General features: G+C 42.2%; 1 protein-coding gene and 1 long non-coding RNA gene across 3 annotated transcripts in view; both read left to right on the top strand.

Moving 5' to 3' along the window:
- The window catches only part of LOC139357011 (coiled-coil domain containing 195), a 13,044-nt gene extending 11,832 nt beyond the window's left edge, over positions 1-1,212 (top strand). Inside the window, exon 3 of the mRNA XM_071072479.1 lies at positions 1,013-1,212. Within this exon, the coding sequence (XP_070928580.1) occupies positions 1,013-1,136 (124 nt within the window). The 3' untranslated portion in view covers positions 1,137-1,212. The remainder of the gene's footprint in view (positions 1-1,012) is intronic.
- Positions 1,213-41,168: 39,956 nt separating this feature from the next.
- Positions 41,169-69,586, top strand: LOC105481323 (uncharacterized). 2 transcript variants are annotated; one of them, XR_011610088.1, is made up of 4 exons: positions 41,169-41,225; positions 63,364-63,539; positions 68,380-68,494; positions 68,980-69,586. It is a non-coding gene; the product is annotated as an uncharacterized lncRNA (long non-coding RNA). The 2 variants fall into 2 exon arrangements; XR_986900.2 differs by lacking the exon at positions 41,169-41,225 and adding an exon at positions 62,570-62,703.
- Positions 69,587-72,089: the final 2,503 nt, after the last annotated feature.

Genomic DNA, 72,089 nt, shown 5'->3' with positions numbered 1-72,089 from the left:
GGCCTGGCCGGAAATGGTGGCTCATGCCTGAAATCCCAGCATTTCAGGAGGTCAAGGCAGGCAGATCACTTGAAGTAAAGAGTTCGAGACCAGCCTGGTCAACATGGCGAAACCTCGTCTCTACTAAAAATATAAAAATAAGCCGGTATGGTGACGTGCACCTGTAATCCCAGCTGCTGGGGAGGCTGAGGCAGGAGAATCACTTGAACCTGGGAAGAGGAGGTTGCACTGAGCCGAGATCACACCACTGCATTCCTGCCTGGGTGACAGAATGAGACTGTCTCAAAAAAAAAAAAAAAAAAAAAAAAAAAGGTGCAGCTGTATTTTCTGAGACACAAGCCACCAAATGTCATTCAGTGAAATTATTGCCTTATCTACCCTCTTTGTTCCCACAAAAGAGAACAAAAATGAAGAAAAGGCAGTCATTTTAAACACTGTTCTTTAGATTTATTCCCAAGAGCAGTTTCTCCTGGTTAACGTCTAAATTCTATGTAATATTTTAGAGGTAAAAGGAGAAGTAGGCAAAATGAAAAGATATAATCCCTCAGATAACATGGGGCTATTGCTCTTACCCCCTTTACTCTTCAGGCATGATGGATATTCAGTTAATTCACAGTCAAAGGGAGCATATTTATCTGGATTATAAAATAATTGCCTCACGTTTCTACTTCATTTCGTGAGCTGAAGAGATTTGAAGCAAGAGACTCTGCCTAACAATGAAATAGTCTTCTACTTTGAACATCAAACTAATAATCATTTCTCAGCCATAGTCTCTCCCTCAATAGTTTTAAGTTTTTATTTTATCCACACTATTCTTTGGGTTTAATTAAAAGGTCATTCCAATATATATACTTATATCATTGTTGAACAACTTAAAAAATACCATGATATATTTTTAAGTGACCTTTTTAACACTGTAGACAATATTTGGTGATTGGGGGAAAAATCATCAATGTTCTGTATAAAGGCTCACTAAAAAGTCTTTTTCTTCCCTTTATTTTGCTTCCTATAGGGACAAGACAAAGACAGTCAGTTTCCTGTTACCCACGGACATGTCTTCATATTCCAAAAATTCAAGTTCTTTGAAATACTCACCAAATCAGACCACAAACCGGCTAAGTGTCATTGCAGAATAGGATATGTGAAATGATTAAATGTAAGAAACAGTTGATTCTCAAGAGATGGGAGCACCAAGTCTAGCTGGGTCAGTGTCTTTCCCTATAAAGAAGTCTGGCAAGATGTCTAGTAAGACACACAAAATACTTGGTATTGGGTCAATGGACCTGTTTGGCCAAGGAGTGGAAGCAATTACTTTTTGTTGTTGCTGAATGCTAAGGACTGGTATGTGTGCAGTGGCTACTGTAGACTATACAACATGTGAGTAATTAAATGTGATTATATGCTAAGTGTCAGGGTCTGTACTATGCCATCAAGAAATGCTTCTGTTCACTTTCCAGATGAAGCTAGAACAAGCCTAGAAAAAAAGTTCTGGTTTTGATTAGTAGCATAAAAGCAACTATCCTTTGTTTTCTGTGACATAAGTCTGACTCTCCTTTTTGTTCATCATGTATTGATACTTCACTGACACTAGCTCATTTGTTCTTTAAGAGCCTGTGTCACAGACGTGTGAGCTCAAACACAGCAACATCCGTAGTGTACATTGTGGACTCAGAGCAAGTGCGAGCTGACTAAGGGCAAACACACTAAACCTGACTGGAAGGAGAGAAAAAATGGTTCCGCTCATCACCACTCAAGAGATGGAAGTTCTCAGAACTCCCCAACTTCTAGTTAACATAACAGCTCCTCTTCCTGTTTATAGCAATTGAGTTTCTGATACAAATACCCTTCTTAAACAAAGATCATATTGTATTAGAATCTCCAGATTGTTAAAATGCGGATTCCTGGGCCTCAGCACAGACCTACTAGATTGATTGGGGGAGCTGGGGAAGGCAGAAAGAAGACATGAAATTCACGTTTTAAATGAGCTTTCCAAGGTGACTTCCGCCATACAGCTGTGCTTGCGATCTACTGTTGTAAATACCAAGAAACATGGTCCAGGACCCTACGAGCTTGCACCAAGTGGAAGCAGTGAAGCAAAGAAAGGATAGGAATGGTTCATACCATTTCTAAGAATAAATTTTAATAGTCACAGGCTTCTAGAAAAGAGAGAAATAAAGCAACCAACACCCTGTGGTAAAAGTCATGTAATAAAATGAAATCCTTCTTTTATTTATGGTATTCATTTAATATTAACAAGATTCCCAACATGATAACAAATATACAATAGGGCAAGGTTACAGTTAGAGGGGAAAGATACAAATTGGACGTGAAAATACACGCCTCTGGGAATAAAGACACACACTGAGTCGATAATTAAGCTATTACCTATGAGATACTTGGCATTTTTAGTTTATGCACAATTATATTCTTTGCATATGTATAAAATTGGGAATTTTACCTTAACCTCACTTAAAAAGAAACATTCCCCAAACAGTAAAACTTTTTTAAAATACATGACAACTATGCAAGTTGTAATGTCATAACTGGCCAAGCTAATATGACAAATATCCCCAATGCTTAGCTCAATGATGAGTATGTAACTGGCATTTCACCCATGTTCAGTGAGCTGAACAGTTACATGAATCTAACAGTTTCTGGTGAAAAAAAAAAAAAAACTACCACACTATAAAATGTTAAGCTTTGAAATTAAATCATTTAACATTTTGATTAAAGAAACAAGGCTCTATCTCTGTTCCTCGGCTGGATATAGTGCTTAATAATAAGCCCTCAAAGCATATTTTTAAATATAATGAATTACAAAGAATATGAAATGCATCTTGGTCATGCTCTGATTGACTAAATATATTTGTCTTCTTCTATGCCCAAAACTTCCAGTGGTATGTATGAAACTAAGTCAGGAATTCAAATGCCTAGCAGTGACAGGAAAGTAACAACAATGAGTGAAGATTCTGGAAAACAGACATGTATATGCTCCATCTAAGAAGAGCCACTGTTACCCACCTTCATAGTGCCATATGGCAAAGCAGACATAGTATTGCCATATGGCCTATTTTTCAAGAAACATTAAAATCTGGGTTTTTATACAAAATTTCCTGATTCACAAATGTTGGCAATGTGCTCAAGTTTTTTAAACACTATGAAAACCAAACACAATGTATCTAGGGGCCAGATCTAGCCTCTAGCACAAGGGTCCCCAACATTTTTGGCTCCAGGGACGTTTCGTGGAAGACAATTTTTCCATGGATGGCGGAGGCAGGTAGAGGGGTTGGTTTGGGGATGAAATTGTTCCACCTCAGATCATCAGGCATTAGATTCTCATAAGGAGCATGCAACCTAGATCCCTCACATTGGCACTTCTAGTGGCCCTATGAGAATCTAATGCTGCTGCTGATCTGACAGGAGGCAGAACTCAGGCAGTAATATTCACTCGCCTGCTGCTCACCTCCTGCTGTGCAGTCAGGTTCCTAAAAGGCCACGGACCAGTACCAGTTCATGGCCTAGAGGTTGGGGACCCCTGCCCTAGGATATCAGATTTTGATCTCTGACTTAAATGCAACTTCCTCAACATAGAGATCCAGAACAAGAAGGGGGATGTGGAAAGTTACACTTTGGAAAATGAAAAAGGGAAGAGGAAGTCTGAGGATGGGAAAAGAGAATAAGAGGGTCGTATAAGAAGTGACATCTACGTGGATAAAAAGGCTAAAGTTTCATCTTCATGAAAATGTAGCCTAATCCAGAGTCAAGACATATTTGCCACAGAACTGAAACATAATGTTGGAAAGTACGAGTATATTTTGTCTTAAAACTTTTTTCAAAATATATTTTTGTCTGTTTTATGGTTTTCACTTGTACAGTTATCTTGTAAGGAAAACAATACATAAACAAAAACAATCACTCTGGCAGATTTTTCTTTTTTTTTTTTTGAGACAGTCTCTCACTCTGTTGCCCAGACTGGCGTGCAGTGGCATGATCTTGGCTCACTGCAACCTCCGCCTCCCGGGTTCAAGCAATTCTCCTGCCTCAGCCTCCCAAGTAGCTGGGATTACAGGCACCCACCACCGCACCCAGCTAATTTTTGTATTTTTAGTAGATTTGGGGTTTCACCATGTTGGCCAGGCTAGTTTTGAACTCCTGACCTCAGGTGAACTGCCCACCTCAGCCTCCCAAAGTGCTGGGATTACAGGCATGAGCCACCATGCCCAGCTGATTTTTCTTCCTTTTGATGGGGAAAGGAGATTCCAAAATCAAAAAATCATAAAATATTCCTGCAAAATTCGAGTTCCAGGACATAATTTCATAGACTAAGAATAGCTCACGGTGGTTGCACCACCAACCTGACATGGTTAGTTTGTAGCACAGCCAAAACCAGAACTTATATTTCCTGATTCCTTCTGCAAGCGTTCCTTGCTATCCCCTAAATGTATGACACTAAGCGAGTTATCAAATTTAAATGTTTGTAATTTGAGGCATTCTCAAAAGTGATGATCTCAATGTTCTCAATGTCTGGGTGGTTGTGTTAGTTTGTCTTCACATTGCTATAAAGAAATACCCAAGACTAGGTAATTTATAAAGAAAAGACATTTAATTCACTCACAGTTCTACATGGCTGGGGAGGCCTCAGACAACCTACAATCATGGCGGAAAGTGAAGGGGAAGCAAAGACCTTCTTCACATGACAGCAGGAGAGAAACGGGAAGGAGGAATTTCCAAACACATATAAAACCATCAGCTCTCAAGAGACTCACTCTCACAAGAGCAACAGAGGAGAAACTGCCCCCATGATCCGATTACTGCCCTCCCTCAACTCGTGGGAATTACAGGTCCCTCCCTTGACACGTGGGGATTATAATTCGAGATGAGATTTGGGTGGGAACACAGAGCCAAACCATATCAGGGGCATTTAAAGATCAAATAAGATCATGAATGTCAATATGTTGCATAAAGCACTAAACAAATACAAGATACTGTTATTTTGTTCCATTCAAAACAGACTCCCAACATACACCTAAGTCAAGGTGTTAAATTGATAAAATTTAGACGTGAGATTTCTAGCTGCTGTTTTTTTCTAGCTTTTGATTTTCTCTAGGTTGAACTGAAGAGTGATCAGCTAATAGTTGGAGAGCAAGACACTTCCCTAGTGCTGGGTCAAGAGCTTCACCTGTAAAGAAGAGTAAGAGAAGAAAAAGACAAAGAAGAAGGGGGAGGAAGACTTCATGATGAATTCTGGATGGTCAACACTACCAATAATGGTACAAATTAATAATCCTGTGGGAGATGAAAACTAGGGGTTAGCAAATACATCCATCTATTTATTGTCAAGCATAACACCGTCTGCCAGAGCTATCGGCTTTCGTAAACACGGCCTCCAGCAAATTTCCTTGAACAAATGAGCATACTGATGCAAAGGATGCCTAAACAATGTGTTCAGGCTGGCAAGCTCTGGCAATTTTTCTAGCACCCCAGTTCTGTCTGTTCTCATTGCCTTGAGCTACTTCTGCTCTCTATGGTAAAAACCTACAATAAACTTAACCAGAGAGATAGCTGTGTACAGGGAAAATGTGAAACATAATGGAGTTCATTTTATTTCTAGATCCAAATTCTAGTTTATCCTCTAGAAAACAGATCTTTGCAACTTCTAAGAATCCTGGAAGGCACAAACATTGAGCTTGATAATTTTAGCCACCAAAATTAAAGGTAAAATACAGTAGTACCTGCTGATTATAGAAAACACCATTCATAGAACTTAAAGGACAATAAAACCATCTGGGAAAGAAAAAGTATGTTATTCCAGTCAACAATCTTCAACCATATTCCTTTCTCAAGAGACTTGAGTTCTGCCACCTGCTGCAATACTTAATTTTTAAATATCAATGCTGGAGAATGTTCACTTAATCAAGCTGCATTTTTAAAAGCATATTAACAGCATTTGGAATGACCTGGATGAGATTAGAGATTATTATTCTAAGTGAAGTAACTCAGGAATGGAAATCCAAACATCGTATGTTCTCACTGATATGTGGGAGCTAAGCTATGAGGACACAAAGGCATAAGAATGATAAAATAGGCTTTAGGGACTTGTGGGGAAGAGTGGGAGGGGGCAAGGGATAAAAGACAACAAATATGGTGCAGTGTACACTGCTCAGGTGATGGGTGCACCAGGATGTCACAAATCTCCACTAAAGAGCTTACTCATGTAACAAAATACCACCTGTACCCCAACAACTTACGGAAAAATAAAATTTTTCAAAAAGCATAGATAGTTGAAGAATATGCTTTTTCATACAGGAATGAATAAACGACCTGTTTTGGCTTTTTTTATGGTTTCTATCTTTACCATTAGTGCTGCCACACAGTCAAAATATTTCATGACTATAATCATCTGCTAACAATTCATTTTCTAAACTGTGAGACAAGAAAGACTGAGTTAATCCAATCTCATATATACATGTGTAATAGTTTGGCATTATTAAAACTACCTTAAAAATTGAACTGGAAACCCCATTCAGCCTGAACTCAGAGAAAGATTAAACTTGTTCCTGTCTGGGTTTTCCTAAAAGATAATTCTCTGTGGATGTCAGATTTTCAGTCAGGAAATAGCAGCTCATTCTTCCTTTTTCTTCCACTAGAATATCTTCTCTTTCAGTTACTTCAGAATTCTTATACTGGGTATGTCTATATCTGAGGACCAATGAAAAGTCCGTACCTAACAATGCTAAATTCATCCTGTCGTTTGCTCAACACTGTTTTGGGAAAACCACATACACACTCACTTTTCTAAAGAGCATCCCAAGAAACACAGCAACCCTCTTCTTCAAGGAACATAATTATCACTCATGGTTTCACTCATTCATGAAGACTGTCCCCAGTTCTACACAGAATTAATTCTCAAGCCCACACACTTCTTTCTTCCTCTTCTTCCCTGGCCTTGAGGATTTTTAATTTATATAGAGTTACTTCTAACCAGAAACTCACTGCTGATGGAAAGATGATGGAACAACCAAGACTTGCTAAGGAGGAGGAAACTTCACTCTCCAAAACACTCAGAAGATCCTTTGATTTTGAAGCACCATTTTCCAACAAATCCAGTTATTTAATATAAAAGAGCATTCAGCATTGCAGAGCAGGAAGGTGAATAAATAACCCAGAAGCAGATAACTCTTTGGTTCAGTTGTTATACCATTTAATATACTAGAAAATGTAATTTGCTCAATGGCTCATAGTCACATGTAACAGATCTGACTAATTACCAAGAAGTAAACTAATTGCTGGCTTTTTTTTTTTTTTTTGAGACGAAGTCTCACTGGAGTGCAGTGGCGCACGGTCTCTGCTCACTGCAAGCTCCGCCTCCCACATTCACGCCATTCTCCTGCCTCAGCCTCCCGAGTAGCTGGGACTACAGGTGCCCGCCGCCACGCCCAGCTAATTTTTTGTCTTTTTTTAGTAGAGAGGGGGTTTCACCATGTTAGCCAGGATGGTCTCAATCTCCTGACCTTGTGATCCACCTACCTCGGCCTCCCAAAATGGTAGGATTACAGGCGTGAGCCAATTGCTCCCTTCTTAATTTATATAATCTTATCTACTATGTGGATGGTATAACATTGTCCACCCAAACTGTGACCCTTTTCATCTCTGCCATGATCTTCGGTTATGGGCCTGTCTGGATTAATTATGTGGGAACTTGTCACTACGTCATCACGCATAGAATCTTCTTTTTCTCTTTTTTTTTTTTTTTTGTTTGTTGTTGTTGTTTGAAACAGAGTCTCGCTCTGTCGCCCAGGCTGGCGTGCAGTGGTGTGTTCTCAGTTCACTGCAAGCTCCACCTCCAAGGTTCATACCATTCTCCTGCCTCAGTCTCCTCAGTAGCTCGGACTACAGGCACTTGCCACCACGCCCAACTAATTTTTTGTATTTTTTTTTTTTTTTTTTTTTTTTTTTTAGTAGAGACAGGGTTTTACCATGTTAACCAGGATGGTCTCTATCTCCTGACCTCGTGATCCACCCACCTCGGCCCCTCAAAGTGCTGGGATTACAGGTGTGAGCCACCACGCCTGGCCCTTTTTCTCTTAAAACAGGAACTCCCCTCATATCAAATATGCTCTCTGAAACCAACTAATTCAAGTGTTCCTCCCAAAATACTTGCTCCTTCCCTTCCACAAGTGCTTTACACTTCTAGAGCTGCATTGACGATTAGTCCAAATCCCAAGAATTTAGCATTTAAAGAACCTCTTCAAGAAACTCTTCTAAGAAAAGCTAGCTCTCTGAACCCTGGAGCTCCATGACCAGGAAGTGCCTCAACCCTACAAGCTTTCTCTTCTCAATCTCTGAAACTTCACATAAAGCTGTGGTTCTCAATCTTGGCTGCAAAATAAAACAAACTGGGAAGAACTAAAAAATCCCACTGCCCAGGCTTCACCCAAGACAACTTACATCAGCATCCCTTGGGGTGGAGCTTGGCATCAGTGTCCTTTAAAGTTCCCCTTCACCCACTATGATGCCAATGGACACGCAGGCTGAGCATCACTCTTGTAAAGGTGAGGGGTTACTCATATCAGCCCTGCTTGTTATCCATCTTAAAGCAGAAAGTGCATAGGCCTTGAAATCAGACAGTCCTGGGCTCTAACACCTACATACCCATGTGACCTTAGGCAACATGACCGCACCTCTTTAAGTCTCGTCCTCTCCATTTGTTAAGATGAGATATACTGACATTCTCTGACATAAAAATTTAATGAGGCAAATGACGCAAAGCACTTATTATGATATACTTAGTTCCCAGTAAGCACTGAAGAAATAGTAGCAGTAGGCCAGGCATGGTGGTTCACGCCTGTAATCCCAGCACTTTGGGAGGCCAAGGTGGGCAGATCATGAGGTCAGGAGATCGAGACCATCCTGGCTAACACGGTGAAACCCCGTCTCTACTAAAAATACAAAAAACTAGCCAGGCGAGGTGGCACACGCCTATAGTCCCAGCTACTTGACAGGCTGAGGCAGGAGAATCGCTGGAACCTGGGAGGCAGAGGTTGCAATGAGCCAGGATCGCATCATTGCACTCCAGCCTGAGCGGCAAGATTTCATCTCAAAAAAATAAAAAAGAAAGAAAAAGAAATAGTAGTAGTAGTAGCAGTAGTAGTAGTAATAGTAGTAGTAGTAGCAGTAGAAGTAATAGTAGTAACATTATATATAAGACATCGTTTTCGCCTTCGAAGAAAATTACAGTGGGTGTTCATTTTGATTCCAAGTCCTGCACAGGAAGTTAGTGGCAGAACTTGCCCAGAAACCCCATCTCCTGACTCATGGTCCGATGCCCTTCCCATGGCATCACACTTCTGCCCTCAGTGAATTCAGCCTTGTGAACATTTCCAACCCAATCCCTACACATGCTCCCCAACACTGGTGAACCATGACATCATTTTGCTGCTGCCAGGCCCCAGAGCAAAACTGTGTAATTAACTGAATAAGCTTATAAATGGAATAAGTTAATGAAATCTATAGTAGAGAACAAAAATTACTCTGAAAAAGTATTGATTATTGGCAAATAAGTATATTTGGTCATTTTAGAAGAAGGTTTGCATTCAGAGCTTTCCAAAGATTACAGGCCTTTAAAGCAAAGGGCATTTTCATAACTACTCACTGATAAGTACTTGGACTGAATTTTGCTTGGAATCCTGTAACTCTCTACACAAGATTCTTTATGAACTGTGTCTTCAAACATTCAATATACCTCTTCTCAACAAACATTCCAGTTAGATTACCCTGTATGCCAACTCTTATCTTTATCAAATACGACAAGAATATTCAGAGATTCAAAGGTCACTTGCCTGTTCAACATTATATCTCAACATCTATACAACCCTTTGCAATGTCTCCTTTAGTTATCCTGATTTGAAGTTCAATATAAAGAATGGAGGACACACGGGACAAAATATATTCTACTGTTATGATAAAGTATTATTTATTACTGTAAATAAACACAATGCCCATTCCCTCTTCCTGACTTGTGACATGTGAGATGTGATGCTTGGAACCAGGCAGCAATCATGTCACCATGAGGAAATTAGTCTGAAAACAAAAGCAAAAACCACACTGAGGATGTCGAAGAGAAAATTGTTAAAGAACCTGGGACTATGAATATGTCACTGAGCTGCTGAATTCACTAACCCGTGAAAACATCCTACCTCCTACCATCATTCTGATGTTCACTGGGAAATCTTCATCAGTTTCCTGTTGTTGTTACAACAAATCACCACAGACTCAATGGCATAAAGCCATACATATGTATTATCTTATAGCTCTGGAGGCCAAATGTCCTGAAATCAAGGTGTCTTCAGGGTTGTGTTGCTTCTGGAAGCTTTAGGAGAGAATCTGTTTCGTCGCCCTTGCCAGCTTCTAAAGGCTACTTGCAGTCCTTGGCTCATGGCCCCTACCTGTATCTTTTAGCCAGCAAAATAACATCTTCAAATCTCAATCTCTATCTTACACACACACACACACACACACACACACAAACACACGCTTCCATCATTACATCTTCTTCTCCGACTCTCACTCCTTTATCTCCCTCTTTCACTGATAAGGATCTTTGTGATTGCATCAGGCCCACTCACATCACCCGGGATAGTCTTCTCATCTTAAGAGCCTTAGCTTGATCATATCTGTAAAATTCTCTTGCCATGGAAGGTGACACAGACACAGCTTTCAGGGATTAGGACATGGACACCTTTGAGTGGGGAAGGGGAATCGATATTCAGCCTTCCATAGACATTGAGGCAGGGTGGATTTCTTCAGACTGTATCATGACAGAAAGCAAATATTGATGTCTCTTCCATGTGAATGAAAATTGTTCCTGGTCTTCACCATTACAGCAAGTGTCTTTTGCAACTGGGCTGCAAAGAAATGCATTTGCCAAATCCATGGCCACTTATCAGAAACTTGAGAACAAATTGTTTAATAATTTGTTCCAACAAAAATACCTTATCTTACTATCTGTCATTTATAGCTATCTTCCAGGATCCATTGACTTTCTTTGGGGTCTATTTGGTGAACTGAATGGAGATACAATAGGGACCACTGACTCCTCATCCACTGTATCCTTAAGGGTGGCTCTAATCTCTCCATGCCTCCTAGGATGCAATGTTATTTTTACTTACAGTCTTGTCTAGGGATTGAGAGAGAGTTTCAGAGGCTCCTACTTGAATAGGATAGATATAACTCAGATCAAGGAACCAATATGAGGGCACAGTTGAAGGAAAGAAGACAGGAATGTGTGGGTGATATTAGACTTCTCCCTGTAAAGAGAAAAATATAGAATCTTTGTGATAAAAGACTGTTTAGAGTAAATACAGAAGTCTCACATGTGAAAAGAAATAATCTCAATAGAGCTATTTTTTTTAATACTAGAAAGGACAGCTCATGTCTAAAAAAATAGAACATCAATAATTTCAGGAGAAAAAAAATAAGCGAGTTTAAAGTTTATTATAACAAAGAAAACTGCAGCTATTTTACTTTAGGTAAGTTTAAAGTTTATCAGAGCACAAAAAGCCATAGCTACTTTACCTAAATGCAACTATGGGGGGAAAAAAGGTGGGGAAAACATGCAAGTGTAAGGGTATAGGAAGATGGAAAATTACCTGACTTTTTCTGTACTTTTATTTACGATGCTTTTGTTTTCACAGGACTCAAATCATGTATTTATAAAGACTCTCACACATTCGGTACCCATCATAGTATAACAGCTAAGATGATTAGCATGCTCGGCTCCAGCGTCCAGTCATATTGCACCACAGAAAGCTCTATAGTGGATCAATTGCTTCTGTGCAGTCCCTAATACTTGGTCTCCATTGAAGTTTATTAATAAAGCTGGCGCACTCTTTATTTTTTTATTTTTTATTTCCATAGGTTTTTGGGGAACGGGTGGTGTTTGGTTGCATGAGTAACTTCTTTAACGGTGATTTCTGGATTTTGGTGCACCTATCACCCAAGCAGTATACACTGAATCTAATTTGTAGTTTTTTATCCCTCAACCCCTTCCCACCCTTTCCTCCTGAGTCCCCAAAGTCCACTGTATCATTCTTATGCCTTTGCATCCTTGCAGCTTAGCTCCCATCTATGAGTGGGAATATACGATGTTTGGTTTTCCATTCCTGAGTTACTTCACTTAGAATAATGGTCTCAAATCCCATCTAGGTTGCTGCAAATGCCATTAATTCATTCATTTTCATGGCTGAGCAGTATTCATATAGATATATAGATATAGATATGTATCTATGTGTGTGCGTGTGTGTGTGTGTATATATCTCTCTCTCTCACAGTTTCTTTATGCACTCATTGATTGATGGGCATTTGGGCTGGTTCCACATTTTTGCAATTGCATATTTGTTCTTTGTTATTATCCAGATTATATAAATCACTTGGATTGTTATTGTCTAAAGTGAAAGAATTACCTTGAATCTCTCCTGTTTATGAATGGTAGCACCCTCTGATTTCATTCAGCACCTGTGATGTGTGCCAGTGTTTAGCACTTCTTTACTGCCTGGTGGCAGGAATCATTTTTACATCATTATTATTGCTTTGAATCTTCTACCCCAGTTAGCCCAGTGTCTTGCATATAGAGGTGTTGAATAAACAGTTTTTAGTTGGCAAGTTTACAATTTGTAATCTAGGGGTATTTTACAATCTATGTGTCCCTCAGGTGATTCATTGACAATGTTGATAGAGAAACACGTATAGTTTTGCTTCTATCATAAACAAAAAACACTGGGCTGTTTTTAAATTGCGTATCACCTTTCTGAGCACACTCTAACCTGAGTGAATTGCATGAGAGTGTGTAAGGGGATACACAAGAGTGGGTAAACATGTGTGAGGGTGAATTTAGATGTGAGAGAACATTAATGATTGAAAATCACTCGGGGTAAGCCTCAAGGTCATTGCCCCTAGTCAAGATCAGATACTTTATAAGATTTTGCAATTCCTCTTTCTCACACCCATCACAGTATACTGTGTTGCTCATTTCCATGTCTTCCTCCCAAAGCCATCTAGGATGATGGGATGTCTGGTCATTTTTCTACTCCTAAAACCTTATTCAGGGTATTCGCTCAATACATGTTAAATGAGTGAATACACATTAAGCCAATGAGTGAATGAATGGTTGAAACAGTGGTGGGAATGCACAGTAGTCACTTGATTTGGAATAAGAAACCATTGTAAGAACTCTAAGGGAGACCGAGTGTTAGAGTGAACGTAGACTTTGAAACTGGACAGACCAAGCTGTTCATGTAATGTCAGATTTGAGGAAAGTGCCTTGATTTCTCTGAGGCTCAGTTTCCTCCTCTGTTAAATAAATATTGAAGAAAAAAGGGCTGTTTGAGATATAAAATAGGTATACAAAGAACAAAGAGCACTGGCCAGATTGAAAGTGATTTCCCACACATTGTTCGTTGCCATTATTCTTTAGACAATCTAGGCGTTTTATAAGTTCAAGACTATTGTTAGAAATGTGTGAAAGGTTTACTTGGAACACACACACACGGAAAAAAGCCAAATCAAATCACTTCTCTATATAATATTTATAGGGCAACCTTTTTTTTTTTTTCTCTTTTGAGATGGAGCCTTGCTCAGTTGCCCGGGCTGGAGTGCAGTGGTGCGATCTCGGCTGACTGCAACTTCTGCCTCCCAGGTTTAAGTGAACCTGCCTCAGCCTCCTGAGTAGCTGGGACTATAGGCTTATGCCACCATTCCCAGCTTCTTTTTGTATTTTTAGTGGAGATGGGGTTTCACCATGTTGGCTAGCATGGTCTCAAACTCCTGACCTCAAGTGGTCTGCCAGCCTTGGCCTCCCAAAGTGTGGGAATTACAGGCGTGAGCCACTACGCTTGGCCTACATAATATTTATATATACCGGGTTTTAGGAGGTGGGAGCAATAATTGTTTTGTTTTGTTTTTTATTTTTAGACAGAGTCTCCCACTGTTGCCCAGGCTGGAGTACAGTGGTGTAATCTTGGCTCACTGCAAGATCCGCCTCCTGAGTTCATGCCATTTTCCTGCCTTAGCCTCCTGAGTAGCTGGGACTACAGGCACCTGCCACCACGCCTGGCTAATTTTTTGTATTTTTAGTAGACATGACGTTCACCATGTTAGCCAGGATGGTCTCTATCTCCTGACCTCGTGATCTGCTCTCCTCTGCCTCCCGAAGTGCTGGGATTACAGGCGTGAGCCACCGCACCTGGCCTGTTCTTAAAGGTCTTCTAAGGCCAGTGTGCCTGATCCCCTTGTAAATACTGTTAAAAATATCCTGAAAGGAAACTGGGCTTAGTCTCTATATGCTTGGATTTTCTGGCTCTGAGAAAATCTTAAAAGAAAAACAACTTCAAAAATGTATTGTTCTCATTTTAAATATTCAAACAGTTTTTCTGGACAATGTTATCTTTTTTCATCAAAATATCCAGCTTTAGTCATAAAAAGTCATGATTGGCAGATTCAATTTAAAAGGCAAAATTGTAACTCCAGGTACCCGCCTCCAGGAAAATGGCTAGAGAGAGAAGCTATTCTATCAAAACTGGATATTGGACTTGACCCCAGTGGTAGATTCAGAGCCTCTAATTCAGTAGCCATCACCACAGGGGGGACAACTCCCCTTCCCTCCAGTCATCCACATCAAAAGGCCCTACGATTATAATGGGCCCAGAGAAACCTCTGCCAATACCATAAAAATTCCCCACACCCTTTAACCCTATAATTACAGGTCTAGGAATTTATCCTGAGGTGGCAATCAGAGCTATGCAAAAGCAAAAAAAAAAAAAAAATGTGCAAATATACTCATTGTGGTGTTATTTTACAAGAGCAAAAATGTAGCCTTCCTGCCCAAAAATTTGGGGGTACGATTTTAGAGTTTTTGGAGAATATTTCATGAATATGTGGAAATACATGGAAACGTTCACGACATATTAAACTGAAATGGTACAAAGCAAAGCATGTAACACTATTTTGTTATTTTAAAAAACACAACTAATGTCTGTGAGTATATATGCACAAAGGATAAAAAGATTGAATCCCCGAAGTGCTCATCTCTGAAAGGCAGAATTATGAATAAATTATTTTCTTCTTCACCCTTTATCTCCCAGATTTTCCATAGGGAATTTTATAATTGGGGGAAATGTTACTGACTTCACAGAAAAACAACTCAGAGCTTCTGATGTGCTGATAGGGTGAGTCGGTGGCATCATCTTCATGCGTGAATAGCTGGAGAGGTCACACACTCCAGGAACTCTCAATTTTGGCTGGGCTGCTTCTCTCCAGATTCTAGCATCAACCTTCTCTCAGTAAAAAAAAAAAAAAAAAAAAAAAAGGACACACACACACACACACACACACATTGTCCTTCTCTCAGTAAAAAAAATTATATATTTATATATAACACATTATGTTATATATGTGTGTGTATATATATAATATATACAGTATTATACATATAAAAAATATATATATATATAATGTTATTGGCCAGGCATCATGGCTCATGCCTGTAATCCCAACACTTTGGGAGGCCAGGGTGGGCAGATAACTTGAGGCCAGGAGTTGGAGACCAGCCTGGGCAACATAGCAAAACCCCATCTCTACCAAAAATACAAAAAGTTAGCCAGCAGGTGGTGCACACCTGTAGTCCCAGCTACTTGGGAGGCTGATGTGGGAGGAGGCTAGAACCTGGGATGCAGAAGCTCCAGTGAGCCAGGATCCCCCCACTGCACTCCGTCCTGGGTCAGCCTGGGTGACAGAAAAAGACTCCATCTCAAAAACAAAAACAAACCAAAATATATATATAGTGTTATCATATACATATAATATAAACTAAAATATTGGCAATTAACAACATCTGAATAACAGATACAGAGGAAATTGCTTCAGGGTATCTGCCTCACTCTAGACAGGTCAAGAAAGAATTCAGTTCTGTGTTCATCAAGTCAGTAAACAGAGCTTCGCTTCAGCTACACTGTATATAACAACTTTTCAAAAATTCACAGTGTCACACGGAGACACCGTGATTCAACTATCTTCTAGTTAAAAGATTTCTCTACAGTATGACACTGGCACTCTGAAACCTCGACTTGCAATGATAGAGTTCTAAGTTATGTGAGAAACCTTTTTTTTTAAATTTATGGCTGTCACTTAAATATATATGAGGCTGATAATATAGAATGTGTTCTTACTATGTTTACTTATATATATATATATATATATATATATATATATATATATTTTTTTTTTTTTTTTTTGAGAAGGGTCTCATTCTGTAGTCCAGGCTGGAATGTAGTAGCATGATCACAGCTCACTGCAGCCTCGACCTCCCAAGCTCAATTGAGCCCCATGCCTCAGCTTCTCGAGCAGCTGGGACCACAGGTACATGCCACCATACTCAGCTAATATTTGTATTTTTTGTAGAGAGCGAATTTCACCATGTTGCCCAGGCCGGTCTCGAACTCCTGGGCTCAAGTGATCCATCCACTTCAGCCCCCGCAAAGTGCTAGGGTTACAGATGTGAGCCACCACACTGGCCTATGTTATTTTCTAATAGGTTTCATATATTGTTATTATTGCCATCTTCTCTCCTCAGATCAACTCATACTTCTTAAATAGAAGACAGTGGAATGAACCGAATTCCAAGTCATGGCAATTCCTCCACCTGGCTAGGCCTCAAATTTCTCACCTGTGAAAGAGGGATGTGGACTGCTACAACTGAGGGACTTCTCATCACTGACATATAAGTCTATAACTGTTGCTACAAGCTTGTTATCTATTTTAGCAGAAAAGACAGATATAAGAGTAAATATGAAGCTGTATGTCTAGAACCTAAAAGAGATCAGGATGGGCTCGCATGAAACTTGGCTACGAACCCACAGAAATCCCCTTAGTAGATCAGTGGGAAGTCCCAATGGGTTTCTATGTTGGTTTAATGGGTTTACCATCAAGAATTTCTCCGGGATGTCAGTGGAAGTGAGGGATGATGTTCCACAGACAGCTGGTACTCGTTATTAAGGGTAGTTATGTTCTGTAAAGCCACTGTGAACACTGAATTAGTGAATACTGAACCATCATCTTAGGGGAAACAGGGTTAGATCCTGTGAGCCTCTGGTCTTTTCATCAACTGATCCATAAGAGAAGCTTGTTGTATGTGTGCTTCTGCTTAAAAACACTTTATTTAATATATATTGAGATTCATTAACATAAAACTCACTGACAACAGCATTATAACTCACGTCTGAAAGCAGCTTATCAAACACTTGTATTTTCTCCAGCAGGTATGTCACAGCCCTCTTGCACTTAGAAACACTAAATAGCCCTTCATCCCTATGGTTGGGGCCATTTTAAAGGGCAAAATCCCCAACAAAAAGCAGAAAAATGCAAACAAAAATAAATGTGGTACTAAGACTGTGAGAACAACACTTGTTTGCAACATGAGAGCTGAGACAAGATTGCCAAGAGTAGATTTTGTGTTTTCATGACAAAAAAAAATAAGTATACAAGGCAATGCATATATTAATTAGTTTGATTTAGCCATTCTACAATGAACACATATCAAAACATGTTGTGCACCATAAATATATACATTTTGTATCTGTTAATTTTAAAAAGTTTTTGTTTGTTTTGGAGACGAAGTCCCGCTCTGTCGCCCAGGCTGTAGTGCAATGGCATGATCTCGGCTCACTGCAACCTCCGCTTCCTGGGTTCAAGTGATTCTCCTGCCTCAGCCTCCTGAGTAGCTGGGATTACAGGTGCCCACCACCATGCCCGGCTAATTTTTATATTTTTAGCAGGGACGGGGTTTCACCATGTTGGCCAGGCTGGTCTCGAACGCCTGATCTCAGGTGATGCACCCACCTTGGCCTCCCAAAGTGCTGGTCTTACAGGTGTGAGCCTGTGCCTAGCCAATTTTTAAAAGTTGTAAAAAGAAAACCTATACTGGGCGACAGAGGAAGACTCCGTCGGAAGGAAGGAAGGAAGGAAGGAAGGAAGGAAGGAAGGAAGGAGGGAGGGAGGGAGGGAGGGAGGGAGGGAGGGAGGGAAGGAAGGAAGGAAGGAAGGAAGGAAGGAAGGAAGGAAGGAAGGAAGGAAGGAAGGAAGGAAGGAAGGAAGGAAGGAAAACCTATTCATCAAAAACTAAATATCGTTGATGAAAACCTATATATGTGGATTTGTAAACAAAATGAAAAAAAGATAAAGAAGAATGCAGAGGGCAGAGCATCAATTTTAGGACGACTCAAAGTTTTCACCACTCTGCATGCATCCAACAAATGACTATGAAAGTGCAACAAGTATTGATTTGGGGGGTTCAAATAAATTTTAGTGAGTAGGTGAATTCACAATTACAAAATCCACGAAAAACAAGGATCACCTGCATTTCTCATCTCATCATCAACAGAAACATAAATGACAAGGATGATGGGAGGCTGGGGACTAGAGTATTTATGAACTTTAACATTTTTGAAAAGTAGATGCAGAGTGATCATTCAATATATGTCTCTTCAGTATCTCCAGGAGTTGGCACTTGTCATTTCTTTCTTTTTGAGATGGAGTCTCACTCTGTCACCCAGGCTAGAGTGTGATGGTGCGATCTCAGCTCATGGCAACCTCTGCCTCCTAGGTTCAAGCGATTCTCCTGCCTCAGCCTCTGGAGTAGCTGGGATTACAGGTACCCACCACTACGCCCAGCCAATTTTTGTATTTTGAGTAGAGACAGGGTTTCACATTGGCCAAGCTGGTCTCAAACTCCTGACCTCAGGTGATCCACCCGCCTCTGCCTCACAAAGTGCTGGGATTACAGGCGTGAGCCATTGCGTCCAGCTGGCACTTTATTATTTCTGATAGGATCCCTGTACTAACTCCAAAGGTCACTATATTTATTTTATATGATGCATGAAATAATTTGACAAAATCCCAGCCCCAGAGCGTTTTTTGTTTTTTTTTTTTTTTTCCTCTCTCTCTTCTTCCTTTGGTCTCCTTCACATGTATCCTTCAATGTTTCCCCAAATAATTATTAACATAGTAATAGTGCTAAATTAAGCTTCATAACATCAGCTTTTAATGCTGACAGGTTAACGGAACAGAGTTGAATATGTATTTGAAGTGGCAGATGAAAGTCCAAAGCACAGAGTCCCAGCCACTGTCTCAGCAGCTCTTTGCTCTCCTCCCAGCACCTGGTAATGAGCCTTGTGCAACATGGTGCCACAAAACACACCCTTTTCATCAATAATCATGACTGAAGGGAGCCCACTACAGAACATTCTTAAGTCCTTCCACAGAGATTTTGTACATCTGGGTCAAAGCTTTGCAAAATTATTCCGCAACAGTACAACCACTCGAAAGAACCTTGGCACTTTTTACTAAATATAAACCTATCTATGACCAAGCAATTCTATGCCTAGTACATCTCCAAGAGAAGTGCATATGTCCATAAAAAGCCTTGTGTAAGAATATTCAAAGAGCAATATTAGTAATAGACAAAGCTAGAAACACAGAAATAGAGCAAACAGATAAATTGTGATATATCCATACAATGGAATACCATATAGCAATAAAAATGATGTTGATAGATGAATTTCAAAAACATTATGTAAAAAGAAAGAAGCCAGATACAAAAGAGCATATGGTATGATTCTATTTATAAGAAGATCGGGTAAAGGCGAAACTGAGAAGTCAGAATAGTGGTTACCTCTAATGGGTGATATTGACTGGGAAAAGGTATAAGAGAACTTTCTAGGGTGGTTAAAATGTTTTACACTATGTAAGTCGGATTGTATTGCTATAAAGGAATACCTAAGACTGGGTAATGAATTTTAAAAAGAGGTTTATTTTGGCTTATCTTTCTACAGGCTGTACAAGCATGGCACCAACATCTCTTTGGTTTCTGGTGAGAGCCTCAGGAAGCTTCCATTCACAGCGGAAGGCAAAAGGAGAGCCAGGGTATGACATGGAGAGGGAAGAAACAAAAGAGCAAGGAGGAAGTGCCAGGCCCCTTTAAACAACCAGCTCTCATGTGAACTCAGGGTGAGAACTAACTCATTACTGTCGGGAGGGTACCAAGCTATTTATGAGGGATCTGTCCCTCTCACCCAAAAGATTTATTTCACTGTTGTACTGGGTTTCTATTGCTGCCAGAACAAATCACCATAAACTTAGTAGCTTAAAACAATACAAATGTACTGTCTTACTGTTCTATAAGGCCAAAAATCCAACCAAGGTTTCCTTTGGTGAAAATCAAGGTTTTGGCAGGGTTGTGTTCTTTTCTAAAGATAGTGGAGCTTTGCGAGGCTGAGGTGGGCAGATTGCTTGAGTCTAGTAGTTCAAGACCAGCCTGGGCAACATGGCAAAACTCCTTCGCTACAAAAAAGTACAAAAAATTAGCTGGGTGTGGTGGTGTGCGTCTGTGGTCCCAGCTACTCGGGAGATTGAGGTGGGAGTATTGCCTGAGCCTGGGAGGCAAAGTTTGCAGTGAGCCAAGATTATGCCACTACACTCCAACCTGGGAAACAGACCAAGATTCTGTCTCAAAAAATAATAATAAAAAAATAAAGACTGGCTGGGTATGGTGGCTCACACCTGTAATCCCAGTACTTTGGGAGACTGAGGTGCGTGCATCAACTGAGGTCAGGAGTTCAAGACCAGCCTAGCCAACATAGTGAAACCCTGTCTCTACTAAAAATACAAAAAATTAGCTGGGTGTGGTGGCAGACATCTATAATCCCAGCTACTTGGGAGGCTGAGGTACAAGAATGGCTTGAACCAGGGAGGTTGCAGTGAGCCAAGATGATGCCACTGCACTCCAGCCTAGGGGGACAGAGTGAGACTCTGTCTCAAGAAATAAAATAAAATAAATAAAGACTGTGGAGAATTCATTGTCTTGCTTTTTCCTGCTTCTAGAAGTCAACCACACTCCTTAATTCATGGCCTCCTTCCTCTATCTTCAAAGTCAGTAATGGGTAGAGGTCTTACATTACATAATTCTGATCTCCCTTTTGCCTCTCTCTCCTGCTTTTAAGAACCTTTGTGATACACTGAGTCCACATAAATAATCCAGAATAATCTCCCTACCTCAAGGAGATTTAAGCACATCTTCAAATTTCCTTTTGTCATATAAAGTCACATATTCATAGGTTTCAGGAATTCAGATGTGGAAATCTTTGGTAGTACATTATTCCGCCTAGCACAGTGCTTAAGATATATGCATTTTACTGTGCGTAAATTATACCTCAACAAAAAAATAAAGCTTTTCAAAGAGAAAAGAAAAATGCCAGGCAGAAATCTTGATAAAAACCCCAAGAATGTCAAGCTTTATGAAGCAATTCATCAAAACAGAAGCCAAACAGAATCCAAACTACTAAAAGTTAATTCATAGCTCACTCAGTACTCTAACATAAAAAACCAGTCCCTTTAGAAGTAAATCAATTTCCCCAACTTACATTTTGATTGAGTTGAAGGACATATGCAGAAATCTACATAAAGTATAATTCCGTATGTAAAAATGTTACGATGCCTAAGAACCAACTAATCTGTGATTGTCTCATGTCCCTTCTCATATCTCATCCCAGAGACCATTAACTGTTATTTGATGATGTGGATCATTTAATTTGTACCTCACTTTGACTTTTAACTGGATAAATGAGCCAACAGAGAAATCATTATCTCAATCTTGAAGGTTTATATTTTGAGATTTCAGCTGAAAATTGCAATTGAAAAGCTTGTAAGATTTAAATGTTTTTAAAATGCAAAAATATTACATGGTGGTAAAATAAATGAATATAGATGCAAAAAATGGTGTCAACCTTATTTTTTAAAGGTAGTTTAGCTATTGCTTTGTTCATTAAAATATATTCACAACACATACTTACTATGTATAACAGATTAGCAGTATTTGCCTAATAAGAAAATAAATACACCACCATATGGTCCAAGTTACATTTGCACTATTTTGCCAACATGTATTATCACATTCCCTTGAGGAGAAATAACTCTGTGGATTAAGCTCAGAAAATAATATAAAATAAAAAGCTGTGCCTATAGTCCTACTCCAGAGTAATCCTGCTTACCTGAATGTGCACCTGCTGTCCTGCTAGAGATCTGAGCCATCTTGATTGTAGCATACCCCTGGGGCTGGAGATTGTGCCAAATATCTTTCACTAGAGGCAATTTTGCTTCTTTGATGACTATAAGCAATGCTAAACCAGAACATAGGAGTTTTCCAGGTAAGGAGACTATCCAGGTATACTGTTTGCCAGGCAACTTCTCACCACTTCTGAGCAACAGAAATGCATTTTGGTCTTAGAAATTCGGGTAGGAAGGGACTTTTATGGGAGGGAATTTAGCCCCAGGAAATAAAAATCCACAGACCAATATTGGTAGACAATTCTCAGATAGGAGAAGTCAATGTCTCAATTCAAGTTGTTATAACCAAATACCATAAACAGGGTAGCTTACAAGCAACAAGAATTTATTTCTCTCCATTCTGGAGGCTGCAAAGTCCAAGATCCAGGCACATTCAAAGTCTGGTGAGGGCCCACTTCTGGCTCATAGATGGCACTTTCTTGCTGTGGCCTCACATGGCAGAAGAGACCAAGGTCTCTCTGGGGTCTCTTTAAGGGCACAGTAAGGGCACAATTCTATTCATGAGAGCTCCATTTTCATGCCCTAGACACCTCCTAAAGGCCCCACTCTATAGTTTGAATGTCTCCTCCCAAACTCATGTTGAAATGTAATTACCATTTTAACAGTATTATGAGGTGAGACTTTTAAGAAGTAATTAGGCCATGAGGGTCTATTCTCAGGAGTGGATTAATGCCATTATTAGGGTATGGCTTTGTTGTCATGGGAGTGGGTTCCTTATAAAAGAATGAGTTTGGCCCCTTTCGTCTCTCTCTCTCTCTGTCGCTATCTTGGCCCTTATACCTTCTACTGTGGGATGATGCAGCAAGAAGACCCTTGCTGGAGACCAAGCCCTGGATCTTGGACTTCCAGCCTTGAAAACTGTAAGAAATTAATTTCTGTTCATTATAAATTAACCAGTCGGAGGTATTATCTTATAGCAGCAGAAATGGACTACCTCCTAATATCCCACCTCCTAATACCATCACTTTGGGGGTTAGGATTTCAACATACGAATTTGGAGGAGGCCAGACATGGTGGCTCGTGCCTGTAATCCCAGCGCTTTGGGAGGCTGAGGCGGGTGGATCCTCTGAGGTCAGGAATTCGAGACCAGCCTGGCCAACATGGGGAAACCTCATGTCTACTAAAAATACAAAAATTCGCTGGGTGTGGTGGCGGGCAGTCCCAGCTACTCGGTAGGCTGAGGCAGGAGAATTGCTTGAACCCAGGAGGTGGAGGTTACAGTGAGCCTAGATTGTGCCATTGCACTCCAGCACTCCAGCCTGGGCAACAAGAGTGAGACTCCGTCTGAAAGAAAAAAAAGAATTTAGAGGGGAGACGTAAACATTCTGATCACAGAAATCACTTTCCCAAAGTCATATTGACATTAAGTAATACAGACAGGGTCTGAATTCAGGCAGTCTGACTCCCATGGAACTAGCCACTATCTGATGCTGCCTCCCAAGTCACAAAAATCATAGCCATACATATATCCATCTTAAAATAATTCTTCCTCCATTCTCCACACATTGGTCTGGACAAGGAGGAAAGAACACAGGGCTCTCTGGGCTTGATGATATCCTGAAATGCTGTAGAAGGTCTAATTGCAGACTGACTCTAAGTTGGAGGATCCCCAAGAATTGCATGTGTTCCCCAGAATTTCCAGGCCAGTGAGAAAGTTCTAGAGGCATCTCAAGTTCACTTCGATTCAGAAAATAAAAACAAAATCCCAGGAAATAGAAACAAAATTCCACTGAAGTGGACCACTAAGTTTCCCCAAGATAAACCCACTCAGGAAAACATCCCAGATTTTGAACACATTGGAAAAACCTACACTTTTGGGACTAGATAGATTTTAAGAAGGATTCAATGAGAGGACTGAGGTGTGTCATCCTCCAAAACTTCTGTTGCTTACCAAACTGAGGGGCCATATACAGATAGCTGAAAGTACCAAGAATACTCAAAACTGCTGACGTAATAGAAACATTGCTTTTGAAAGCCCAAATGTATGTTACAGCCTTATTCATTCATTCATTCATTCATTCATTTTTGAGACAGAGTCTTGCTCTGTCACTCAGGCTGGAGTGCAACGGCGCAATCTCAGCTCACTGCAACCTCTGCATTCTGGGTTCAAGCAATGATCCCGCCTCAGCCTCCTGAGTACCTAGGATTACCGGCATCCGCCATCATGCCCAGCAAAATTTCTCTATTTTTGTAGAGACGGGGTTTCACCATGTTGGCCAGGCTGGTCTTGAACTCCCGGCCTCAGGTGATCCACACACCTCAGCCTTCCAAAGTGCTAGGATGACAGGAGTGAGCCACCACGCCTAGCCTAACAGCCTTATTTTAAAAGCAATTTACCTGTACTAGAGCCAGACATTCAGGGACATATGGTTATTACCTATCATTTTCAGAAAGGCCATTTCATTTATTCAGGGAATCTTTTTTCCTTTTTTTTTTTTTTTTCAAGGCAGGGTCTTGCTCTGCCACTCAAGCTGGTGCGCAGTGGAGTTACCATAGCTAACTGAAGCCTCAAACTCCTAGGCTCAAGAGATCCACCCACCTCAGTCTCCCAAGTAGCTGGGACTACAGGTGTGTACCATCACACCCAGCTAATTTTTTTTGTAGAGAAGGGGTCTAACTTTGTTGCCCAAGCTGGTCTTGAACTCCTGGACTCAAGTGATCCTCCCACTGTGGCCTTCCAAAATGCTAGAATTACACACGTGAGTCACTGTGCCTGACTCCAGGAAATCTTAACTTAGTACTCACTATGGGTGAAGTGCTGGAACCACACAGGGATTACTGCAGTGAACTGGACAGACCTGTCCCTGGCTGGCTGGATTTTAGCGTATAGCTGGGGACACAAAGAGATTTCTTAACCAAGCAAGAGATTTAAAAACGAACAAACAAAAAATAGAAAACAAAACACATAAATACTGGGCACGGTGGCTCATGCCTGCAATCCCAGCACTTTGGGAGGCCGAGGTGGGTGGATTGCTCGAGGCCAGGAGTTCGAGACCAGCCTGGGCAACATGGCGAAACCCCATCTCTATTGAAAATACAAAAACACTAGCCAGGTGTTTTAGCACATGCCTGTAATCCCAGCTACTTGGGAGGCTGAGGCATGAGAATCGCTTGAGGCCCGAGAATTACTTGAACCTGGAAGGCAGAGTTGGCAGTGAGCCAAGAGTGCGCCACTGCACTCCATCCTGGGTGACAGAGTGAGACTCTGTCTATAAACACACACACACACTCTCACACATAAATACTATTGTAATAAGTTTTGAGGAAAAAAATCCATCAAGTGCTAAGTGGAGAAAAATTAGGTCCAGTTTTAGGAAAGGTTGAAGGGTGAGACGGAGGCAGCTTTCAAAGAACCGAGAGCAGAGTCTGCAGTGAAATGGAAGAATAATTTATATTCCAGGTGCAGGTAGTCATCCCATCCCCAAACCCACAGAAGCCATTTTCCTACTACCAGGGCCCCTTGATCTTTCACGACGGAGAATAAATAGTAGGCAAAATCACCCCAGAATAATTTTAGCTTACCTTTTTAAGATCTCAGACCACAGCCTTCATCTACACATCTTGACGTCATAAGAAAGTTGAATATAGGGTGAAGAACTGAACCTTCTCAATACCAAGCCTCTAGCCCCAACCCTGTCCCTTCTCAGGGTGTGCCCTGGTTAACTGTGCCTCTGTTCACTTAACAAGGCGGGGTCTCCATAAACTGCAGGCGTTGGATTATAAAATCTCTTTCATCACTCATGCAGCTAGTGATTAACTGACAATTGCAAGCTTGTACAACCCCTTAATCTTTTTTATTGCATCACATAAGCCATGCTATATTATATAGTTTCTCTTTCATATTATTGGCTTTTAAGAGCTTACCCCTGTGGTTTTTGAAAATGGATAAAAGACGGAACAACTCCAAATGGTTCCTCACTTCCCAAACGTCACAAGTAAACAAGTGATCTTTCCATAAATGTCTTACCTTGCAATTACAATTTGTCCTTGGTAGTGAGTTAACCTCTCATTTTCCCACATTATTAATTCCACGTGGCATTTTTTTTTCCAATTCTGTTCATGCATTCTCGAGATGTCTCCTTCAAAATTTCATTTTTACCTCATTTTCATTTACTTTCCAGGCTGACTGTACCACCTGTCACTGGGAAATCCAGGGACATTTATTCCAAGCTCGGCCCTATAGTACGCTGGGTGGGCACAGTGGTTTCTCCTCAGCATTTAGAGGCAATTTCCACCAGGTTGTTCTGATTCCCACTGAATGGCCCATGTGTTCCAAAATAGGACCCAATTTTTTTTTTTTTTTCCTGAGACAGAGTCTCGCTCTGTCGCCCAGGCTGGAGTGCAGTGGCGTGATCTCAGCTCACTGCAAGCTCCACCTCACAGGTTCACACCATTCTCCTACCTCAGCCTCCCTCGTAGCTGGAACTGCAGACGACCGCCACCACGCCCAGCTAATTTTTTGTATTTATTTTTTAGTAGAGATGGGCTTTCACCGTGTTAGCCAGGATGGTCTCAACCTCCTGACCTCATGAGCCACCCACCTCGGCCTCCCAAAGTGCTGGGATTACAGGTGTGAGCCATCACTCCCGGCCAGAACACACTTTTGTCCTTAAAAAAAAAAAGGCAAGTTTTGGGCCGGGCACAGTGGTTCACGCCTGTAATCCCAGCACTTTGGGAGGCCGAGGCAGGGTGATCACAAGGTCAGGAGGTCGAGACCATCCTGGCTAACACGGTGAAACCCTGTCTACTGGAAAAAAAAAAAAATTAGCTAGGAGTGGTGGCAGGCACCTATAGTCCCAGCAACTCGGGAGGCTGGGGCAGGAGAATGGCATGAACCCGGGAGGCGGAGCTTGCAGTAAGCTGAGATCGTGCCACTGCACTCCAGCCTGGGCGACAGAGAGAGACTCCATCTCAAAAAAAAAAAAAAGGCAAATTTTATCTTTTCGTTTATAGTAAGTCAAAAACAAACTCTGCTACAGTTTTAGAAGTCAGGAGAGTGATTACCTGTGAGCAGGAGGGATGGTGAGTGACTAGGAGGAGCATGGCATGGGCTGCTAGGCTCTATAATGTTCTACTGCTTGACCAGAGCAGTGCTCATGAATTTGTCCACTTTGATAAGTCATCAATCTGTCCACTCGTGATTTTTACACCTTTTTTTTTTTTTTTTTCTTTTTTGAAACAGAGTCTCGCTCCATCACCCAGGCTGGAGTGCAGTGGCGCCATCTCGGCTCACTGCAACCTCCGCCTCCTGGGCTCAAGAGATTCTCGTGCCTCAGCCTCCCAAGCAGCTGGGATTACACACATGCGCCACCACGCCTGGCTAATTTTTGTATTTTTTAGTAGAGATGGGGTTTCACCATATTGGCCAGGATGGGCTCGAACTCCTGGGCTCAAGTGATCCGCTTGCCTCAGCCTCCCAAAGGGCTGGGATTACAGGCGTGAGCCACTGTGCCCAGCCTTTTACACTTTCTTCTTTACGTGTTGTCTTTTCATTTAAAAAAATCCATTAGAAAGTCAAAACTGTTCTCTACACTTTATTTAGTAACACAACCAACATAGGTAATTTAGTGGTTAACAGTGTGGCCTCTGGAGTGAGACTTCCTGGAGCCTAACTCAGTTTCTCCTTTTTATTGCAACATAGCTTTTCTCTTCTGTAAAATGGTAATGATAGTAATATCTACCTCAGAGAGTTGTTCTAAGGTAGAGTTACTGTTTATTAAGCCCTTAAACAATGCTAGGCTCATTGAGGGCAGCATTTAAATATTCTTTCTCATATAAAGAGGAATGAAACCTTAGTTGTACTCCTAAAGTCTGGAATCCTTACCAGACTTCAATCCTGCCTCTGCTACTCACTAGCTATGTTAACCTGTGATGAGTGTCTTGACCTCTTTGTTCCTCAGTTTAGTTACCTGCAAAATAGGGGAACTAACTGAATTTGAGGGCAGGTAGAGGTTATAACACATATAGGACTTAACAGGCCACAGACTATGAAAAAAAATGGGCTTTTGTTCCCCTCAAAGTATAATGGGAAGCCTTTCAAAGGATTTTTTTAAAAAATCATTTGTTTTATATTTTCAAAGATTGTTTTTTGCTACTATAGAGAAAGGAATGGGAAAAAGTAAGTCTGAAGGCAGGTAGACCAGGTAGGAAGGAGTCCAGGTAAGAGGCGAAGCTAGATTTGAACACAGAATTGACCATATCTGCTGATAGCTAGATGGGCATCCACAAGGACTCTTAGGTTTCTGGCTTTAAAAACTGTATGAATGATGATGACATTTACCTGATTTGGGGATCATGGTGCCTTTATGGATCTTGGGGCCAGATAGGCTGGGTCTATGTCCAGAAACAATTCCAGAACCAACACGCTTCCTCCCCTGCTGAATACTCCAAGTTTGTTCTTGCCTTAGTTTTCATATAAGCTTTTCCCTCTGCTGGGAACTCTCCTCCTCCACTTTTCAGGTAGCTAATTAATATGGTTTAGCTGTGTCCCCACCCAAATCTCATCTTGAACTGTAGCTCCCATAATCTCCACCTGTCATGGGAGGGACCCAGTGGGAGGTAATTGAATCATGGGGGCTGTTACCTCCATGCTGTTCTCATGCTAGTGAGTTCTCATGAGATCTAATTATTTTATAAGGGGCTTACCCCCTCCCCCTACCCCATTCACTCTGTACTTCTTGCTGCCGCCATGTGAAGAAGCATATGTTTGCTTCCCCTATATGTTTGCTTCCCCTTCCGCCATGATCGTAAGTTTCCTGAGGCCTCCCCAGCCATGCTGAACTGTGAGTCAATTAAACCCCTTTCCTTTACAAATTACCCAGTCTCAGGGGATGTTCTTATCAGCAGTGTGAGAAGGGACTAATACACTAATTTATTCCTACCCTTTAGATCTCAGCTGAAATGCTACTTTGTCAGGCAAGTTGGCCCCAGGCAACCTATACGAAGTGAGCATCTCCCACCATTTTTATTTACTTTGTAACTCTTTTCCTAATTCATAATCATTTGATCTGCTCACTTGTTTTTCTCCATCTTCACCAGCAGTACCTAAGCTTCATGAGGGCAGGCACTGTGTCCATCCTGTTCTCCACTCCTTCCCTGTTTCCTGGAACCTAATAGAGCTCTACATGGATGAAGGATGCATGATTTCCAAACAAGACGATCGTTACTATCTAACAGGAGGGAGGAGTAACCCAGTATTTGTCCTATTCTTTTTAATATACTTTGACTTATTAACAGGAAAAGTTCTATTATGCTGTGAATTTGTTCATTCTTATGTAATTTTATAATCTTTCAAACATGCATTCATTAAAAATACTAAACAAAACATAGTTACATGTTCTTTTTCTTCTTTTTTCAGAAATAGGATCTTACTCTGTTGTCCAGGCTGGAGTGCAGAGGTGTGATCATAGCTCACTGCAGCGTCCAACTCCTGAATGCAAGCAATATGCCTACCTCAGTCTCCCAAGTAGCTGGGACTACAGGTACACAACACCATACCTGGCTAACTTTTGGGGGGTTGGTAGAGCTGGGATGTCACCATGTTGCCCAGGCTGGTCTCAGACTCCTAGCCTCAAGTGATCCTCCCACTTCAGCCTCCCAAGGCACTGAAATTACAGATGCGAGCCACTGAGCTCAGCCCTGAAACTTACATTCTAATGATGAGTCAGACAATGGATATCAGACAAAATAAAGGAGTAAAGTATAGAGCACGTTAAAAAGTGGTAGGTGGGCTGGGCATGGTGACTCATGCCTGTAACCCCAGCATTTTGGGAGGGCAAGGCAGGACAATCACTTGAAGCCAAGAGTTTGAGACCAGCCTGGGCAACATGGTGAGACCCTATCTCTACAAAAATTTTTTAAATTAAATAAAAATTGTTAAGTGATAAGCGCTGTGGAAAAAGAACAAACAGAGTAGGTGTAGTTCACTGCTACACTGGTAGCCCCCACGGATCCTTACCTAATGGTGTTCGTGCCTTTCTGCAGTTTGTCCCTTCCATGTCACCTCCAGCCTTGGTGATATGACTTGCTTTATCCAATGGGAAATTACCAAGCATGATGCAAACAGAGTTTGATTAAGTGATTGGACACTGGGGCTTGACCGCTTGGAAAGCTCCTCCTTGGAAGCTATCTACCATGCTACAAAGGAGCTTCTGGAGCCCAGAAGCTCCTCTGGGCTACACTTGAATCATGAGATACCACATGGAAAGGGGCCCTGGAGTTGGAGAGCACATCTTGGACACTGCAGGCCCAGCTGAGATCCCAGATGAATGCAGTTACAATCAGACCACAAAGCTGGGCCAATCCTTTTCCCTGTTCTTTCATCTTTTTGGAATATTAGTCAGTCTTTAAAAGGAAACGTGTTGTTACATGCTACAACACAGATGAACCTTGAACACACTATGCTAAGTGAAATAAGCTACTCACAAAACAACACGTACTGTATGATTCCAGTTACACGAGGTATCTAAAGTAGTCAAATTCATAGACATAGAAAGGAGAATGTTGGTTACCAGCGGCTGGGAAGAGAAGGCAAAGAGGAGTTATTGTTTAACAAGTACAGTTTTAATTCTGCAAGATGAAAATGTTCTGGAGATCTGTTTCACAACAATGTAAATATACTTATGACTATTGAAATATACACCTAAAAATGGTTAAGACAGTACATTTTATGATAGGTGTTTTTTACTACACTTTGTATTTATTTATTTATTTTTTGAGATAGAGTCTCACTCTCTCACCCAAGCTGGAGTGCAGTGGCACAATCTCAGCTCACTGCAACCTCCGCCTCCTGGGTTCAAGTGATTCTCCTGCCTCAGCCTCCCTAGTAGCTGGGATTACAGGCACCCACCACCACACTCAGGTAATTTTTTGTATTTTTAGTAGAGACAAGAGTTTCGCTATGTTGGCCAGGCTAGTCTCAAACTCCTGACGTCAGATGATCCACCCGCCTCAGCCTCCCAAAGTCCTGGGATTATAGGTGTGAGCCACTGCTCCCAGCCTACATTAAGGAAAAAAAAAAAAAAAATGTGGCAGTTACCTACTGCTGCATAACAAACCATCCCAAAGCATGTGGCTTAAAATAGCAGTCATGTATTATTTCTCCCAATGCTGAGATGGCTGGATGGTTCTCCTGAGGTTTTGCCTGGGCCTGTTCATCCTCTATACTCGGCTGAAAAGCTGGCTGGGCTAGAAGATCCTAGATGACCTCACACACATCTCTGGTGGTGAGCATGGCTGCTTGCTGGGCCACCACTTTATGACCTCTCCCTATGACCTCTCCCTCTCCAAAAGAGTAGAACTACTTCCCTATAGAGCAGTCTCAGAACAGTGTTCCAAGAGTGTAAGGATTCCGGGTCAAGGCCTCTGGAGGTTTAGGCATCAGAACTCTCACAATGTCACTTCCACTACATTTTATTGGCATAAAGCAAGTCTCAAGGCCCAACCAGAATCAAGGAAGGATGACATGGGCTCCACCTCTTGATAGGAAAAACTATAACATCTTGAGACGGGGTTTTATAATTTACCAAAGCCCTCTGCTTTGTTAGAATCAAAAATTATTTTCAAACGCTGTTAGTTTGCTGAAGGGAAATTAACTCTACACTACCTGGTATAATTCTCAACAATTCCAAGTTTGAGTAAAAGTAGCCTACAAATTTTTGGACAATCAGTGAAAAATTACAAGATCATGCTATGTTTGGGGATGAAATTTATTATCAACATCACAGGAACTTGCAATGATTTCTAGGAAAGTTAGTATAAATCTGAGAAAACTCCCTGATTTTAATAATGGAGATCCTCATCCCTTGATTACTGAAAATTGAAGAGTTTTCTGATAAAATTCACCATTACCATTAAAGCTATTTATAATCATCTATCTTTGCAAAAATGACTTTTCTAAGAACATCATTGGCAGGGCTGGGCCTGGTGGCTCATGCCTGTAATCCCAGCACTTTGGGAGGCAGAGGCAGGTGGATCACCTGAGGTCAGGAGTTCAAGACCAGCCTGACCAACATGGTGAAACCCTCTCTCTACTAAAAATACAAAAATTAGCAGAGCATGGTGGCACACGCCTGTAATCCCAGCTACTCGGGAGGCTGAGGCAGGAGAATCGCTTGAACCCAGGAAGCAGAGGTTGCAGTGAGCCGAGATCATGCTACTGTACTCCAGTCTGGGTGACAGAGTGAGACTCTGTCTCAAAAAAAAAAAAGAACGTCATTGGTAATGTGTGATGAATCTCTCCTAATAAGTGAACTCTTCATTACCTAAAAAGAAAAAATACACAGACTCTAGATAATAATACCATGTTTGTTTTTATGAGTAAGCCTAAATCCTTTCCTTTAGAAAATGAATACAAACAGCTGCCTGCCATGAAGTTCCTTTCAAAAGCATAATGCTATTTGGCTGGGCTTTGCCAGGTTATATTTATTTTGCCTTTGAAAAGGAAGAGCTCTCCATATGTTCATAAAGCTCATACTCCTGGCTGTTTTTAAGCCATCCTCTTGGAATAATCCTGTGGGACGTCCCTGATCCCAAATCAGTACAAACATTGTATCATCTCTGATTATTGGTTTCTTCAATATATGGTAGAAATACGAATATATTAAAAACAACTACCAGTAATTTATTTGAATTCAAACCTCTTGAAAAACTGACTACACCATTTTGTTAAACAAATTCAACTTTATCAGTCATTGGATTTACTCTAAATGTATGAAGAAGGGAAGAGATTTGGGAAAAGTATCTCTAATCTTGTACTTTTATCTAATGAGGAGGGATGTCTGATCTGAAACAGTACTCCTCAAATTTTAGTACATGTAAGAATTACTTCGGAAATTTTTTTAAAATACAGATTCTGGGCCCGCACAGATTCTATTTCAGTATGTCTTGGATGGAGCCTGAAAATTTTATTTCTAACAATCTGTAAGGTGATGCTAATGCTGCTCGTCCCTGGACCACATAATAAGGCTGTCTTAATCTACATTCGATACAAAAAGAGATTGCATAAAAGAATACACCTTTTATGTTTTACCTTTGTTAAAAGATAATATGCAGGCACTACATAACATATCCTTCAAACACAATAACCTGTGAGTCCCCTTTTTATTTGCTCTATGAAGTAGCTTAACTGGTTATTGCTGAAAGCAGATTCTATTGAGATTTGGACTTTTCATTTGTTTGTTCCAAGTAAGCCTTTCACACAGCTCTAGCAATGGTCTTTGGTATTTGGTAAAGAATAATGCAACCTATCGTATCGTCATTGTGGTAGACTGTTTAAAAGCCAGAAATTCCTCCCATCTCACATTGCACTCCTTTGCAGTGTGACATGGCTGATTCTCCCATCCAAAATTAAGAGTCTATTCGTCAACCTGCCTGAATCTGAGCTGGGTTTGTAACTTGCTTGAATCAATAAAATGTGCTGGAAGTGATGTGATACAAGTCTCAGCCCCTCAGTCTCAAGAGATTTTGCAGCTTCCACATTTGCCTTTTGGAAAACTGTCCTGGAAGAGCCAAGTGAGACAGTTGGTCTAGCTTAGTGAACGACGCCAGACCATGAGGGAGAACGGAGGCACCTCAGCCTGCACCAACTGCCCAGATATGTGAGGGAGGCCATCCTGGAGTTTAAGCCCTGGGGATCTCCAGCTGAAGGGCATTACATGAACAGACTTACGCAAACCCAGTGAAGAACCTGCCAAGTCAATCCTTAAAAACCTGAGAAATAATAAGCCATTTTTTTGGTTTTTTGGTTTTTGTGGGTTTTTTTGTTTTGTTTTGTTTTGTTTTTTTTGAGATGGAGTCTGGGTCTGTCGCCCAGGCTGGAGTGCAGTGGCTGGATCTCAGCTCACTGCAAGCTCCACCTCCCAGGTTCATGCCATTCTCCTGCCTCAGCCTCCAGAGTACCTGGGACAACAGGTGCCTGCCACCATGCCTGGCTAATTTTGTTATTTTTAGAAGAGACGGGGTTTCACCATGTTAGCCAGGATGGTCTCAATCTCCTGACCTTGTGATCTGTCCGCCTCGGCCTCCCAAAGTGCTGGGATTACAGGCATGAGCCACCGCGCCCAGTCATAGTTAAGTCATTGTTTTTAAGCCACTACATTTTGGGTGCTTTGTTCAGTAGCAATAATTAAGTTATACAGCCATGCTGCATGCTTCAATTAACTTTGATAAGGACAGACTCTGAGTTCTATAACTGGACACAACTAATAATGTAACAGCACCTCACAGTCAGCAGCGCCTGTAATAATACAGCACAGCTCACATCATTGAGTAATGGTGCAATGCACTGGCTCGTCCTTACTCTTCTCTGGTAAGAGAAAGTGGAGTAATTCCTAATTTTTTTTAATTGTATGAAATTGTATAAAAATTGCATACATATATAATTTATATCACCATTATTTTTATATATTATATATAATGTATATATAATGTATAATTTTGTATATTACATATATGTACATAGTTTTATATGTACATTATATAGTATATATAGTATATAGTATAAATAGAAACCACATAATGTATATAATATATACATTGTTTAGCTATTATATACATATATATAATATATGCATTATTTTTATATATTACATGTACATTACATATAATATATGAATATATAATGGTGATATAAATTATATATTTATATATTTTTATATGTATATATAAATATAGTGGTGATATAAATAATATATATGTATACACCATTAATTATTCTCCATCTGGAGTCAACAATGACATAATCAAGAAAATAAACTCTTGCCATTACCAAGTTCTCCTTACACTTGGAAAATATGAGCAAAGCTTGCATACAAGTACAATACACCATCACATAAGAGAAGATGATTCAACAGAGAAGAAGATGTTAGGAATTGCCCCACCACACAGGCAGGGCATTAGTTGTGGTAAAAACAAAGCAAAGCTTTCCAGAATAAAACCACTGATAACTCAGTGGCTACTTTTTCCAGAGAAATGGGTAGGAATTACATTGAAGTAATATCTTCCTCCATAGTCTGTTAATTAGATGATCTGAATAAAGATAGCTTATAATATGCCCTTGCATTTCTAAAACCTTTATAAGTTTTAACTTTCATTTTCAAAAGATTTAATTTGATTCTAGAAGATAAAATAGGATATATTTTATTATCCTCACTGGAGAAAAAAAAAAAAAAGCAAAATTTGAAGTCCAGACAAAAATTTGCCCAAAATCTAACTGATGAACACAGATATTTCTCATTTAGTGCTAGAATCACCTCAATTTCAATAGACCATAGTGAAGGGGTTGAGGGACTCTAATTCAGAAGCAAAGTAAGTATTAAGGGTGTTCATCTAGAGTTGTTTCTTTTTTTAGAATTCAATATCTTGCCACCTTTCCCCAGTTTCATATTCAATGGGTCTGAGTTGAATCCCAGAACCTGCTTTTTTTTTTTTTTTTCTGAGATGAAGTCTTGCTCTGTTGCCCAGACTGGAGTGCAGTGGTGTGATCCTGGGCCACTGCAACCTCTGCCTCCCGGGTTCAAGTGATTCTTCTGCTTCAGTTTCCCTTGCAGCTGGGATTACAGGTATGTGCCACCACATCCAGCTAATTTTTGTATTTTTAGTAGAGCCGGAGTTTCACCATGTTGGCCAGGCTGGCTTGAACTCCTGACCTTAGGTGATCCACCCATGTCTGCCTCCAAAAGTGCTGGGATTATAGGCATGAGCCATCACACCCAGCCTGAATCTGCATTTTTAATAAGAATCCCAGGTGATTTTTATGCAAGAGGTCCTTGGATCAGTTTTTGGAAAACGATCCAGAGGTTTAAAACACAATCTTTGGAGTGGCCTGAGTCCAGCCCCAGCTCCGCCCCTTGCCAGCTGCTTGACTTCAGACAAGTTTATCTTCATGGGCCTCAGAATCTTGACCTATAAAATGAGGACCATAATTACTTTGTCCAGGCTGCCATAACAAAGTACCACAAACTAAATTTATTATCTCACAATTCTAGAACTACAAGTCTGAGATGAAGAGGTTGCCAGGGTTGCTTCTTGCTAGGGGCTGTGAGGGAGAATCTGTTCCATGCCTCTCTCCAAGCTTCTGGTGGTTTGCTAGCAGCCTTTGACACTCCTTGGTTTGTAGATTTCTGCCTTCATCTTCACATGGTGTTCTCCCTATGAGACTGTCTGTGTCCAAATTCCCCCTTTTATAAGTACAACAGTCATGCTGGATTAGAGGCCTACCCTACTTTAGTATGACCTCATCTTAACTGATTACTATTATATCTTAACAATGACATCTTAACTAGTTATATTCCATTGTCTCCTGAAACACTGGGAGTGTGAGCCTCCTTTCTACCTTTACTACAGATTATGACACAGAATTATCATTTAAACAAGAGAATTGGCCCTTTTAAAATGTTTCTTGTATACTAGAAAGATAAATGATCTGTTTATTTCATAAAATATAAAAATATATAGCAATTATGCAAATCTTACTAATACACTCAGGGTCTGAAAGCTTCTGGGAAACAAAGCAATCACCTTGGTGCTTGCTTCTGCTTTATAAAACAACTTATTTTTTAAAATCCTGCTTTTAATGATATTACTCAGGCCCCAGGGTACTAAGTCTTTTCTAATCGTTTCCCTTTTGTATAAGAGGTTTTTGATTGTTTTAAGGTTTTATTTACTTACGTATAATTCAGCTACTAGAATTGTTAAATCTCTTAGAAATTAAGGTAGCTTGCCGGGCACAATGGCTCACGCCTATAATCCCAGCACTTTGGGAGGCCGAGGTGGGTGGATCACCTGAGGTCAGGAGTTCGAGACTAGCCTGGCGAGACCCCAGCTCTACTAAAAATACAAAAAGTAGTCAGGTGTGGTGCCTTATGCCTGTAATCCCAGCTCCTCAGGAAGCTGAGGCACAAGAATTGCTTGAACCTGGGAGGCGGGGCTGCACTGAGCCAATATTGTGCCACTGCACTCCAGCCTGGGTGACAGAGTGAGTTCATCTAAAAAAAAAAAAAAAAAAAGAAGAGGAAGAAAAAAAGAAGTTAAGGTAGCTTAAAGGGTTTATTGTTTAACTTAGTGATTAAATTCCCCATGTTGTCCCAAAATATGGCACTCCTTACAAAGAAAAGAGACACTATTAAAAAGTAAGTAGAATTGTATAAGAGCAATTTTTAAAGTAACTATCTATTCTCATTCCCCAGCAAATTAGCCACTTCACAGATTATTTGCTGAAAACATAAACTCTTATCAAAGAGAGGATGTGAAAGCTAAGGTACTTGCACTACCGTTAACCCTCTAGTGACTCTGCAAGTCTGAAAACTCTCAAAATATGTCATTTCTTGGCTGGCTGATCAAATATGACAAAGACAGGTGTTATGGTTAATTTTATGTATCAACTTGATTGGCCATGGGGTGCCCAGATTAGACATTGTTTTTGAGTGTATCTGGGAGGGTATTTCCAGATGCGACATCATTTGAATCAGTGGACTCAGTGAAGTAGACCGCCCTCCCCGTGTACATGGGCATCATCTGATCAATTGGAGCCTAAATAAAAGAAAAAGTGGAAAAAGGAGAAATTTGTCCCTCTCTGCTGAGCTCGGACACCTCATTTCAGCTTCTTTGGCCCTCAGAATACGATTTACATAATTATTTCTCTCCTGTTTTCAGTCCTTCTGAATTATACCACTGGCTTTCCTGGGTCTCCAATTTACAGATGGCAGGTTGTGGGGCTTCTCAGCCTCCATAATTGTATGAAGCAATTTCTCATAATAAATTTCCACATAGGCTGGGCACAGTGGTTCAAGCCCATAATCCCAGCACTTTGGGAGGCCAAAGCAGGTGGATCACTTGAGGTCAGGAGTTCGTGATTAGCCTGGCCAACATGGTAAAACCCTGTCTCTACTAAAATACAAAATTAGCTGGGTATTTTAAAGATTTAAAATATTTAAAATTTTAAAGATTAAAGGTGGTAGACTCCTTTAATCCCAGCTACTCAGGAGACTGAGGTAGGAGAGTCACTTGAACCCAGGAGGTAGAGGTTGCAATGACCCGAGATTGCAGCACTGCACTCTAGCCTAGGGGACAGAGCGAGACTCCATCTCAAAAAAAAAAAAGAAAGAAAAAAAAAACATATGTATATTACTGGTGCTGTTTCTCTGGAGAACTCTAATGCAGATAAGGAACTATGTAATGCATGCAAGCTTTCCATAAAGTTGTAGAAATTTCTAGTTAGGATCATCAGCACATGATCAGTGTCTGACCTTTTGCAAAACTCAAAGGAATATTCTCCAAACTTCTTCAAAACTACATTGGGGTCAATATATGGTAAGATAAAGAAAACTGAGTATGCTTTACACTTTAATAATGTCTTTTTTTTTTTTTTTTTTTGTGAGACAAAGTCTCGCTCTACCACCTAGGCTACAGTGCAGTGGCACGATCTCAGTCATTGCAACCTTCGCCTCCTGGGTTCAAGCGACTCTCCTACCTCGGCTTCCTGAGTAGCTGGGATTAAAGGCACCTGCCACCACGCCCGGCTAATTTTTGTATTTTTACTAGAGACGGGGTTTCACCATGTTAACCAGAATGGTCTTGATCGCCTGACCTCGTGATCCGCCCGCCTCAGCCTCCCAAAGTGCTGGGATTACAGGTGTGAGCTACTGTGCCTGGCCCTAGTAATGTCTTTCTATATATTCCTTTAGTTAAATCACCTGTGAGAGGTAACCTATTACCTTGCCTTTGTAAAATCCTTTATAATTTTTAGATTTCATTTGAAGGATTGAATTTGATCCTGTGAAGTAAAGTAAGGCACATTTTATTGTCCCCACTTTTAAAGGCAGACTCTAAAACCCATTAGATTTTGCAGTTTTGTAGGAGATAACTATTGTTTTGGCCTGGCCAACATCCAGCCACCCTCTAGAAGTCAGTACCTGGTCTTCTTTCAAGGAACTACCCCTTTCCCAACACTTAGGTTACATGATTAGATGAGTCGACCTCACACCCACAAACCTCCTGGCTCTAAAGAGAAGCATGTGATTCAAATTAGCCAACAGGTGCATTCCATTTCCCTGGGCACAACAACTGATTCAGGGTAGGGCACATGACCCATGATGTTTCAAAAAGAATTGACTCTGGTTCTTTTATTTTAACTGTTGTGAAAGATGAGCCTTTCCAGAAGGTGCTAACCTTGCATGATGCCTTCTTTGTCACCACAAGGGAGACCCTGCCCAAAAATGAAGCCAACATGAAGAGAAACAGAATCAGGAACTGAGAGGGACGTATTATTGGTGATGTTGGGCCCCTAGAAAAAGCTGTGTCTGCAACACTACTGCTTGACTTTCCAGATAAGTGGGCAATATATATATTTCTCTTTTCTGGAGAAATTTCTCTTTTCTGCCTTACTTTCTCCAGAAAAGAGAAATATATATTCTTTTTTCATCGAGTTTAAGTACTATTTCTGTTACTTGATAATAAAATAGTCCTTACTGAATACAGTTAAAAATTCTAGGCCAGGCACAGTGGTTCATGCCTATAACCACAGTAGTTTGGGAGGGCAAGGCAAAGTATCCTGAACACCTGATTGGAAACTGCAATAAGCAGACACAAAAGAACATCAAGATGTGGTGGCATCTGCTCAACCTTTCAAGTTAGCACAGACATACCAATGTGTGTTGGAGGATTACTTGAGCCCAGGAGTTCCAAGACTACATACACACAGTGTTTCTCAGAGGTGACATTCTGGATCAAATAAGTGTAAGTAATGGTTTAGGCTTTCTAAAATCCATCTCGGTGAAGCACATGTAATGGTTTCTGGCCTTGTCTTTGAGACGGTGTGGGTCTCACTCCAGGTGGGAAAGGATAGGCAAGCTTGGTGAGGCTTTTATGATTGCTGGAAATCATGTCTCCATTACCTGGGAACCACAGAAACAGTACTGCCTTTGGTTTCAAGCAAGAAGGGCTGCGAAACTGAATCTCACATGTTAGAGGAACCCACTCTGGCCTTAGTCTGGCTACCGGCTCTCCCCACAGACCAAGGAGTCTATAAGCCCAGTGGACATACTCCCCTGGATCCCACACTTTCCTCTTCTGAGCCTTGATCCACATATACAGAATCTCAGAATCTTCTGCCCAAAGAGCCCCACGCCTGATTCCAGAGCCTAAGCTCTTCCTGGACTCCTCATACTGAGACTAGAGTGGCCAAAAGCAGTTATGTATGTGAGATGTGGAGAGAACCACTGCACAAGGCTTCTCACAGGGCAAGACGGAGCTCGGATGGGAAAAGGAAAGTCATGGATGCATAGAGACACGGAAGTCCAAGGAATCCAATAATTCTAAAACTGAAACCAGGGCTGCATGCAGTGGCTCATGCCTGTAATCCTAGCACTTTGAGAGGCCAAGGTGGGAAGATTACTTGAGCCCAGGAGTTCAAGACCAGCCTGGGCAACATAGTGAGACACAACTCTATAAAAAAGACTTTTAAATAATTTTTAATTAGCCAAGAGTGGTGGCATGCTTCTGTATTCCCAGCTACTCCGGAGGCTGAGATAGGAGGATTACTTGAGCCCAGGAGACTGAAACAACCCTTCTAATCATTGTGAAGATGAGGACATAATATGTCTTATATAACAGTTCGGTTCCTTGATTTATAACTTTTACATATTTGCACATATGGCATGATGGCCTCCATTTGGACTCCTGCCCCAGACCTCACAGTATTCAGAGCAGGCGCACAGAGGAAGCAACAATTAAAGGTCCAGAGAACGGAAAAGAGGACTCTGTTCTGGAAAACAGCTCCCTCTGATAATGATTTGGGTGTGTCCCCATTCAAATCTCAACTTGAATTGTATCTCGCAGAATTCCTATGTGTTGTGGGAGGGACCCGGGGGAGGTAACTGAATCATGGGGGCCAGCCTTCCCCATGATATTCTCATGATAATGAATAAGTCTCAAGAGACTTGATGGGTTTATCAGGGGTTTCCGCTTTTGCTTCTTCCTCATTTTCTTTTGCTGACACCATGTAAGAAGTGTGTTTTGCCTCCTGCCATGATTCTGAGGCCTCCCAGCCATGTGGAACTGTAAGTCCAATTAAACCTCTTTTTCTTCCCAGTCTTGGGTATGTCCTTTATCAGCAGCCTGAAAATGAACTAATACAGTAAATTAGTGCCAGGAGTGGGGTGTTGCTGAAAAGATACACAAAAAATGTGAAAGCAACTTTGGAACTGGGTAACAGGCAGAGGTTGGCAGTTTGGAGGGCTCAGAAGACGACAGGGAAATGTGGGAAAGTTTGGAACTTCCCAGAGATTTGCTGAATGACTTTGATGAAAATGCCGATATAGTGATGCGAAAAATAAGGTCCAGGCTGAGGTGGTCTCAGATGGAGATGAGGAACTTGTTGGGAACTGAAGCAAAAGTGACTCTTGTTACATTTTAGCAAAGAGACTGGCAGCATTTTGCCCCTACCCTAGAGATCTGTGGAACTTTGAACTTGAAAGACATGATTTAGGTATCTGGCACAAGAAATTTCTAAGCAGAAAAGCATTCAAGAGGTGAGTTGGGTACTATTAAAAGCATTCCATTTTAAAAGGGAAACAGATCACAAAAGTTTGGAAAATCTGCAGTCTGATGATGCAGTTAAAAGAAAAACCCATTTTTTTGAGGAGAAATTCAAGCCAGCTGCAGAAATTTGCATAAGTAGCAAGGAGTCTAATGTTAATCCCCAAGACCACGGGAAAAATGTCTCCAGGGTATGTCAGAGACCTTCACAGCAGCCCCTACCATCACAGGCCCCCAGGGCGCAGGAGGAAAAAGTGGTTTTGTGGGCCAGGCCCAGGGTCCTCATGCTGTGTGCAGCCTAGGGACTTGGTGCCCTGTGTCCCAGCCACTCCAGCCATGGCTGAAAGGGGCCAGTGTACAGTTCAGGCTGTGTCTTCAGAGGATGGAAGCCCCAAGTCTTGGTGGCTTCCATGTGGTTAAGCCTCTGGGTGCACAGAAGTCAAGAATCGGGGTTTGGGAACCTCCACCTAGATTTCAGAAGATGCATGGAAATTCCTAGATGCCCAGGCAAAAGTTTGCTGCAGGGGTGGGGCCCTCATGGAGAACCCCTGCTAGGGCAGTGCAGAAGGAAAATGCGGGGTCGGAGCACCACCCCCACCGAGTCCCTACTGGGGCACTGCCTAGTGGAGCTTTGAGAAGAGTGTCATCATCCTCCAGACCCCAGAATGGTAGATCCACCGACAGCTTGCTCCGTGCACATGGAAAAGCCACACACAGGCTCTCCACGCCAGCCCATGAAAAAAAAATTTTTTTTTTTTTTTTTTTGTTAAAGACAGGATCTTGATTCCTTGCCCAGGCTGGTCTCCATCTCCTAGCTTCAAATAATCTTCTCACCTCAGCCTCCCAAAGTGCTGAGATTACAGGTATAAGCCACCATGCCCACCCATCATTTCTTTTTATTGTAGAATAATATTTCATTATATGGTATTTACATAGCTATAAGTTTTCACGGCTACAATTTGTGCTGGCTAGAGTTTGTGCCTGTTGTAGAAAAGGACAGTGCTGGTAGGTGGGAGGGAGGAGCCAGAAGGGAGGCAGTACCTTGCAAAGCCACAGGGGCGGAACTGCCCAAGACCATAAGAACCCACATTTTGTATCAGCGTGACCTGGATGTGAGACCTGGAGTCAAAGGAGATCATTTTGGAGCTTTAAAATTGGACTTCCCCGCTGGATTCTGGACTTGCATATGCCCTGTAACCACTTTGTTTTGGCCAATTTCTCTCATTTGGAATGGCTATATTTACCCAATGCTTGTACCCCCATTGTATCTGGGAAGTAACTAGCTTGCTGTTGATTTTACAGGCTCATAGGTGGAAGGGACTTGCCTTGTCTCAGATGAGACTTTGGATTACAGACTTCTGGGTTAATGCTGAAATGAGTTAAGACTTTGGCAGACTGTTGGGAAGGCAGGATTGGTTTTGAAATGTGAGGACATGAGATTTGGAGGGGCCAGGGGTAGAATGATATGGTTTGGCTGTGTCCCCATTCAAATCTCAACTTGAATTGTAGCTCCCAGAATTCGCACGTGTTGTGGGAGGAACCCAGGGGGAGATAACTGAATCATGATGGCTGGTCTTTCCCATGCTATTCTCATGGTAATGAATAAGTCTCACAATATCCAATGGGTTTATCTAGGTTTTCCGCTTTTCCTTCTTCCTCATTTTCTCTCGCTGCCTCCATGTAAGAAGTGCCTTTCATGGCCAGGCACAGTGGCTCACACCTGTAATCCCAGCACTTTGGGAGACTGAGGCAGGCAGATCACGAGGTCAAGAGATTGAGATCATCCTAGCCAACATGGTGAAACCCTGTCTCTACTAAAAATACAAAAATTAGCCAGGCGTGGTCACAGGCACCTGTAATCCCAGCTACTTGGGAGGCTGAGGCAGGAGAATCGATTGAACCCAGGAGGCAGAGGTTGCAGTGAGCCAAGACCACACCACTGCACTCCAAGCTGGTGACAGAACGAGACTCCATCTAAAAAAAAAAAAACAAAAAAACAAAAAAAAAGCTGACTTTCGCCTTCGGTTATGATTCTGAGACCTCCCCACTCATGTGGAACTGTAAATCCAATTAAACCTCTTTTTCTTCCCAGTCTCAGGTATGTCTTTATCAGCAGCATGGAAATGGACTAATACACCCTGTCTCTAGGAAGGGCATATCTACACATTCCACCTACCAGGACTGTCCTTTTCTACAACAGGGATAAATTCTACCCAGCACAAATTGTAGCCACAAAAATTCACAGCTATATAAATACCACACTATGAAGCATTATTCTGCAATAAAAAGAACTGATGGGTGAGCATGATGCCTCTCACCTATAATCTCAGCACTTTGGGAGGCTGAGGTGAGATTATTTGAAGCTAGGAGTTGCAGACCAGCCTGGGCAAGAAATCAAGACCCTGTCACCACAAAAAAAATAAATAAATAAATTTATTAGCTGGGCATGGTGGTGACAGGTGACAACCTGCTAGCAGCCCTCGCTCACTCTCAGCGCCTCCTCCTCCTTGGCGACCACTCTGGCCACACTGGAGAAGCCCTTCAGCCTGCCGCTGCGCTATGAAGGCCCTTCTCCCGGGCTGGCTGAGGCAGGAGCTGGCTCCCTCTGCTCGCGGGGTGGTGTGGAGGGAGAGGCGCAGGCCGGAGCTGGGGCTGCGCACTGCCGGCCGGGGCAGGTTCCGGGTGGGCGCGGGTTAATGGGCCCCTCACTCAGGGAGGCAGGCTGGCGCCTGCTGGGCTTGATCTGGGAGGAGCTCCCTCCAGGCTGCCAGAGTGCTCGGGCTGGGTGCCGCAAAGTCCTGCAGCCAGTGCCAGTGAGAGGTGAAGCGGGCTGGGCTTCTGGGACGGGTAGGGATTTGGAGAACTTTTCTGTCTAGCTAAAGGATTGTAAACGCACCAATCAGCACTCTGTCAAAACGGACCAATCAGCTCTCTATAAAATGGGCCAATCAGCAGGATGTCAGTGGGGTCAGATAAGGGAATAAAAGCACACCACCCCAGTCAGCAGCGGCAACCCACTCAGGTCCCCTTCCACACTGTGGAAGCTTTGTTGTTTCGCTTGTCACAATAAATCTTGCTGCTGCTCACTCTTTGGGTCTGGGTGGCCTTTATGAGCTGTAACACTCACCACAAAGGTCTGCGGCTTCACTCTTGAAGTCAGCGAGACCACGAACCCACCAGAGGAATAAACTCCAGACACATCTGAACATATGAAAGAACAAACTCCGGACACACGATCTTTAAGAACTGTAACACTCACCGCCAGGGTTCATGGCTTCATTCTTGATGTCAGCGAGACCAAGAACCCACCAATTCCGGACACAGTGGCATGCACCTGTAGTCCAGTTACTCGAGAGGCTGAGAAGGAAGGACTGCTCGAGCACAGGAGTTGGAGGCTCCAGTGAGCTATGATCATACCGTGGCACTCCAGCCTGAGCAACAGAGCAAAACCCTATCTCAAAAAAATAAAACAAAGGGTGGTGGGGGGCCAGGCACCGTGGCTCACGCCTGTAATCCCAGCACTTTGGGAGGCCGAGGTGGGTGGATCATGAGGTCGGAAGATCAAGATCATCCTGGCTAACACAGTGAAAACCTGTCTCTACTAAAAATACAAAACATTAGCCAGGCCTGGTGGTGTGCACCTGTAATCCCAGCTACTCAGGAGGCTAAGGCAGGAGGATGGTGTGAACCCGGGAGGCAGAGCTTGCAGTGAGCCGAGATGGCGCCACAGCACTCCAGCCTGGGTGACAGAGCGAGACTCCCTCTCAAGAAAAAAAAAGGAAAGAAATTATATACTGATTATACTGATACATGCTACAATGTAGATGAACCTTGAAAACATTACCCTATGTGAAAGAGGCTACATGTTGTATGATTCTGTTACCAGTGGAGGGTGTCCAGGATCTTGGCATCTTGAACAAAGAACTGGACAAAACATACAAACAAAGCAAGGAAAGAATGAAGCAACAAAAGCAGAGATTTATTGAAAACGGAAGTACGTGCCATAGGGTGGGAGCGGCCAGAGCACAGGGGCTCAAGAACCTGGTTACAGAATTTTCCGGGGTTTAAATACCCTCTAGAGGTGTCCATTGGTTACTTGGAGTATGTGCTATGTAAATGAAGACACTAAAGAGAAGTTACAATGTCATTTACTCAATGTATGCCCTATGTAAATGAAAAGGATATTTCCTATCATCGCTGAAGTGTTTCTGTTTGATTTAGTTCTAGGGAGTCCTTGAGTTCCCTGCCTCCAGCCCCTATTCTCCTGCCTCAATTCCATGTATATAAAATGTCCAGAATGGGAGAACCCACAGGGACAGAAAGTTGACTAGTGGTTGCCTGGGGCTGGGGGAATGGAGGTGGGAGGTGGGCAGAGGAGGACACATAGGGGAATGACAGCTGTCTTAATCAGTTCAGGCTACCATAACAAAATACTACATACTAGGTAACTTAAATGAAATAAATTCATTTTCTCACAATTCAAGAGGCTGGAAGTCTAACATCAAGGGACCAGTAGAGTCTGTCTCTGGTGGAAGCTTTCTTCTATGGTGAGAGAAGAGAAAACAAGCAAGTTCTCTGGGGTCTCTTCTTATAAGGGCCCTAATCCTATCATAAGGGTCCCAATCTCCTGACCTCATCTAAACCTATTATCTTCCAAAGGCCCCATCTCCAAATACCATTACATTGGGGATTAGGGCTTCAACATATAAATTATGGGGAGAGGGATATAGAATTCAGTCCATAGCAACAACTAAGGGGCACAGGGCTTCCTTATGGGGAGAGGAAAATGTATCAAAACTTATTATGGTGATAGTTGCACAACTCTATGAATATACAAAACCCATTGAATTGCACACTTTACATGAAGAAGTTGTATAGTTATATGAATTATATCTCCATAAGGATATTAAGGCCTTCAAACTGAATGGCCTTTTTACATTGTTCATTTTTGTTGAGGTGAAATTCACATAACTTGAAACTCACAGAATGCATTTTAAAGCAAATAATGCCGTATTTAAATAGAACAATTCCATTTAGTACATTCACAACGTTGGGTAACCTTCACATCTGTCTAGCTGCAAAACATTCACACACACACACACAAATTGGCCATTGTTGTAATAAGAGACCCAAATTAGAAAAATACTCAAATGCAATAAACTCTCATGCAGCCCATGAATTGGCCTCGGCTTAATGTCTGCATCCTGAGGAAGTAAAAACAAGGAAAGGACTAAGCTCCATGAGGGTGGCAAAATGTCTGCCTTGCCCACTACTGTAACTAGGGCACCAGGCATATGTCCTCCTGGGTGATGCTCTGTGGAATTAATAAATGTGATTAACATAAAATTCATGCCCCAGAGAACTTATCATTATATACTCCTTACTTCTGACAAAAGAAATTAGCCTTTCCTTTAGTCCAAGAGTCCACAAATGATGACCCTGCAGCCAAGTTCATCCTCTACCCTGTTTTTTAAGGCTTTTGAGCTAAGAATGTTCTTTAAGGTATGTGTTTGTCTTCCTTGAGGTGAAATTCACATAACAGAAATTGAACCATTTTAAATTGAAATTCACATAACAGAAATTCATTTCACAGAAACCGAACCATTTTAAACAATGCCATGTTTTAAGTGAAATAATTCCATTTAGTACATTTACAATGTTGTGCAATCTCACCTGTCCAGTTCCAAAACATTTCATCACCTCAGAAAGAACAATCAAGCCCATTAAACAGTCGCTCCCTTCCTCCTCCCCTAGCTTCTGACAACCGCCAATCTGCTGTCTCCATGGACTTACCTATTCTGGACATTTCATATCAATTGAATCATACAATATGTGACCTTTTGTGTATGGTATCTTTCATTTAGCATAATGTTTTTGAAGTTCATCCAAGTTTTAAAGAGTTATAAAAAATAACAACAAAAAAACAAAAAATAACAACAAAAAATGTGACAGAGACCGTCTGTAGCCAGCAAAGCCTAAAATGTTTGCTATTTGACCTTATAATGAAAAAATCTGCCAAGTTAGCCTGAACCCTAGCCTGCCCCCAGGTTATCCAGAACAGTGTAGTTGATGCTAACATGTGTATGTGGACACACTCATGTGTATCCAAACTGAGTTCAGTTGCCCTCGCTCAATGGACAGCCAAACACCAAAACACGGGTTTGTGCAGAGAAAGGTTTGTTATGACTGTACTGACAAGGTGGTAAGAGGAAATGCTCCCAGAGCTGAAGGCTGGGTTGAGTTTTATAAGCATGAGGTAAATGAGGTGTGATCTGACGGATCCAGCCATGAGGTGATGCTGGAGCCTGGTCTGATTGGATCCTGGATCCTGTCATGTAGTTTTTTTTTGTGGTTTCTATTTTTTTTTTTTTTTTTTTTTTTTTTTTTGAGACAGGGTCTCATTCTGTAGCCCAGGCTGCAGTGCAGTGGCACAATCATGTCTCACTGCAGCCTTGACCTTCTGGGCTCAGGTGATCCTCCTGTCTTAGCCCCCTGAATATCTGGGACTACAGGCATGCACCACCATAACTGGCTTATTTTTGTATTTTTTGTAGAGATGGGGTTTCATGTTGCCCAGGCTGGTCTCAAACTCCTGGGGTCAAGCAATCCACCTGCCTCGGCTTCCCAAAGTGTTGAGATTATAGGCATGATCCACCACGCCTGGCCCTCACCTCTCTCAAGGCATAACATTTAAAGATTGGCTGGATCATTGATTTTTCCAAAAACTTTTCTGACCTCAACATGTGTTCCCACCACAAAAATAACATTTAAAAGATTTTTCACCTGCTTTAAACTTACGTTACAGAGCCTAGGAATTATTTTACTAAGTCATAAACCTCTGAAAACCTGAGAGCTGATGAAACTAACAGATTTCTAGAGCTTCTCTGACCATGTCAAAGACCATTTTCCTCTCTCTTGCCCAAGAACACATTCTTTCTGCCTGAGTTAAAAGCCACCTTTCAAGCATCATATTCTACTGCAGAAAGAGCCAGATACAGCCATGGGAGTTGGGATAAGGAAAGGCAATTCATATGACTCCGTTTTTGTTTTGTTTTGTTTTTATCTCTTTTTTTTGAGATGGAGTTTCACTCTTGTTGCCCAGGCTGGAGTGCAATGATGCGATCTTGGCTCACTGCAACCTCCGCCTCACAGGTTCAAGCAATTCTCCTGCCTCAGCCTCCTGAGTAGCTGGGACTACAGGTGTGTGCCACCATGCCCAGCTAATGTTTTGTATTTTTAGTAGACACGGGGTTTCACCATGTTGGTCAGGCTGGTCTCGAGGTGATCCACCCACCTTGGCCTCCCGAAGTGCTGGGATTACAGGCGTGAGCCATCATGCCTGACTTGAAATTCATATGACTTCTTTCAAAAAGCTTTTCTCTAAATAAATCTGGTTTGAAGGAAGGGAGACAAGTAGGCATGGTTGATCTCTGTGAGAAGCAGAGACAGGAAAGACATTGCAGGGGTAAGAAGTAAGACATCAAATTAGAGCTCTTCAAGCACAAGGCTGTTTGCTCTTATAAATGTCCTTTAGTTTTTTCTTTTAATTAAAAATATTTTTTTTAAATCACAGAGGACTCACTCTGTCACACAGACTGGAGTGCAGTGGCACCATCACAGTTCACTGCATCCTTTATCTCCTGGGTTCAAGTGATCCTCCTGACTCAGCTTCTGGAGTAGCTGGGGCTACAAGTGTGAGCCACCACGCCCTGCTAACCTTGGTTTTTTGTTGTTGTTGTTGTTGTTTTTAAGAGACAGGATCTTACTATGCTGCCCAGGCTAGTCTCAAACTCCCGGTCTCAAGCAATCCCCCTGGCTGGCCTCCCTAAGTGCTGGGATTACAGACGTGAGACACTACACCTACCTGTGAATGTCTTTTAAAACCAGATCCACAAGAAAATAATTTTCCAGCCAAATTTCGGCAGAATACAAACCTCAGGGGAAAATGCAACTTGATGACCACTGGGCTCAATGCCAGCAACTGGAAAATCACACTGTATCAGACTTTGGGTCTGACTATAGTCTGCCCTGCGAGAACAAGGTCTTTGCAACATTAAGTATCCAGGATTGAGGCAAAGGCTGCTATCCATTATGGTAGAGTACTACGTTAATCATAAGAATGTACCTACTTTTTATTGATTTCAGAACCTTATGATTCCTCCAAAGGTGGACCTTATAAAATAAAGTGAAAGATAAAAAGTTTGGAGGATGCACATTTATGACATTATGCATTTTTACCTTAAGCCATTCTTTGGTTGGCCAATTTCACACATGCTACTGAGATTAGTTTTAGAGAAAATATGTGCAGTATGGGTAGTGTGTGTGTGTTTGCGCGCGCGCACATGTATGTATATTTGCTTCTTAAACTCCATTTATCACAAAATGTGTCCCAGACCTTTCATAAGTATTAAACGCATAAACTATATTTGTAACTACTATCCTTTCAAAAGTAACTACATCGGCTGGGCATGGTGGCTCACATCTGTAATCCCAGCACTTTGGGAGGCCAAGGCGGGCAGATCACAATGTCAGGAGATCAAGGCCATCCTGGCTAACACGGTAAAACCCTGTCTCTACTCAAAATACAAAAAAAAAAAAAAAATGAGCCAGGTATGGTGGCGGGCGCCTGTAGTCCCAGCTGCTCGGGAGGCTGAGGCAGGAGAATGACATGAACCCAGGAGGCAGAGCTTGCAGTGAGCCGAGATCACACCACTGCACTTGAGCCTGGGTGACAGTGCGAGACTCTGTCTCAAAAAAAAAAAAAAAAAAACTACATCAAACAAAACTCATCATATCTATAATTTCAAATGCTTATCAAAAACTACATGAATTTATCACCAAAAAGATAATATATGCAAATTTCAGGTTAATAATCATTTCATCCAACATTCTTTGGTATCAACAGAAACAATTCCAGGATAATGTTGAGTGATACTGTCCTTCATTTACATGGCCTATTAAGGAATGTAAAGGAGAAAAAATAATGACAACATGCTATTAAATCAAATCTTGTTCCCTAAAAGTATATGCAGGTCTAAATCCTTGATGTAAAAAATACTCCTCTATGCATCTTGTTAAATTCAAGTCAGTGGTCCGCCATTTCTTTGCTTAGCCAAAGAAGACTGTTTTCCTCCTGGTTATGTGTATCTGTGTCCTGAGTTTCAAGTGCCACATTTTTCAAGTCAATTTCACATCCTGCCTTTAGGCTCTCAGACTTATACTTCATGGATGCTGTAACTCTTGTTTACTGATTTTATGCCTTACTCCTAGAATTTGTGATCTTGTAAGACTTGCCAGCTAAGATCCAATCAGCTTTCAGCTCACTTTCTGTCAGGAACCAAAAACCATTCAGAAATACGCTATCTTGGCTAGGTGAGGTGGCTCATGCCTGTAATCCCAGCACTTTGGGAGGCCAAGGCAGATGGATGACTTTAGGTCAGGAGTTCGAGACCAGCCTGACCAACATGGTGAAACTGCATCTCTACTAAAAATACAAAATTAGCCGGGCATTGTGGCACACACCTATAATCCCAGCTCCTTGGGAGGCTGAGGCAGGAGAATCGCTTGAACCCAGGAGGTGGAGGTTGCAGCGAACCGGATCACGCCATTGCACTCCAGCCTGGGTAACAAGAGTGAAACTGTGTCTCAGAAAAAAAAGAAAAGAAATAGGCTATCTTAAAAGAAGGGTGATTTTTTTTCTCCTCTTGAATGCAGTTTTCTAAACATGTTGATGGTAAACAGTAGAAACTTAAGTGACAGTGACTACAAAGCTCCATTACTTATCTATTACCAAGTATTTGCATAGATAGAAAGATTCAATACGTGAAACATTTGCTTTCCAGCTTGTTTACAAGATATAAATCACATTTCTCTGAAAATTAGTTTACTGTACCAAAAAATTGTTAATATTGAAGTGAATGCATTAGATTTTCAGTGATCCAAGTGAACTAATACAAATATCTTCAGTGCATGCCATTTTCATAATGAAGTAAGTTTTGAATAAAAATTTCCTGCTTAAATTTAGATGCCAGTTTTAACCCTGTTCAGGCATTCAGAAATATGTTTTATTAATTACTGCTATAATTACATTTTCAAAAGTATTTCTCCTGTCCTTTGTCCAAGTTCCCAGAACTTGGGCCTTGCCTTTCTTACCCTTAACTACATGCATTTCTGTAACTGACTTCAGGACTTTCACAAACAGACAGTATAAGAAGAGTTCAAGCAAAATCTAGTGGAACTAGCATTTCAATACACTCTGTCCAGTCTTGACGCATTAATCAAACTATGGTAAAGTTAAAGCAATCAATCTTGCAGCAGTGATGGGAGCAAATAAATAGAAATGCCCCCAACTGCTGATTATTGCTCTTTCATTTATTGCTCTTGAATCTCCTGCTTATGAAAAAGGTTGACAAATTAAAGATTTGCTGCTGCATGGGGAAGCGTGAGAAGAAAGGTAAGCTGGGCTGTCAAATTACCTGAATTATACTAATTATTTCCACGTGATAAAGTCTCTTCCCCTCTGCAAAACTTTAAATTCGTCTCTCAAATTAAGAGTTTTCTTCAGCTCCAAAAATCCTCATGAAGGGGAACCTCATCTGCCCAAATCTAGTCCATTCTGTAGGTATACGCTCTTTATTTTGACCTCTAGAGGGCGATCCTTCCTAATTTTAACAGGATCTGATTCTACAGGGAATGAGCTGAGACTAACCAAATCCCAAACTAGAAAGTAATCTCTTAGGAAAACCACCAGGAGGGAAAATTATCACTGCTGCTTCCAAGTTCCCTGTGACATACCAACCACCTGGTCTTCGTTTTTCACACTATGCCTTTTTCTTTTTCATTCCTTCATCCATAAAAGGAAAGTGTCAAGAAAAATTAGGTAATCCCTCAAAGCCCTTTCCAAGTGTGTAAATCGTACCATGTGTGACTTTGTTTCTTGGTACCAAAAAAATAGCAAATGCTGTTTGCTGTACATCAAAATATTAACTCAATAGGTATCCAGTCTCTAGCTTACTCTTCCTGAGTTTGGTTTTGCTTAATTTTGCTTTTAAGAACAGAGGTAATATAGAAGTGTTTTACTACATGTAACCAAAAAAAAATATCACTAGTGATGTCTCAGGGCAGGTGAGCCCCAAAACTTGGGCTCAGCCTGAGAAGGTTTTTTGGTTTTGCTCAGGAAAGAATTCAAGAATGAGCTGGTGACAGAAGAAAATGGCTTTATTGAGGCGGCAATGTTAACAACTCAGTGACCGCTTCCACAGAGCAGGGCTACCCTGTAGGCAGTTATGTTGAGAGTAGCAGCTCAGAGGCAGCTCTGCAGATATATTTATATCCACTTTTAGTTATATGCAAATTAAACAGCAGATTATTCACAAATTTCTAGAAAAGGAGTGATAACTTCCGGGTCATTGCCATGGCAAGGGGTGGTAACTTCCACGTGTTGTCATGGCAATGGTAAACTGTCATGGCACTGGTAGGCATGTCTTATGGAGAGATGCTTTTGGTGATTCTTCCATGTTTAACTAGTCTTTAATCTGGTCCGGAGTCAAGTCCCACCTCTTATATGTGAGACATGTACCACATAACAAATTATAAAGATAATCATATCTACATAATTATAGACTCATACATTACATAATAAATAACTTACAAATAAAAATTTCCTTTGTACTTTTTTTTTTTTTGAGACAGGGTCTCACTCTGTCACCCAGATCTCACACTGCCATCACAGCTCACTACAGTCTGCACTTCCTGGACTCAAGGGATCCTCCCACGTCAGCCTCCCAAGTAGCTGGGACCACAGATGCATGCCACCACACCCAACTAATTTTTGTATTTTGGGTAGAGACAGGGTTTTGCCATGTTGCACAGGTTTATCTCAAACTCCTTGAGCTCAAGAAATCCACCTGCCTTGGCCTCCCAAAGTGCTGGGATTACAGGCGTGAACCATCACACCCAGCCTCCTTTATAAATTATATTAAATTCATTATGAATTAAAATTTCCAAAGTGCCAAACCACTTTCCAAGGTCACCTTATTTCAGATTGGCAGAAACAGAATTTAGTTTCACAGTTTCAAAATGTTTATCTGAGATTTGCTTGCTAATCCACCCCCATCCTGTAATTCTACCATGAAGCTCCCTGCAAAACAATGAGAACTATCCTCTACTGAGCCCTTTCTTTGTACCAGGCACTGTGTCAGGCACTTGACCTGAATTATATCACTTAATCCTTACAACTCAAAGATGTGTTGTTATTCACTTTACAAATGACGAACCTGAGGCTCGGGGACACTAAGTGACTTGCTCAACATCACTCAGCTAGTAGATTTAACTAGAAATCAAGTCACTTCCGTCCAACACAAAGTGAATAAATTTCCTTGTCCACTGCCATCTTGCCACTCTGCAGAGACTGCCCCCAAAGTGTCTCCAAACCCATAAACTTTTAAGTATAGTTAAGTTCTTACTTAACCGCGTCAACAGGTTCTTGGAAACTACAACTTTAAGCGAAATGATGAACTGCAGGTCTTCAAATAACATCATTTTGTTATAATATTAATGAGAACAAAATGGTTTTGTTATACATCATTTTGCTAAAAGCTGCAGTTTCCAAGAACCTACTGACGATGCCAAGTGAGGACTTACTGTAGTCCATTCTCATCCACTACAGTCCTCCACTCTATCAGCTGAGCTATCAAAGGCATCACGTGTACTCCTTCCTTCACTTGTACTCCTTTCTTTCAAAGGCAGTGAGGATAATTCACCGGAAATAATTCAAAGGAATCTCAGGAAAAACAAGAAATCAATTTTCTCAATATCCCCCCATGACAAAACTGACTCGTGGCTTAGAAAAATTCTAGATCCTGATTTCAGACTGTACAATACATCACAAATTCTAGGGCTAAATTGCCTAGCTTGAAGTTTGACTCCTCCCTTACTAGCTAAAGTCCTTTAAACAAATTATTTACATTCTCTGGGCCTCAGTTTCCTCATTTGGAAATTGGTTAATAAAATATATTTCACAGATGAGGCTTAAATTAGCTATGTGTAGAGTGCTTACAACAACATCTGGTAAGTGCTCAGGAAATACCAACCCTTCCTATTTTTGTTTGAAATCAAAAGAGAGAAAGAGGTTTAATAATGGGAACTATGAAAGAGGATCACCAACTTGGGAAAAAAACGTAAGGATGTGTACAGTTAAGTTTAACAATTAAGACTTTTTAAAGACCCCATGTAGGCTGGGCGCAGTGGCTCACACCTGTAATTCCAGCACTTTGAGAGACCAAGGCCAGCAGATCACTTGAGGCCAGGAGTCCGAGACCAGTCTGGCCAACATGGCGAAACCCCATCTCTACTAAAAACAAGGAACAAACAAAACAGAAATTAGCCAGGCGTGGTGATGCACACCTGTAATCCTAGCTACTGGGGAGGCTGAGGCATGAGAATTGTTTGAACCTGGGAGGTGGAGGTTGCAGTGAGCCGAAATCGCACCACTGCACTCCAGCCTGGGTGACAGAGCAAGATTCTGTTTTAAAAAAAAATAAAATAAAAATAAAAAAAAAAAGCTGGGTGCAGTGGCTCACGCCTGTAATTCTGGCACTTTGGGAGGCCGAGGCAGGTGGATCACGAGGTCAGGAGTTTGAGACCAGTCTGGACAACATGGTGAAACCCCATCTCTACTAAAAATACAAAAATTAGCCAGGCATGGTGGTACATGCCTGTAATCCCAGCTACTCAGCAGTCCAAGGCAGGAGAATCGCTTGAACTTGGGAAGCAGAGGTCGCAGTAAGTCGAGATCACACCATTGTACTCCAGCCTGGGTGACAGAGCAAGACTCTGTCTCAAGACAAATAAAAAACAAACAAACAAAAAAACCCGCGTAAATATTCCAGTTTGGGTTTTGGTTTCTGTTGGATTCTTTTGGGTGATACGACTTCCCTGGCTACATAATGAGACTGTTTACAGGAAAGCGGGAAAACCTACCTTAATAGTTTTTGTGCAGATTTCATTTAAAAACCAGGCCCCACACTCCTGCCCCTTTGCAGTAAAATCAAAATGCCTTAGTGCAGTGGTTCATTTCTGTAATCTCAGCACTTTGGGGGTTGAGGTGGGAGGATCACTTGAGCCCAGGGATTCAAGACCAGCCTGAGCAACAAAGGGGAACCCCGTATCCACAAAAGAAAAAATATTTTAATTAGCTGGGGGCGGTGGCACGTGTCTGTAGTCTCAACTACTTGGGAGGCTGAGGGGGGAGGACAGTTTGAGCCTAGGATGCAGAGGCTGCAGTGATAGCACCACTATAGCACCACTGCCCTCCAGCCTGGGTGACAGAATATGAATGTCTCAAAAAACAAAAACAAAAACAAAAACAAAAAAAAACAAAAAGAAAAAACAACTGCAAAACCCAAAACCCTCAATCTTGCTTCTTTTCTATTAGATGCTTCATGAAATTCAGCATTTTATCTCAATATCCCAAACTTTTCAGTTCTTTTATGTTATCCTTTGTCCTTAACAGCTCAGACTATACTTCAGGGTAGAACTCCCCTTTAGGAAATAATGGCCTGCATCTTCAGTGGAGAGGTATCTCAACTGAGTAAACACTGTACTTGACAGATAATTTATCCACAGCACACTCTATTGCATGAAAGCCTCAGCCTCTGTTTACCTGTCTTTAAACTTGTTTTATATTTAAAGCATCTGTTAGTAAAGCAAGATGTCAAAGGAGATAAACGCTACCACATACTGGGAGCAATGGGTGGAGATGACACAATTGGTGGGTCCATTCAGAAGGATCAAGGACCCTAGGTTTTGCTCTTCAAGTTTTTTCTATTCATATGATTTTTGCTCTGCATATCATCAGCACATTCATCTTTTGGGGGGCTTCCACGTGCAATATTAAGCATCTCCTTAATAGCGAAAATGGTTTTCTTGTTATCTGAGGAGGTAGGTTGGTTTGATTAATTCAGCTAAGAGTTCATGAAGAGATAGCAATGTGCTGTAATCAGTCACACATATGGACACCTTTAACCCTTTAATTTACGTGCATATACATGGCAGCCTTGAATTTACACCCCTAAATTTCCAAATAAAAAAAATTTAATTTACGCCCCTAAATCATTTCTAAAGTTACACGCAGATGAATTTTTTTCTTTCAAAACTATTGCATATTTCAAACTATTTTGACCTTGTCTCTGTTGACATGTTGGGCCTGATCATTGTAGGGGGTTGTCCTGTGCATTGTAGGATGTTCTGAAACATCCCTAGTCTCTATCACTAGATGCCAGTAGCAATCGCTACCCTCAGTTGTGACAACCAAAAATGTCTCCAAACATTGCTAATGTCCCCTGGTGGTGGTAAAATTGCCCCCGTTAAGAGCCACTCATCAACTGCTATTGTCCTATAACTTTTAAGTAACAATAAATGTTTGATTCTCATTTTGAATATTAGTAATACATATTTAGCCTTCATTTTCCCCCAATTTTGTACCTTGCTTGTCTCTGCCCATGCATAGAAGACCATTATATAAGTACAGTAAAGTCTTAATTTGAGATTGTTGAGTTATGAAAATGATAACCAAATAGCTGTGTGATAATGCAAGTCATTAAAAGTGAAACTGAGCTATTGCATTGTATGTGCACCTGTTCCATAGTTCACTTTAGCGTGCTGAATTATATTACCTGACTCTAGCAAAGTCTTTCCACTTACACTCCCCTCCAGAATCCCTGCATCAGGTAAGGCCCACAGAAGCCTCAAGACAAAAGCAAGCCATTGCCTAATTATGGATGATGCCATCGCTATGCACAGCAGGTGCAATTCAGGTCCCAGGAAGCCATAGGAATTGAACAATACTGCCTCTGTGTAACCTGATTGCCAAGGAAGTAAAAACAACCTGTATTCAAAGTGCAGACATCTGTGGCATTGCGGCCAGCCCTAGATTAGGTTGTGAAGTATGCCCAGGTCACCTTCGGTCACAGGCTTCATCTTTTCAGCATCCTCCTTGCTCCCAAGTCCAGTCTTTCTCCTGCCCCAGAACAGCTTCTGAGGATCCTGTCAGAACCCACCTGAGCCTGTCACTCCAGTGTTTCCTGGTGCTCAAACCATCCTCCCATGTATATTGACCTTCCTGGATCCTATTTCTGGCTGGTTTCACAAACTAATCTGCAGTAGTCTAGATCAGCATTTCTAAACTGGTGGTCTGTGGGTCAAGGCCACTCCCCTGAAACACACTTTTTTTTTTTTTTTTAGCCAGCAAGGTGTTTCTAAACTCTTTGGTTAAACTGCTAACATTAATAAACCCAGAAATCTCAGCTATTAATAAAAATTTCAGATTTCCAACTTCTCTGAAAGAATCTGCAAGTGATACTGCTGGTATTGAAATAGTTGGCCATAGCCTATTTAGACAGATGTGATTCTGACTGTGGGCCCTTCATCCCAGAGCTTGCACCCTCATTTATTTGTGTGACCTGTCTCACTCCATTGCCATCTGAGGGTGTGATCCTCTCATTTAGATACCAGAGATTAGATCTGTGTGATAATGTTGTAATTATTTCTGGAAAACAGAATCAGCAAGGATAATGGAGGTTGTAATAAAAAGTTAACACAATATCTTTTTTTTTAGACTAAATCTCACTCCGTCACCAGGCTGGAGTATAGTGGCGCGATCTTGGCTCACTGCAACCTCTGCTCACGGGTTCAAGCGATTCTTGTGCCTCAGCCTCCCAAGTAGCTGAGACTACAGGAGCACACTACCACACCCAGCTGATTTCTGTATTTTTAGTAGAGACGGGGTTTCATCATGTTGGCCAAGATGGTCTTGAACTCCTGACCTTGTGATCTGTCTGCCTCGGCCTCCCAAAGTGCTGGGATTACAGGCATGAGTCACCGCACCCAGCCCCAAAATAACTAACTTTTTAATGCTGTTAAAGTACTTTTCATGGATGTAATTTCTTAAAATAACAGACATCGTCAAGAGCCTCTTTTATCAACAGCAATTTTTTTTTTTTTTCTAAGATGGAATCTCGCTCTGTCGCCCAGGCTGGAGTGCAGTGGCACAATCTTGGCTCACTGCAAGCTCCGCCTCCTGGGTTCACGCCATTCTCCTGCCTCAGCCTCCCAAGTAGCTGGGACTACAGGTGCCCACCACCACGCCCGGCTAATTTTTTTTATTTTTACTTTTTGGATTTTTAGTAGAGATGGGGTTTCACCATGTTAGCCAAGATGGTCTTGATCTCCTGACCTCATGATCCGCCTGCCTCAGCCTTCCGAAGTACCGGGATTACAGGCATGATCTGGCCTCAACAGCTATTTTTTAAGTGCTATAATCAAATACCAGTCACAGTTTAAAGCATTTCCCATAAAATATTTCATCCAATTCTCACAAGCATAACAAGTAGGTACCATTTTTATCCTCTTATTGGGAATAAGGAAACAGACACAGACAGAAACTTGTTCCCATAGTCCCACAACCCAAAATTCCAGACGGAAAGGAATTGAAAGGCCTGACTCCACACTCCAAGCCAAGCTTACCTGGGCTGTTTACTGCCTCTGAAATTAAGTCAATTTTCATAAAAACTCTAAGAAGCCATAATTATTACTGCTCTTACAGATGAAGAAATTAGAGCTCAGAGAATTAAGAAACACTTCTGAAAGTACTTGTCAAAGCACTGCAGATGAGAAGCTTTCTACAGTCGACATCAGCTTCCCACAGAGTCAGCCCAAAGCTGCCAGGCTGGGGTTTCAGTACCACCAATCACCCATGGCTGCAGCACCCCTTCTACAAAGACCCTAAATGAAAAGAGACACGTGTAGGGGTCTGCTCTGCTCTAGCCCCCAAGCCTTGTTCAGTATCAGCACAGGCAGCCAGGATGACATTTTCTGTTTGTTTACTTCTTGAGATGGAATCTTGCTCTGCCGCCCAGAATGGAGTGCAGTAGTGCATCTTGGCTCGCTGCAACCTCCGCCTCCAGGGTTCAAGTGATTCTCGTGCCTCAGCCTCCCGAGTAGCCGGGATTATAGACGTGCACTGCCACACCCAGTTAATCTTTGTATTTTTAGTAGAGATGGTGATTCATCATGTTGGCCAGGCTGGTCTCGAACGCCTAACCTCAGGTGATCCGACAGCCTCGGCCTCCCAAAGTGCTGGAATTACTGGTGTCAGCCACTGCGCCTGGCCTAGGATGGCATTTTCTATTCACCAAGCCAAGAAGTCACACCACCTGAAGGCAAGACCCATTGTCAAGGGCCTGTGCCAAGCCAAATGAACTTGCCACACCCTGGGAGGCTGCTCCTGTCCTACTGAGGTGCAGAGGAAGCAGAAGTGGGAGCCAGGAGTAGAGTAGAAACATGGGAGAGTTGGGGATAACTGAAGCAAAACATACAAAGTAATTCAACAACTGTATCCATAAATGAAAAATCCTAGAGGATTCAAGAAGTAATCAACCTCTCTTCTCTAATTCCAACAAATCTATAGCCCAGTCTTGCTTCTCACTGACAATAGCATACACAGGACTAAGTGCATCTTGTACAAGAAATTGCTCCCTTTTAAAACACGCAATGGAACATTAAGAGAGCCCTGAATTTCCAATCAACAAATGCTCAGTCAAAAGCCTGAAATCATCCTTTATTCCTTTCTGTTCTTTCGCTCCCATGTTTTATCCATCTAATAGATCCTATCAGCTCCTCTCCTAAACTTATCCCAAATCCATCCTCTTCTCTCCAGCTCAGCTAACTAGAAGCCTTGGCCAAACCACAATCACCTCTCACCTGGAGTACCACAGTAGCCCTCTCATTTTTTTGCATGCTCCCTTGCCACCTTAACCTCTTCAGTCTACCTTTCAAACAGCCGAAGAAATACTCCTTATAAAACAGAAATCAAATTGCATGGTTCCAATATTCAAAAACTTCCCGTCACATTTACAATAAAGATCAAATTTCTTGCCATAGTCCTAGAAAACCCGATCTCTTTCTTCATCTCCTCCACAATCACTCTCATTTGTCAAGCACCAGGAACCCTGAGTTTCTTCCTGCTCCTCAAACCACACGAAGTTCACTTCACTTGCATACCCTCTGCCTCCAACTCTGTTTTCCTATGTTTCTATTGCTGTTTTCTCTCTTCCCTGTTTCTTTTCTGATGTCCCCTTCTCTTTAAAGGTTCATTCCCGGTCACCATTCCTAAGGTAGCCCTTCTTCATTGTCTCCCCTGCCTCATCCCTCATGCCTCTGCCACCTCACACTGCCTTGTTCCTCTGTTTCCTTCGCACTGAGAATGGTCTGAAATTCTCTAGTATACATATTTGCTTGTTGTGTTCAGAGCTATGACCTCAGAACCTAGAACCAGGCCTAGCACACAATAGTTGCTCAATACACATTTGCTAAACGAAAGAATGAAATGATAAACTTACCATTATATTCCTAGTGTGTCCGGAATTGGTGGGTTCTTGGTCTCACTGACTTCAAGAATGAAGCTGCAGACCCTCGCGGTGAGTGTTACAGTTCTTGAAAATGGTGTGTCCGGAGTTTGTTCCTTCAGACGTTCAGATGTGTCTGGAGCTTCTTCCTTCTGGCAGGTTCGTGGTCTCGCTGTCAGGAGCGAAGCCGCAGACCTTCGTGGTGAGTGTTACAGCTCTTCAAAGGCAGCGCGTCTGAAGTTGTTCCTTCTTCCCCGTGGGTTCGTGGTCTCGTTGGCTTCAGGAGTAAAGCTGCAGACCGTCAAGGTTAGTGTTACAGCTCATAAAGGCAGCATGGACCCAAAGAATAAGCAGCAACATTTATTTGTAAAGAGTGAAAAAATAAAGTATGGAAGGAGACCCGAGAAGATTGCCGCGGGCTGGCGCGAGCGGCCTGCTTTTCTTCCCTTATCTGGCCCTACCCACATCCCGCTGATTGGTCCATTTTGACCGAGTGCTGATTGGTGTATTTACAATCCTCTAGCTAGACAGAAAAGTTCTCCAAGTCCCGACTACGTTAGCTAGATACAGAATACCAATTGGTGTACTTACAAACCTTGAGCTAGACGCAGAGTACTGATTGCTGTATTTACAAACCCAGAGCTAGACACAGAGTGCTGATTGGTGTGTTTACAATCCTTGAGCTAGACACAGAGTGCTAGACAGAAAAGTTCTCCAAGTTCCCACTAAGTTAACTAGATACAGAGTACCAATTGGTGTATTTACAAACCCTGAGCTAGACACAGAGTGCTGATTAGTGTATCTACAATCTCTCAGCCAGACATAAAAGCTCTCCCAAGTCCCCGCCAGACTCAGGAGGCCAGCTGGCTTCACCCAGTGGATCCCGCACCGGGGCTGCAGGCAGAGCTGCCCACCAGTCCTGAGCCATGCAACCGTACTCCTCAGCCCCTGGGCAGTCGACTGGACCAAGCACCGCGGAGCAGGGGTTGGTGCTCATCGGGGAGGCTCGGGGCCGCGCGGGAGCCCACTGTGGGGCGCGGAGGGTGGGGGGTGGAGGGGGGTGGAGGGGGGTGGGGGGTGGAGGCGGGTGAGGGGGTGGGGGATGGAGAGGGGGTGGAGGGGGGTTGGGGGGTGGAGGGGGTCTGGGGGAGGCGGCAGGCATGACAGGCTGCAGGTCCGGAGCTCTGCCCCACGGGGAGGCAGCTGAGGCCCGGGGAGAACTCAAGCGCAGTGCTGACCTGCCGGCACCCTCTGCAACTGCTGGCCCGGGTGCTAAGCCCCTCACTGCCCTGGGCCTGCGGTGCCGGCCAGCCGCTCAGTGTGCTGGGGGCGCCCCGAGCCCGCGCCTGCGCCGGCACCCGCCGGAACTCCCGCGAGCGCTTTGCGCAGCCCAGGTTCCCACCTGCGCCTCTTCCTCCACACCTCCCTGCAAGCAGAGGGAGGCGGCTCCGGCCTCAGCCAGCCCAGAGAGGGGTTCCCACGGTGCCGTGGGGAGCTGAAGGGCTCCTCAAACGCCGCCACAGTGGACGCCGAGGCTGAGGAGGCGCTGAGAGTGAGGGCTGCTAGCACGTTGTCACCTCTCACAAGCTTTAGGGAGGTAAGAATAAGAAAACAAAAGGAAATTAGAAAGAGTGAAAAAAACTTGTCATTTTTTTAAAGTGCCTACAAGGAGCTCAGCACAGTGCCTCAAATTAAGCCCCCAACAAACAGTACCTGTGTTTGTTGATGCTACATGCCCACTGATTTACATGCACAATTGCATTTAATACTCTCATAGATCCTGTGAAGTGGACACTAGTGGTCCCATTTTACAGAAAAGGAAGCTGAGGCTGCGACTTTAAGTAACACGGGCCGGTCAAATAGCTAGAAAGTGACAGAACTGACCCCAAAGCCAGAGTTATTTTTCCTCCCACTGCTCTGTTTGGCTTTGACTGCTGTCTTTGAGATTCACTGTCATGACATTCCATCCTTGCACGTTCTCCTACAAAAAGGTGGAGCTAAAAAGAACTTTTCCCCAGGTCCAGGCATAGGTCTGGCCAACATGGAGAAACTGCATCTCTACTAAAAATTAAAAAATTAGCCGGGCGTGGTGGCAGGCACCTATAGTCCCAGCTACTCAGGAGGCTGAGGCAGGAGAATTGCATGAATCCGGGAGACAGAGGCTGCAGTGAGCTGAGATCATGTGACTGCACTCCAGCCTGGGAACAGAGAAAAACTCTGTCTCAAAAAAAAAAGGAACTTGCCCTCTCTATCCTAGGAATGTGACCAAGGCAAGAAGATAATGCTAAAAAAATTGTTTCAGCATCTTTGACAACAAAGTGACTCTTGATTATCTCGAATGCCGGAACAAATTGTGTCCACACTGATATAGTGAAGTCCAACAATGGAAGACCTGTTGATGGATGTGCCCATTCCTGCTCATACCCGTACAAGGTAGTTTCTATATTTGCTGGTCTAGTCACCCAATGGAATGGCCTAGGATCCTAGGTTTCCCCATCAATTAGGATGTGTTGGAAAAGGACCATGATGTGGTCATACATAATGATTATAAACAAATTAACAAATTGGCTTTCCCATGTGAGGAACCGTTATCAAGAATCAATTTCTTAAGGAATTTATTTTTTAAAATTAACAAAATAGCACCCTGGGAATGTAAAATGATATGACCACTCTGAAAAACAGCTGAGCAATTTCCTACAAAAGACTACACATGCACTTATGACATATCCTAGCAATTGCATTTATCCCAGAGAAATAAAAACGTAAGCCCACATGAACTTGTACATGGTTATATATAGCAACGTGATTTGAAAAAGCCAAAATACTATGACACATCCACCCAGTGGAATACTACCCAGCAACAAAAAGAAATGAACTTTTGATACATGCAATAACTTGGAAGGATCGCAAAGGCATTATGCTAAGTGAGAAAAGCCCGCTCTCGAAAGATCACATACCATATGATTCCATTTATATAACTGTCTCAAAATGACAAGTTTATACAAATGGAAAACAGATCTGTGGTTGCCAGAGTTTAGGGGTTGGGAGTGGGGCAGGTAGCAAGAGGGATGGTGTGGGGAGGTAACAAGAGGGCAATCTTCCTGGTGATAGAACAGCCCTGTATCTTGACAGAGGTAGTTGTTACATGAGTGTGCACATGTGATAAAATGGCATAAAACTAGACACATACATTTTGCCAGTGTCAGTTTCTTAGCTTTGATATTGTACTATAGTTATACAAAATATAACCATTGGGAGAACCTGAGTCACTTGTACAAAAGAACTCTCTGTACTATCGTTACAACTGCCTGTGAATTTATACTTTCAAAACAAAAAAATTTTTTTTAAGAATACCATGTTTAAGTCACTTTGGACAACTAGGAAACAGCTGGAATAAAGATGATCACTTATCCTCTAATTAAAATACTAAAATTCATATATATCATAAGGATTTATGATGTACCTCTTCACAAATGACCTGAATTAAGGTTGCCCTAAAGGACTGACTTACAACATTCCTCATTTTTCACAGGTTATCACCCACAGTTATCCAGTTAGGCAAGGGTTAGTACAGCATGGTTCAGTAAGTACTCAGTCCACAGCAGTAGCTCCAAATATTGGCTAACTGGATGTATGAATATAAAAATGATAAGAGTAGATATATAAGAATGTAAGAAGGGCTATGCGCGGTGGCTCACGCCTGTAATCCCAGCACTTTGGGAGGCTGAGGCAGGCAGATCACCTGAGGTCAGGAGTTCGAGACCAGCCTGGCCAACATGGTGAAACCCCGTCTCTACTAAAAATACCAAAATTAGCAAGGCATGGTGTCAAGCGCCTGTAATCCCAGTTACTAGGGAGGCTGAGACAGGAGAATCACTTAAACCCAGGAGGCGGAGGCTGCAGTGAGCCGAAATGTCACCACTGCACTCCAGCCTGGGCAACAAAGAGCAAAACTCCGTTTCAAATAAAAATAAAATATATATATATATGAAGAAAAGACAGCCTGCATGGGAAATGGGAAAGAAATGTAATAAATAAAACAACTTGTAATGCTAGAGAATAAAGATTGAGGTGCGGGGGAGGGGGAGTAGCCGCAGTGGCTCACTCTAATCCCAGCACTTTGGGAGGATCATTTGAGGTCAGAAGTTCGAGACCAGCCTGGCCAAAATGAAACCCCGTCTCTACTAAAAATACAAAAATTGGCCGGGCACGGTGGCTCACGCCTGTAATCCCAGCACTTTGGAAGGCCAAGGCCGGCGGATCACCAAATCAGGAGATAGGGACCATCCTGGCTAACACAGTGAAACCCCGTCTCTACTCAAAATACAAAAAAATTAGCCGGGCATGGTGGCGGGCGCCTGTAGTCCCAGCTACTCGAGAGGCTGAAGCAAGAGAATGGCATGAGCCCAGGAGGCAGAGCTTGCAGTGAGCCGAGATTGCGCCACTGCACTCCAGCCTGGGCAACAGAGCGAGACTCCATCTCCAAAAAAAAAAAAAATACAATTATTAGCAGGGCAGTAGTAGCACGTGCCTGTAATCAGGGCTACTCGGGAGGCTGAGGCAGGAGAATCGCTTGAGCCTGGGAGGCGGAGGTGCGGTGAGCCAAGATCTCGACTGCACTCCAGTCTGGGTGACAGTGAGACCCTGACTTAAAAAAAAAAAGAAAAAAAGATTGAGGTGGGCGGAAGACGGTGTTTCTCACTTAGTGATATAGTGCTTTATGTACATACAGAAAACACTGCTCTTCCTCCAAAACCAGATGATGTATCTCTTCACAAATGAAATGAATTAAGCTTGCCCTAAAGGACTGGCTTACAACATTCCTCATTTTTCACAGGTGTGAAAATGAGATGAACTAAGTTTTTCAGGTAGTCCTAGGAAACGTCTTTTTTTTTTTTTTTTTTTTTGAGACAGAGTCTTGCTCTGTTGCCAGGCTGGAGTGCAGTGGCACGATCTCGGCTCACTTCAACCTCCCCCTTCCAGGTTCAAGCGATTCTCCTGCCTCAACCTCCTAAGTAGCTGAGACTTCAGATGCCTGCCACCACACCCAGCTAAATTTTGTATTTTAGTAGAGACGGAGTTTCACCATGTTGGCCAGGATAGTCTCGATCTCCTGACCTCGTGATACACCTGCCTCGGCCTCCCAAAGTGCTGGGATTACAGGTGTGAGCCACTGCGCCCGGCCCAGCCCAGGAAACTTCTTTGAGCGCCAAGTCAATCCAAAATCACGCTTCTGTATGCGTAGGTGTAATGGTAACCAGGCTTTGAAGGTCCTTCTGAGTTTCATCACAGTTCTGGAAGCAATGATTGAAAATACTAATGGCTATGTTTATTCTAGGAGGGTAAAAAAAAAAAAGGTATCTGCTTAACTCTGTTCTTTTCCCTACTTAACGTAAATAAACTCTGCCTCAATGTCTATGCACTTCCTTCTGTGGGTTGGTCTGGGGAGGCAAGGTCAACGCCTACAGGAGCTGGGCACATAATGGAAACACATTAGTCAAATAAGAGATAGTGAGACTTACAATGCACAGAAAAAGCATGTCTCAGCCAAAGTCATTCAAATCCAAATACCATAAAAAGAAAAAATACAGGCTCAACCAAACACTGTTAGTTGCCAATCTGGACCCTGGTTAGACCATCAGGGCCTAGACTGGCACAATCACCATTCACCTCTTGCAGGTGCACAGTAGCTGAGGCGGAGGCCAGGCTTGTTTGTTTTCTTTAGAATCAGAATGAGGAGGCAGCCAAAATGAGGAAGTGCTGAAGTTTATTGCTATGAAAGACTAAGGGCTCCTCCCAAAGACACCCACTTGTCGAAGTGTTTACATTGTAAAGCGTTTGGCAGGGACAAGATATCGCCAATGCAAAGAAATAGACTACAACCCTAACAAACAGCAGCAAAAGGCTGGGCAGATTCAGGTCTGAAAGGCCGCTACAAAACATTCATTAATATCCTGTTTCCTCCTACTCACAGTAATCCAATCAATGCTGATAATTTGTAACATTTATATTGTCCTGGGTAAATTGTGAAGAAAGTAGAGAAAAAAACTTGCAATCAGCAGGAAGTAGTTCCTAACTGGTGCCAGTTGCTTTCTGTTGAGTTTCTATTAAGCCCTGTAAGTGCTAAATCCCAATATAATCTTAAAATCTGGAAGAAATGCCTGCAAACCACCAGCCCACGAGTCCATCCCCCCATCTCCAAGCAAAATAATTCTAAATCGATTAATGTAAGCTGAAAATCTGGAACCTTCCATTGTGTGAAATTCAGAAGCTCATTTGATTCAGTATCCAAATTGTTCGTTAAAAAAATGTAGCACTTATGTGTATTTACTGCTAAATGTTATTTAAATGGTTGACAGCTGGTCTATTATAAAATCCTATGTAACTTGAGTCCTGATTATATTATTGGATACTCCCCTGTACCTTCTAGATAGGATGTTCTTTAAAATGCCTTCCTATTTTTTATTTTTTATTTACTTACTTACTTATTTATTTATTTATTTATTTATTTATTTATTGAGACGGAGTGTTGCTCTGTCGTCCTGGCTGGAGTGCAGTGGTGTCATCTCGGCTCACTGCAAGCTCCGCCTCTCAGGTTCACACCATCCTCCTGCCTCAGTCTCCCTCGTAGCTGGGACTACAGGTGCCCACCACCACACCGGGCTAATTTTTTGTATTTTGCATACAGACAGGGTTTCACCATGTTAGCCAGGATGGTCTCCATCTGACCTCGTGATCCGCCTGCCTCAGCCTCCCAAAGTGCTGGGATTACAGGTGTGAGCCACTGCACCTGGCCAAAATGCCTTCCTTTTGAATTTCAGGAAACCAGGGATTATTTGAACTTTTTTTTTTTTTAAACTACAGGGCAAATATGGATCAGACTTGGCACTTTTCCGGGTACTCGTTTATTAATTTTTTTTTCAATGACATTTATTGAATAATTACAATGTACCAGCCACCATGATAGATATGAGAAATAAATGAATGAGTAAAACATGGTACCCACCTTCAGCAAAATCCTGCAGAAGGAAACAGTAGGGGTGGGCATTACCGATTGCAAATCTAGAAGGCATCCCTCCCTTAGGCCTTCCAGAGCTCTGGTTGAAGGGTAAATCACTGTCTCTTGTCAGTCATTGGGCAGGTGAAAATTCTTGCCTAGTCATGAGAAGTATACTGCAGGTTTCCCCCATCCTCTGGGTTAGGGTCCACTAAATCAGAACCCTCAGCTTCTGGAAGGTTTTATTTGTCTGCTTCTGGATGATGTCATTCACAGATTACACATCTGGAATTGGTGTATCCGTTCACCACGGGCCTGAGGATGGAGCTGACCCATGGAGAAGCACAGAGCGAGCTGGAGAAGGCACAGGGAAATGGAGCCAGAGTCAAAAGTGAACATAACTGAAAATCTGTCCTATGTCTGGGCTTCTGGTCATGGGGGCCAATGGATTTGTTTATTATTTAAAGCAGTGGTCCCCAATCTTTTTGGCACCAGGGACCAGTTTCATAGAAGACAGTTTTTCCAAGGACAGGGGGATGGAGGGTGAGAGATGGATTCAGGATGAAACTGTTCCATCTCAGATCATCAGGCATTAGATTCTCATGAGGAGTGCACAACCTACATCCCGCACATGCACGCTTCACAATAGGCTTCTCGCTCCTATGAGAATCTAATGCTGCAGCTGATGTGACAGGAGGCAGAGCTTGCTGGTAAATGCTCGTTCACCCGCCACTCACCTCCTGCTGTGTGGCCTGTTTCCTAACAGGCCAGGTACTGGTCCATGGCCTGCGAGTTGGGGACCCCTGATTTAAGGCAATTTGACTTGGATTGCCTTGTACTTGCAAACAAAATGAGTTGATATGCTTATACCAACAGCTCTTCCCATAAGAAGATCCATGGTTGGCACCAACTTTTTCTCCAACACGATAGTGACATGCTATGCCACAAACATTCCATGGCGTGTGCATGAACTGTGCTTCTGTTTCTCAGTGAAGACACTGGATGCTTTTGGACACTTTCCCCTCTCTCTTTTCCCTTGTATTTGCAGTGTCCCTTCCCCATTCCCACCTAGTTTAACTTAAACTACCGCATGTGAAATGTAAAGTAGGCATGGGAAAGTTTCTCCAAGTATGAGTGTTTCTGTAGGTCAATTTTCAGTCACAAAACATTTTTTTTTTAGTGGAAATATCTTTAAAGTTAGATTTTGGTTGCATTCATATGACATAGCTTAAGGATAGTGCAGCTGAAGCAAGGGCTTGCAGAATGGCTGCAGATAGACTGGAAGATCTCTCAAGAGTGCTTTCCACCCTACTGTACCTGTAGAACCAGCTCAGTCTGATTCAACCTTGTCAATAAGAAAATGTAACAAAATGATAAATCTGATGAGTTGTTTTTCTTTTTTCTTTTTTTTTTTTTTGTTTTGAGATGAAGTTTTGTTCCTGTTGCTAAGGCTGGAGTGCAATGGCACAGTCTCAACTCACTGGAAACTCCGCCTCCCAGGTTCAAGCAATTTTCCTGCCTCGCCTCCCAAGTAGCTGGGATTCCAGGTACCCACCACCACACCCAGTTAATTTTTGTGTTTTTAGTACATACTGGGTTGTGCCTCGTTGGCCAGGCTGGTCTCTGCCTCGTTGGCCAGGCTGGTCTCAAACTCCTGACCTCAGGGAGTCTTCCTCCCTTGGCCTCCCAAAATGCCGGGATTACAGGCGTGAGCCACCGCACCCAGCCATCTGATGAGTTGTTTTTCAGTTGTAGAGGACGCCCAGGTTGCAAGTCATATAACCTGAGCAGGCCCAGATAAATCAAGTGTGCTCAATTCATGACCCTAGAGCCAGCTAGACAGAAAAAGTCAACCACTTATGGAACTTAAGTACCCAGATAGAGGAACGGGGACCAAATTAAGAAGCAAGGGGCCAGCTGTGATGGCTCGCACCACTAATCCCAGCACTTTCGGAGTCCAAAGCAGGAGGGTTCCTGAGGCCAGGAGTTCAAGACCATCCTGGACAACACAGAGAGACCTCTGTCTACCAAAAATAAAAAATTAGCCACATGTAGTGGCAGACTCCTGCAGTCCCAGCTGCTGGGAGGGCTGAGATGGGAGGATTGCTTGAGCCCAGGAAGTTGAGGCTACAGTGAGCCATGATCACAGGACTGAATTCCAGCCTGGATGACAAAATGAGACACTGTCTTAAAAAAAAAAAAAAAAAATCAAAATTAATTTTTTTTTTTTTTTGAGACGGAGCGTCACTCTGTCACCCAGGCTAGAATGCAGTGGTGTGATCTCAGCTCACTGCAAGCTCCGCCTTCCGGGTTCACGTCATTCCCCCGCCTCAGCTTCCTGAGTAGCTGGGACTACAGGCGCCTGCCACCACACCTGGCTAATTTTTTGTATTTTTAGCAGAGACAGGGTTTCACTGTGTTAACCAGGATGGTCTCCATGGTCTCCATCTCCTGATCTCATGATCGCATGCCTCAGCCTCCCAAAGTTCTTGGATTATAGGTGTGAACCACTGTGCCCAGCCCAGAATTAAAAATATTTTAAAGCATGTCTGAAATGTTTAACTAAAATGCATTAATTTAAGGATAAAACCTTGTAATATTTATGATTTCCTTTGAAAAAATCCTTTAATATCAACTTTTTTTTTTTTTTTTTGAGATGGAATCTCGCTCCCGTTGCATAGGCTGGAGTGAAGTAGCTCAGTCTCGTCTCATTGCAACCTCCACCACCTGAGTTCAAGCGATTCCCCTTCCTTAGCCTCCAGAGTAGCTGGGATTACAGGCATGCACCACCATGCCCAGCTAATTTTTGTATTTTTAGTAGAGATGAGGTTTAACCACGTTGGCCAGGCTGGTCTCGAACCCCTGACCTCAAGTGATCCACCTGCCTCAGTCTCCCAAAATGCTGGGATTACAAACATGAGCCACCTCACCTTGCCAACCCTTTTTTTTTTTTTTTTTTTTTTAGAGGGAGTCTCGATCTGTCACCCAGGCTGGAATCCAGAGGTGTGATCTCTGCTCACTGCAACCTCTGCCTCCCAGGTTCAAGCGATTCTCCTGCCTAAGTCTCCCAAGTAGCTGGGATTATAGGCATGTGCCACCACCCCTGGTTAGTTTTTGTATTTTTAGTAGAGATGAGGTTTCACCATGTTGGCCAGGCTGGTCTCGAACTCCTGACCTCAAGTGATCCTCCCTCCTTGGCCTCCCAAAGTGCTGGGATTACAGGCGTGAGCCAGTGTGCCCGTCCCAATATCAACTTTTAATGTAGGTAAAAATGTTAAAAATTTACTCATTCTTTACAGTCTCTGTTGCTAACTGAAGCATATGATGATAATTCTATTTTGAGTATTTTAAAATTTTTCTCTTATATTTCTGAGTCTGAGTAGGGATTGTCGTTTTCAAAGAACCACTGCTCGTTCCTCTAGCTACTGATGATGGAGCACATGATCTACTGAGTATTTTAAAATATGCTTCTGGGACTTCCATCATATTCATAGATTAACTATAGAAAATAGACAACATTTTCGCTATAATACCACCTTATCTTTCTGTGTTACTTTTTTGTTTACAGTGATTCTTTGTATACATATCACATTTTATTTTTCATTTACCTATGAGGGAGGCTTCATTATACTGATATTTTAAAAGTGAATAATGAGGTCAGGTGAGGTGACTCACACCTGTAATCTTAGTACTTTGGGAGGCCAAGGCCGGCGGATTGCCTGAGCTAAGGAGTTCGAGACCAGTCTGGGCAACATGGTGAAACCCTGTCTCTACTAAAAATGCAAAAAATTAGCCAGGTGCGGTGGCTTGGCATACGCCTGTAATCCCAGCTACTTGGGAGGCTGAGGCAGGAGAATCACTTGAACCTAGGAGGTAGAGGTTGCAGTGAGCCGAGATCGTGCCACTGCACTCTAGCCTGGGTGACAAAGCAAGACTCTGTCTCAAAAAAAAAAAAGGTAAATAAATGAATAAAATGAAAAGAGAAT

Source organism: Macaca nemestrina, chromosome 11 (assembly GCF_043159975.1).
Source record: "Macaca nemestrina isolate mMacNem1 chromosome 11, mMacNem.hap1, whole genome shotgun sequence".
Classification (NCBI taxonomy): domain Eukaryota; kingdom Metazoa; phylum Chordata; class Mammalia; order Primates; family Cercopithecidae; genus Macaca; species Macaca nemestrina.
This window is presented reverse-complemented; position numbering and strand designations above follow the sequence as displayed.